General features: G+C 43.0%; 1 protein-coding gene across 2 annotated transcripts; it reads left to right on the forward strand.

The window, feature by feature from the left end:
* The first annotated feature begins 4,620 nt into the window (after positions 1-4,620).
* LOC147605326 (chaperone protein dnaJ GFA2, mitochondrial-like) lies at positions 4,621-50,957 on the forward strand. 2 transcript variants are annotated; one of them, XM_086793982.1, is made up of 18 exons: positions 4,621-4,986; positions 5,098-5,179; positions 14,013-14,102; positions 14,221-14,312; positions 14,419-14,502; positions 14,688-14,726; positions 14,905-15,015; positions 31,554-31,613; positions 31,699-31,786; positions 31,949-32,013; positions 32,116-32,193; positions 32,273-32,345; positions 48,613-48,704; positions 48,836-48,907; positions 49,114-49,170; positions 49,350-49,398; positions 49,631-49,697; positions 49,864-50,957. In XM_086793982.1, exons 1-18 carry the CDS (start codon positions 4,915-4,917, stop codon positions 49,964-49,966), a joined length of 1,374 nt encoding a protein of 457 aa, XP_086650108.1. In that variant the 5' UTR covers positions 4,621-4,914; the 3' UTR covers positions 49,967-50,957. The 2 variants fall into 2 exon arrangements, with proteins under 2 accessions (XP_086650108.1, XP_086650109.1); XM_086793983.1 differs by having other exon boundaries at positions 4,661-4,986; positions 14,013-14,116.
* The last annotated feature ends 11,562 nt before the right edge of the window (positions 50,958-62,519 follow it).

Here is a 62,519-nt window from a genome sequence, read left to right on the forward strand (position 1 = left end):
CTGCTGCCCAAGGTGCAAGACAACCTTAGAAGATGGGAAACATTTATTTTGGGGGTGCCCTGCCATCAAGGAATTTTGGGCTAAGATAGAGAGATGAGTGGCTAGAACTTTGGGGATTTGAGGACTATGTGGGGATTGTGTCTTGGGAAAGGGGGTAGAATCTGAAGAGGTTACTAATTGGTTATTTAACATCACGAGATATGGTTGCCTTTGGGAGATCTGGACATCTAGAAATAATTTAGTATTCCATAATGGCGGGGAAATTGGGCTGAATAACACTGAAACTATGTATGAATGTGTTTATCTTTGTAGATATGTATATTATGCTAACAAGATGAATGATACTAATACACTTCAGGCAATACAATCTCTCTGCAAATGGAATCAGATGATACTAATACACTTCAGGCAATACAATCTCTCTACAATGGAATCAGATGATATGCATTACAGCAAGCCTTGGTACATACTAGGAAGCCCTAGCAAAAATTTGTATGCAAGAGTTTATTATCAAGGAGGTGAAGACCAAGTTGCCCAAGTTTGGACCCAGGACCAAGAGGTGGTACCTTAAGGAGAAGCATCTTGTGTATAATTTTGTGGCATTTACAGAAAATCCATTGGGCAGCACTAGACCTATGGTGAAGGTCTGGGCTGCTAAATGTGTTTTGGAAAAGCTTCCACCTAAAGGATTCTTTACTGAGCCTATGAAGATAGCTTGTATGCAGCTAGGCTACTGAAGTCAATCCTCTTTTGTATGGGAGGATGAAAGATGAATCTTTCTCCGCAAATTATTGAATACCAGTAAGAGTCACTTGTTGGAACAGGTTGGGGGCTCAGGTGGGTGGTAAAAGGTTGGTGGATGTGAATAGTAGTACTTCTTGGAATAGGATGTGAGCTCAGAAGGGTTGTCTGAAGTTGTAAAAAGATGGTTGGATCTAAATATTTGTAGTGAATAATATATATTAAATATTCTCCCCAAAAAAGCTACAATGCAATAAAGCCTATATAACACACTTTAAAGCTTATATTATAAAGCTTGCAATTGATATTCTAAAGCTTACAAAGCTTAAGCTTTAAACATCTCGTATTTGAAAAAAGCTTCAAGCATCTACCCCTCTCACACCTTGTTACAAAAAGCTTCAAGCATCTACCCCTCTCACACCTTACAAAGCTTAAGCTTTAAACATCTCGTATTTGAAAAAAGCTTCAAGCATCTACCCCTCTCACACCTTGTTACAAAAAGCTCCAAAACATTCATAAAAAGTTTAAAAGCTCACACCCTCTCCCAAAGAGGTTACATCAAATCTCAAGCACTTTGACGCATTTCTTGGTTGCTACATCTACCTTTGGGTTCACCAAATTTTGAATCACTCGAACTTCTTGCTAATTTGGCGATTTATAAATCAATTTATCCAACATTAAGGAGTTATTCTTTCTCGATTACACTTGGCTTCAAAATTCTATTTTTTTATTAGCATCAAGTGGGACAACAAAGTTTATTTTTCACTTAGTGGGAATCAAATTAAATCAAGGCTTTCAACAACGACAATACATCATCAAGGTTCTCTACCATATGGACTTGTTCGACACTTCTTCCAAAGGACTACATCCAACGTGCTGCATCTCTAAGCAAATCAAGAGCATCAAAAGCCACATCAAAAGTTTTTCTCAAAGGTTGCTTTTTACATTAAATCAAAGCTTCAAGAGCAATTTCAGCATCAAGATTTCGTGCTTCTTCAATATCTTTTTCTCCACGAGTCAACCATTAAGATGACGACTTCTCTCTCGAGCAAGAGGTTGATTCCAAACATAAAAATATTTTCGATATTCCACGTATGCCTAAACCTATTAAAAATATTTTTGATATTCCACGTATGCCTAAACCTATTAAAAATAAAGTTTCACCTTATATGCTTCCTAGAAATAAATCAATAAATAAATGAACAAAAAGTTTAAGGACAAGGAAATAACATATGCTAAAATTACAAGAACATCTTGTTCTGAGTCTATTATTGACCATGAGACTACACACATGCAACACTTATGTTAAGTATCTTGTGATTGTCATGAACCATCCTATTGAAGATGCCAAATGGATGCCAAAAAAGTTTTCCCATTCTTACCAAAAACTCATCCACTCTGACCATCCATGCAATTGCGGTCAATTGTAACCCGAGCAAGAGGGAATGTAACCTCTATAGGCACACCCATTATTTTATTTCGAGATATTTTATTTTGGATGCATCTTTTATTTATATCATCTCTACCAGTATTAATGTGTTTAATCAAGCTGTGTGCGTTGGTATAATGTCTACTAGGATTAATGTGCTTAATTAGCTATGTGCACTGGTATGATATGGTCAAGATTAACGTGTTTAGTCAGTTATATATACTGACTACTATATTATTTTGGATAAAGGTGATGAATGAGTGGCGGATTATGTGTTAATCGTGGGTGGAAGATGTGTTGGAGCACTATGGGATATTTTGGAAGACACGTGAATACCTTTTATGATTTCATATTTAGGCATTGATATTTTTGTAAGGCTAAGGCCTCATACCTTTGTGCATACCAAATAGTATTTTATACTTTTGGTATGCTCAAGACTTTATATTAATGCTTACTATATTTTTGTAGAACTTGCACGTTCATAAACTCAAAAGCACTTGTGCTTTGTTTTTGGAATTATCTTTTTAGAAAGTAAGCACTTTTTCTAACACATATAAATATGGGTAAGTGGTACAAGGGCCACACTCATCCATGGGAAATTCAACCCCAATCTTGTGTCAATGATCTCTAAATTATTTTCCATCTATCTCTTGTTTATTTAATTTGGCTTATTGAGGTTTATGCTTTTAATTTGTGAAAATATATGTTATGCTCTAATTTTTGTGTCGAGCGACAAATTAGAGTTCCTTCACCAAGGGTCTTAAAGGTCCTGACACTCAATGTTTAACTCCAAATACGCTCCTTTGATTAACTCTGAGCTTGTTGATTCCTTTGATTTTTTTAATTGGGTGCATAGGATCATCTTGGCTTAAGCTTTCCTTACTTTCGTGGTGCGCCTTCTCTTATCCTTGTGTTGACTTTGTCTTGTAAACTCGGTCAAAGTTTGTATGAGATCCTTCTATTCTTGAGCCTTAGAATCTTCTTATTGTTATAACGTTTTGATATGCTCACTAGGCATTGCACTTCTTCTTGTTTTTCCTCCTCCAATTTTTTCGCATTCGTTACATCAGTAAATTAAGAAAAAGTGGGTGGACCTAACCAAATATGCAACTATTGTGATGTAGGCATCTACATTAGACAATCTCAATAAAGACAATCCACTCCACAATCTTCACACATCCATCGATGCTGCACTTGTTGCATCCTACATCAAAAACCCTGTGATTACCACCACCACATCTAAAGCACTCCATTGGCTTTCTATTAGTGCATCTTACGTAGTTGCGTACATGTAGATACGATTGCCTCTTTCATCACACTCCTTTTTGGCATGTGGTAGGTCCTCATACCTATTCTTTGTTTGGTAGCTTAAGTGATTATGCATGGTGAGGTGAGATAAAGTGAGGTGAAGATAACATGGTGTGAGGATGATGTAGTGGAGATGAAGATGATGTGATAGTGAAGATGATATGGTGGTGAAAATGATGTGGTGGTGATATAGATGATGTGACAGTGAAGATGACATGGTGGTGAAGATGATGTGGTTGTGAAGTGAAGTGGGAGAGAGATGACGTTGAGGTTGAGGTAAAATGAAGTGGGGAGAGGCAACATCGAGGTGGAAGGTGAGGTAGAGTTGAGGTGGCAAGCGAGGTGAAGTTGAGGTGGCAAGTAAATAAAGTGATAAAAAAGTGAAGTTGAAGTGGCAACAAGTGGAAAGTGAGATGAACTGAGTGTTGAGGTGAAGTGAAGGGTGCTAGTATGGAGACCAAGTTCCTTCCTTCTCCCATAAGAACCATGGTTCCTTGTAGTTACTCGAAGCTACATATGAGTGCATGAAAAATTCAGATTGAGCATAAGAGATATGACATCTTAAGAGTATTCTTTTGCATCATGTTTTTCTTCAAAGATAGTGCATATGATATGTACTTCTTCCTAAACCACTTTGAGATGAGCATATGAAGTCAATTCTCTAGCTTATGCTTTTCCACACACGAGCTTACCCCTTGCTTCACTTAGAATGGTTAGGCACATGTGCCCATTACTCAAGGGTAGTGGCTTAAGCCTTTTTACAAGCACCTCTTCGAAGAGATAAGAAATCAGTGAAGATTAGAAAGCACCTATTTAAAGATAAGAAATCACTCAAGATTAGAAAGCACCTCTTTGAAGATAAGAAATCTATTAAGATTAGTACACTCCATATTTGATACCATAAAGCTTAGTACAATCCATATTTAATAACATTACAATCTTGTGGATAGTGTCCTCCATTGATTGGCTCACCAAGCCCTATGCAAGAAGGGCCACTTTATGAGCACCTCAAAAGGTGCTGACATGAGAAGATGTGGGAAAAATTACACTGTTAGTTGTAGCTAACATTTATTAATTGATTATCGTTTATCTCAATTAAGTTAATCGTAGGAAATAAAAATAATTCTAATGAAATGCAAGGCCGCTGCCCTAGAGTTCAACGGGAAAAGGCCCTCGCTTAGAATCATCCGTTGTATCAGGATTTCAGAAAAGTTTCCTGCACAGCTGGGTTTTATTACTATCAGGGTTAGGTATTGTCGAAGACACTGGTTTCTGAAGTGAAAAAAAGAACAGTGAGGGTACAGGTCGCGGTTACAGGTTCTGAAGAAAAGCTTATTTTATAGCGATGTTACACGCGAGCAGCGACTATGGTGCTACAGAGGAAACGGCTCTGGAAATCTGAAGAAAGCTTATAACCTCTCTCTGTCTTGCAGACAATGAGTCGGCTTTCAACTCTTAGGCATGGCCGGGCTGCCGTAGGCCGCACAACACTGAAAAGCCTCCTCTTTGTACGAATACCCACTACCTTTTCTCTTCTGATTTTCTGTGAGCATGCATTCTCTTGCCATAGCTTTCTAACCCGAGCCCTGATCCCATTTTTTTTTTAATGGCCATTGCAGGACATCAGGGTTCTTTCATCTGGATATGATATCCAGAATGCATTCTGTCACAGTAGGGGATATTCTTTGCCACGTTTCCCAGGTATTGCTCTGCAGTGGTTGGGGTTAAAACAATCTTATCCATGGGTTTTGAGGGTATATCAAATGTGAGGCATTGTGAGGGGATGCACGTAATGGGATGCCAGGAGAACTGGATTTAATGCCTCTACTCATCATGTGGGCATGTACCGATGGGATGGGTGCCGACTCATCCTCCAACCGGTCCATATACTGAGGAGGCACGAAACTGGCTTTCAGACCCTCCTCAAACTCAGACCACTTATACTTGACCACGTAGGAAAAACCATGGACTGGCCAGTTATGCCACCACAAAGTAGCATCTCCACTGAGATGCTACAACGATGAGTTTGACTTTCTCGTGATCTTATGACGTACAACTATGAAATATGAAATAAATTGATGCAACCAAGAATATTAAACATTGGAATCCATCTTTACTTGAGATTTACTGAATGGGATCCTCTCAAGGAGAGGTAGAGTAGTTGCAGACGACGACGGCAGCTGAACCTTTTGAAGGATAGTTGTGATCTCTTGTTGGACGAGGGTCCTTAGAAGATGATGTTGATGATGGGGGGCTGAACCTTTTGAGGATGGTTGTGATCTCTTCTTGACGACGGTCCTCAATTTTTGTCACTGGAATGGCTGCAAAATTTGTATTTGTATTTGGAAGAAAATGGGAAGAATACCTTTTGGGGGCAGCACGTGTGAAGTAGGTGCTAGGCAGGGAGGGGAGCACACAGTTGAGAGGCCTACAGCCAGGCGTGCACATGCTGTCAAGGAGGAGCACAGAGCACGGCGGGCCGTGGAGCTGGAGCGCACAGAGCTGCGTACGTGGCCCAGGTACGAGGCAGAGTGGAGGCGGGTGCTGGGCAGGTGTCGGGCCAGTCATAGGCGGGCCCAGGTGCAGGTGTCGGGCCCCAGTCAGAGCGCAAGCACGCGTAGGGAAGCGGTACGAGCAGGGCGCACGACGTTGGAGTCGGGCAGGACCCGCCGGTGGCCTTGGACTAGCACGGAGGGCGCAGGGCTAGCGCGTAGGTGTAGACGGAGCATGTTAGCGGGGGCCAGGAATCGTCGGCGCAGGACGGACTGCGGGGCGGCTACCTGCAGGCCGGAACGGAGCCTCGGACGGATGAACAGAGCAGTAGCCGGAACGGAACAGAAAGCTGGAGCAGAACGGCGAGCGGGGTCGATGCTGGGCGACGGCGACGAAGGCTGGAACGGAACCGTGCTCTGGCCATCCGGAACAAAACGTCGAGCGTGGCTCTCGGCGGCCGGATGGGAGCGTTGACAGCGGAGGCGGTCCGGGCAGCGATGTCGCTGCCGGTTGCAAAGGGCGGTGCCGCCTGCGAGTTGGGCGGTGGTGGTGGGCTCCCCACTAGTGCCGCGTGGCCGGATGGTGGAGCAACGACGGAACCGACGGACGGAAACAGGCAGTCCGGCGATGGAAATACACAGTTTGTCGGCGGAAATTCGCAGGCTTTCTTCTAGTAGCAGAATTTCAGGGCCAGCTCCCAGCTCTGATACCAATTGTTGGGTGTTGGACTCACACACTTACACACACAAACCTGCACATTAGGGTTAGGTGCAGGGTAGAGAAGCTCACACACAGAAATGTGTGAGAGAGAGAGAGAGAGAGAGAGAGAGAGAGAGAGAGAGAGAGCCAAAAGTGTGGTATCCACAAAATGCAAGTCAGCTCTTGCATGTGTGCCACATCCATATAATATAGAAGTACAAAATATTACATGTTAGAGTGTCCTTTCACACTTGATGTCCAAGGGGAAAAACCACATGGGAAAAAGTGCCCTTGGTTAAGCCCTGTTCACACATAGCACTACCATAAGTGAGCATATGCCTACAAGGCGGTGGAGGACGTGCTGCTGCTGCCTCCAAGAGTTGGAGATGCTCCATGAGCAGCTGGTTCTCTGAGCTCTAAGAAGAGCTATGGTGTCTGCTGTAGGCGGAAGAACATGGTCTCCTTCGGGGGAGACGTCTTTCGGCTGATGAGTACTCTCTTCTGTAGACACGATGCTGAAGTTCGGTGGTCGTGCCGGAACGCAATATAACCATCCAAGGATGCCCCCACGCTAGGATACGGTGTGTGTGGACAATTTGAATCTGATACCAATGTAATATGCAACGGAAATCTTTGTATTGGAGGATCCTGTCACACAAATGCTCACACCGTCTTCTGTATCCTGAGTTTCGTGAGTTTAGCAATCCACTTTAATACTTCAAACTTTAAAGAGATGAGAGAGAGATATATGAGAACTGTACACCAGATTGGGTCCCAAATTACCCATTGAAGGGCCCCCTATCCCGATAACGAGATAGTATTTGCTTTATTACTTTAGAGAGAATGACTGTGGACTGTAGATAAGCCAAATGCAAGATCTCGGAGGATCGAAAGCCTGGCTGAACTGTACATGGTTGTAGAAACACCTCAATGAACTGCTTTTGAGCCTATGCACTCTTCCCAAGGGCATGAGGAAGGGCTGCACACCCGAGGCTGAGAAAGGATTGCGGTGGACTGTTCTGAGCTATGTAACTATGCTGTAAATGCTTATGAATGATATGTTACCTTCACCAGATGACTGTAGCTTGCATGGATGATGCACAGAAGGCAGAATACTGTTGTAGAACTGATGCTGGACTGAAACGCAGATTGTAGGGCTGTAGATCTGCAAACGCAGGTCTGTATGGACTGAATAGCTGCTGGTGGTGATATGGGCTCAAACGCAGACTGTAGGGTTGTATTGGGGCTGGCTGTGTGCTGTATGCAGGTGCCTGAGGGCTGAGCAGATGGCTGAAGGTCTGAATGGCTGCGTTGAATGCACAAAAGGCTGCGTTAAGGTTCAACTAGATGTGCCTGTTGGCTGTGGTATCTATGGAGTGGCTGGCTACTGAATGGACTGCATGAAGGGGCTGCGTTAAGCTTCAAGGAAGGCTGCAAGTACAAACACAAGCTCCAAAAGGCAAGAACCAGTCTAGGCTGAAGGCGGGGAATGCTCCTAGTGCTGAGGAGGAAGGTGCCTAGCTCACTGAAGACTGAATGGGAGAACTAAGCCCTAATCAAGCCTATTTATACTAACTAGGGGTTGGTCAAGTTGGCTGGTCATTTATTTAATAAAGTTTATATTTATAAATGACCTCAAATGCTAAATAAATACCATAAAATATGGGAAAAATACTAGATAAATCCTAGTAAATTCCCTAAGGCTTCTGGGATGTTCTAAATGATGCACAAGCATATGAATGCATATTATGCAAGATGCAGAGTGCTTTCTGATGCAAACCCTAAGGCTTCTACTAACTCTACATGCATGAATGATTCTCTCCAAGTGGGTTAAGGGACTTGACTGACTGATTGACCCGCTAAGGCTGAGGAATGACCTACGTAGCTCGTGCCTGACTTATCGTGGACTGAGGATGTACAATGGGGTCACGGCGTACGGCAAATATCATCCTACTAGGTTCTAATAATATACAAATGTTGCACTGCTGATGATGAGCCAGTTTGTCACTATGCATTGAGTGCAGAGTGCATGTGACATATGGTGAGGAAGATTGGTGAGTATGGTCCATCTTACACTCCCCCATCCTCAGAGACCTTGCGTACCACTCTTCTTGAGAAAGAGAGGCGTGCTATAGAGCAAGCTGTAGAGAACACAAAGCATATGTGGAAAAAGAATCGAGTGTCTCTTATCGCTGATGGATGGAGCGATACATGAAAGACGTCTATCCATGGGGTAGTGGCCTATTGTCGAGGAGAGATGTATTTCATTTCATCGTATGATGCATCAGGGACTGGGAAGAGTGTTGATGTGCTTGCATCAAAGTGGACAGAGGCAATAGAGTTTGTTGGTAGTGACCTTGTTATGGGATTTTTTGTGGATGGCGAGGCTGCCAACAGGGCAGCAAGTGCCATTGTTGAAGGGATGTATCCACATGTGACAGTGTCATTTTGCAAGTTGGACAAGGAAAGATTGGACTTTCTCAAAAGTTTTCAAGATTGTTTTTCAGAGGCTTTGCCATGCCAGGGGAGTTGCCACCTGCCAGGCGTGAGGATCATGGGATTGATTTGATTCCTGGAAGTTCACCACCGAATAAGCCACCCTATAGAGTGAGCGCAGCCCAACAAGAAGAGATTATGAGCCAAGTGCGTGATCTATTGGACAAAGGGTTGATTCAGTTGAGCTCTTCGCCCTATTGTTCACCAGTGCTTTTGGTACAAAAGAAAGATGGTTCTTGGCGGATGTGCATTGATTACAAGGCACTGAATAAGATTACCATCAAGAACAGATTTCCTATACCACGAATCGATGATATTTTGGATCGGTTACAGGAAGCAGCTTACTTCAGTCGCATTGATTTGAAGAGTGGATCGGTTACAGGAAGCAGCTTACTTCAGTCGCATTGATTTGAAGAGTGGATACCATCAAATTCGCATCAGGCCAAACGATGTGCACAAGACAGCTTTCAGGACAACGTTTGGACTTTATGAGTTTTTGGTCATGCCTTTTGGTCTTACGAATGCTCCAGCAACTTTTAATAGGATGATGGATCGGATTTTTCGATCCTACCGTGCTTTTGTGGTTATCTTCTTTGATGAATAATTGTGTTTTCTCCTTCAAAGAAGGAGCATCGGGAGCATTTGACCAAAGTGTTTGAGGAACTTAGAAAGCATAGATTGGTTGTCAACGGAAAGAAGAGTGAATTTTGCATGTAGGAGATTCACTTTCTTGGGCACATAGTGTCTAAGGATGGCGTCAGGATGGATCCAGCAAAAATTGAAGCGATAAAAAGAATTGGCCGGATTTACAGACCATACACGATGTGAGAAGTTTCTTAGGACTTTGTTCATATTACAGGCGGTTTATCCGATTCTTTGTAGAAATTGCTTCACCTTTACATCACCTGACCAAAAAGTATGTAAAATTTCGATGGACAGAGAAGAAGTGGAAGCTTTCAACAAGCTTAAGGAAAAGCTAACCACTGGTCCAGTTTTGGTTTTACGAGATCTACATAAACCTTTTGTGGTACAGTGTGATGCATGCGGGAATAGCATTGGAGCTGTTCTTATGCAGGATATTGCTTATGAGAGAACTTTGTCACCAGCAAAAAGGAATCTACAAGTGTATGAGAAGGAGCTTCTTGCGATTATTCATGCTCTTTCTACTCGGAAGCATTACCTTCTTGGGGCTGATTTCATTGTTCAGAGTGATCATTAGACTCTTCGATACTTCCTCACTCAAACGAAGCTCTCAGAGAAGCATATGAGATGGGCTAACTTTTTGTCCATGTTTCGCTTTCAGATTGTTCATGTGGATGGCAAAAAGAATGTGGTTGCGGATGCCCTGTCTAGGAAACCACATGTGGCCGCCGTCTCTATTATCTTTCATCATGAACTTGATGATATGCGAGAACATTATGCTCATGACGCAGATTTTGAGCGGATTTTTGACCGTTTGACTGAAGGAGGGTGAGTTGATCATTATTCTCTCAAGGAAGGATTTTTGATGATGCATGACATTGTGTCACATCTCAGTTGAGGCTAAAGGTTTTGACAAAATGCCATGCTCCGCCTTATGCAGGCCATCGTGGTATTGAGGCTACAGTAAAAGCTTTGGAGGCATTCTTTTATTGGCCTACTATGCGCAGGGATGCGGATGCTTTTGTTCGTGATTGTATCATTTGTGAGAAGGTGAAGTATGACCGTCAAAAGACACCTAGGTTACTTCATCCTTTGCCTATTCTAGATAGACCGTGGGAGAGTATTGCTATGGATTTTATCTTTGATCTTCCTAGGACAAAGAGTGGGAATGATGGCATCTGGACTATCGTGGATCATTTCAGTAAGCAGGCCCATTTCATTCCAGTCAGGAAGAAGATAAATGCAGAGCAAATGGTGAGGATATTTTTGACAAATATCTTCAAGTACCATGGGATGCCCACATCTATTGTCAGTGACCGAGATCCTCGAATGACGAATTTATTTTGGAGAGCATTGTTCGAGAACATGAAGACTTCGTTGAAGTTATCATCGTCTTTTCATCCACAAACAGATGGGCAATCGGAAATTGCCAACTCAGTTGTATTGGATCTTCTAAAGTGTTATGTTTCAGATCATAAGGAGCAGTGGGAAAAGTATCTTCCTTTGGTGGAGTTTGCTTACAACAACACCATTCACACTTTCACGGGTAAGGCACCTTTCGAGATTGTGGAAGGTGGGAAGAAAGTACCTCCGATCCTACATACAAAAGATAAGATCTTTGAGGCAGATCGTTTTGTGGAGAATATGGATGAGGCTTACAAGAAGGTCAAGATGGCTCTTCAAAGGACTCAAGAGAAACAGAGGAAAGCAGCAAACCTACACCGTCGATCATTGGTTTTTGATTTGGGTGATTGGGTGCTTTTGAGATTTGAGAAGGCTAGACTCAGGAAAATGAAGGGTAAACAGAGCTTATATCCTAAATTGAGTATGCGGTACTATGGGCCTTTTCATCAGGTGATTGAGAAGATGAGTGATGTTTCTTATCGTCTTCAGTTACCGGATCATTGGGGGATTCATAATGCATTCCATGTGAGTCTTCTTAAACCTTTCAGAGGTGAGGTGCCTACAGATCAGGTTGATGAAACACGACTAGAAGTCGAAGAACTAGATGAGATTCTTCAACCGGAACAAATTTTGGCAAAGAAAAGTCAGAGGAAAAGTTTGACGTCGATATCTGGTGAAGTTTGTGAACTATTCACCTATGGATTCAAAGTGGATGGAGGAGGGTGACTTGGCAGATTCACCGAAGATACTACAACTTTACCTCGAGGCTTTTGGTTTGGAGCCTACCTTAGAAAGTGCTTCAACAGGTTCAGCTGGGGATTCTGGAGTACTACCTATTACTCAAGAGGGGGGTGACTCCGCTCCTTTGTCACAGAGTTCACTTGGATGAGATCTGGAAGTCGCTTGGTGTTCTTATCAGTACACCCGAGATACTGACCTGACAGTATATTTGCCTATGGGATTTCTATGATATATGTGTACTAGTCACATGGTTTGATTCATGGATACACGAATCTTTTGAGAGAATGGGGACGCCTATTCTAGACTTTCATTTGATATGCATCAGTGTTTACTCATGTTCATGATGTACTGTTGATCGTGGGTCCTGTGGGATGGCCATGAGCGGAGCAGGTAAAGCATCCAGGGGGACATGACTATTCACGAGGTGGATGCTCTTGATTTATGTTATGAGATGTTCTGTTTCAGTTGGTAGGACATAGCTTTCTCGTTGCTCTCTTAGGTTTTGTTTTAGTTGGCAGATCCTTTGAATGAACAATCGAGGACGATTGCTTTGTTTTAAGAGGGGGGTATGTTACAGGACTGAGTATTTTACCTCTTTTTCTTAAGCATTGTGATTATGTTTAAGCCTGTTTAGCATTCGCTAATCATGTTTACCTGTATATGCATGTGTAAGTTTGTACACACGTGTGGATGCAGATACATGTTTGGTGTGTGTGTATTCATGTGTGTGCATATGTGCACGTTTTTGGTCTTTCTCTTACCTTGTTGCAAGAGCAGCAGCTGAGGCATCTTGTGGGTTAGCCCAGTCAGCAGTTGACACGTGGCACATGTACAAGTGCAGGTGACGTGGCAGCTGACTCTCAGTACGGCTGAGTTGACGTGGCGCAAGTGTGAGTGGCGGCTGGCTGCAGGCACTGCCACGTAGGTAGTAGACTGTATAGGTAGTGGCTGGCTGCAGGCATGTCATAGGCGGCCTGTAGCAAGCAGCCCTACCGGCGCATACAAGCAAGAGAGAAAGAGGCAAGGCGATGGGCAACCGCGCAAGGAAAAGCGAAGCAAAGAAAACGCCGGGCAGCCCCAAAATTGCGCAAAACAAAAGCAGCGTGGGATTTTTTCGAAAACGCTGATGCGCCACATGTAATTTTTTATTATTATTAAAAAAAAGAGAGAGGGGGAAAAGCTATTCGAAGAAGAGTTTAATAAAATAAAAGCTCTTGTATTAGTTTTTTTTCCTAAGGGGGAAAAGCATAGCTTTTCACCCCCAAACTTGTCTAAAAAGGGGGCCAAGGCTCTTGTATCCAACAACACAAATTGGGTGAAAGCTTCAAGGAGATCTCCTCTACGTGGAGCAAGGGGATTTCTTCTCGAGAATTGTACAAGGGCTACGCCGACCTCGAGTGATAAATAAATACCTGCGGGGACGCCACGCTTTGGGGCCAATTGGTCTTTTGTGCAGGAGCACTCTAGCTCCACTTATTCTTTTTCTTCTTCTTCCAAGTTTATTATTCCAGTTCATAAAGAGATTTAAGTGTGATTAAGTGTGCTCACCACCCGTCAAGTTTCTGAAGGCCGGTTTCACTATTCTTCTTCCTCCTCAACCATGGAGAGATTCCATCCTCCATAGCTCCATGGTTGGACCTGTGATTGTGCCAACACTTTTGTAGGTTGTAAGCCTTATCTTTTGACTCAAGGGAATCACACACACATACTACACAAGTGACACATGGCACACTTATCTTATCCACACCCAAGGGTGGGTTCATGCACACTTAACACACTTAGCCCTTTTAGGGACACGGGGATACACAAACAAGGGTACACGTACATGATGGGTACAGACACAGTGACTCCGAAATACCCAACATTAGCTGCTTCTCGAGCTGATTAAGGTTTATTATTCTTAATTAAGGGAGCTATTACTGGTCGTATAACACACACACGCACATATTTATAATGATAAATGAATAGCGTAGTAATCCTGGATTTATGTTCCGTGCTTACAGACCTTCACTTGAAGGCTATTTTTGGGTGGCTTAACTAAAAAAGTTAAGATCTGCAGGAGATCAAAGCAATAAAGGTTTTACTGTAGGACAAGGCACTGGCTGGCTTGATTTCACTGCTGTAATCAAAAGACAATTTCATGCTACAGGTATTTTTTGACATGTGAGTTCAACGATCACTCTGCCACAGAACTCTGAATTCTTACGCTCTTTTGTGGGTTATAAGATACTGTAAATATTTTGAATTCTCTAACTTCTTTTCTGCAGGTATATGGGGCATGAAAAGCCGGGATTATTATGAGATTCTTGGCATTAGGAAGGACGCCAGCCAATCAGATATAAAAAAGGCTTACTATGCGGTAACATTTGTCTATCATATCTAGGATGTTTTGACAAGTGTGATAAGTATTTGTTTATCATTGATAACTGCATGTACATCCGAGTAAACCTAGGATCTTTTTGCAGTTGGCTAAGAAGCATCATCCGGATATGAATAAGGACAATCCCCATGCAGAGAAAAAGTTTCAAGAGATTCAAAAGGCTTATGAGGTAAGCACTTTTCCTCATGATTGCAAGTGTACTCCAATACATGGAAGCTGTTCCATTAACTCGTCAACCTTAACATGATTAGGATGTGATCAATCAATTGATTAGAATCTACACACTTTCTTCATCCTCTTATAGTGCCAACCAATAACATTATGATTTGTTGTCTATCGCATGAATTTTGACAGGTCCTGAAAGACGATGAGAAGCGGTCTTTGTATGATCAGGTGTTCATGTTAGGCTGAGCAAGGATTAAAGTTACACGGAGAGAGAGAGAGAGAGAGAGAGAGAGAGAGAGAGAGAGAGCCTGCCCCATGGTTTCCATCGGTCTCTCATTTTAACTCTTTTAGTCGTGTGCTGTAATCTTTTTTTTATATAGAAAAAAAATGGCAACTTGCTGTTCAGGTAGGTCCAGAGTCATTTGAGAAGATGGGTTCAGGTGGTGGACCTGGATTTGAAGGTGATGGTGGCTTTAGTGGCTTTGGCGGCTTTGGAGGTTTTGGGGGCTTTGACGAGGTGAACACTTGCTATGATGCAATCATATGGTTGTTTTATGGTTTTGTTGCCTTGATGTTTAGTTCTGGCTATATCATTGCTGCTTTATAATGCTCTATATTATATGGATTTACCTTTCTTTATGCATATTTACCAAGTTCAACTGGAAGCTAACTTAGCTATTTTTTTTGACTCATACAAAGAAGACATCTTTTTATCTATTCTTGAGAATATTCAAGTGGGCATTATGGGGGGCTTCACTCTTGTCTGTGGACTGGTGAAGCACCCAATCAATGTGTCTGGGAGAGATGAGTGTGACTAGGTGGACGTGTCCGCCTCCTTTATAAGGAACTGATGGACCTCCTTACATAAAGTGTAACATTTGCTGTGATTTCAACAAGCTTAAGTGTGCCATGTGGTGAAGGTATAAGTTTGATTGTGGCTGCTTCACTCTTGTCTGTGGACTGGTGAAGCACCCAATCAATGTGTCTGGGAGAGATGAGTGTGACTAGGTGGACGTGTCCGCCTCCTTTATAAGGAACTGATGGACCTCCTTACATAAAGTGTAACATTTGCTGTGATTTCAACAAGCTTAAGTGTGCCATGTGGTGAAGGTATAGGTTTGATTGTGGCTGCTTTGCTTGTTAGCTGCTGCCTTCTTGCTGTCCTGCGTGTATATGTTTTGATTGTGGCTGCCTTCGTGCTGTCCTGCATGCTCCTGTGCTTTAGCCAGCGTCTAGATGCCGTCATGAACATGGCATATGGCTAGGCGTCTGATGGCCTGAGCAAGGGGACTTGAGGAAGCAACAGTGGAGTGTTCAAAGCAAGTGGTGGAAAGTTTGAAATGGCCATGTACCAAGGAAAAATCTCTATGCCATCTCTCTCTCTCTCTCTCTCTCTCTCACACACACACACACACACACACACACACACACGTGAGAATCATCCAAATAAGGCGTTGACTCTTTTTTCCCTGCACACATTGTGCATGCCTTGAGCAGGATGCACATGGACATAGTCCATAGCTGCAGCTGCCTGAACGGCAGGGTTCAGGGGCAAGTATGGCGAGCTTGGGGAGTGTTTTGTCCGCCCACGTGTAACAGACCAGGCGCCCATGGACCCGCCATGGGTGGATAGTCTTATGCCTTTTTTTGTTGCTGCCAACCGGCATTCAGCCAGCTGACCAGCCCTCAGAATGCATATAAAAGTGCAGGTCGAGGGTCATTCATGTATGGGAGATCAGGGTTTGCAGAGCGATATTTGTATCGTGATTTAGCAACACTTATAAACACTTAAGATTATTAAGACAACACAAGACATATACAAAACTGAAAAAGAGAAAATACTCAGTAACACCACGTTGGGGCGGGAATCCCGGGTCAACCCCCCCTCTCAATACCAAGTATATTATTGGATTATTTTGTTAGAACGTTTCACGGGCTTTAAGCCAGACACAACAAGGAATGAATACAGCTACCAGACAAGATGGTCGGAGAAGAGTTTCTTTCGCGGAAGATATCTCTCGAGAAATCCTTCCGCCCTTCACTGGAGTGAGCAGTCACGATACTGGCTTTCCGGGTCCACACATGAGGCTGGTGTGCCCATGGACTGGGCACTCTCGGTGGAAGAAAACTTGTTGCAGGAATTCCAGCTTCCGGGGTGAGAGTCCAAGCTGCATACCGATCTTTGAAGAAGCATTGGCAAAGGGAAAGGGTTGGCACACCCAACAAAGAATCTCCAGAGTCCACGGGCGCACAGGTAGGCTTTGGGGACTCTCCAGATTCCTTAGGATAATTTAACCAGCAGATTTACAATCTGTTAGAAGCCGTCCAGAAACAGAACTTCATGTTTATGCAAATGTGTGTAGTATGGGGAGGGCTGGACAGCAGGTAGAAGAGAGACTTTTGCTATTGTATGGGCTGTATGACCAGGCCTAAATGGTCAACCAACAGCCTATAGGAGCTGGATCAGCAGAATAGCCAATATGGAGGGAGGCCGAGGGTCGAGATGAAGATGGGGATCAATAATATGCCTTCCGTTTTGCAAACCGACCTGTATATGGAGAGTCATGAGCAAAAACGATGGATCCAAGATGATCTGTACTTGCTTTTGAAAAACATTTCGTGATTGGGAAGAAGCCATGCATGCCTTCGATTTGTTCTCTACCAACCTTAATAACACGTGGGAGGTTAAGATGCATAAGTGGGGTGTCCACTTTACATGCCATGGTCCTTTGGGTGCCCACTAGGTTGGGCCCGGGCATACTTAATAAGTGTCCACTCACTAATAAATGTGAACTTGCAAAGGTTATAACATTACAAAGAATTTTTTTTTTCCGGGAAAAAGATCCTTCTATTAGTTAATGAAAAATAGCCATGAAGGGCTAGATACAAACTCGCCTCATGTACAGGGCGGGGACCAAATAATCAAAAGGTGGGGAAAGATGCACTTCCCCTTCGGCTGGCCGCTCTATGAGGAGAAGGCTATCCCATAAGGGGAAGGGGGGGGATTAACCACACAGGTGGTATGTAATGCCAAGTGGAATCACCACCTCTTTCAATGAGAAAAGGGACAGGCCACCAGAGCCTCAAGAATGCTTCCCGCTGCTTCTGCATGCGGTCAAAGCCACCCAGCAACTCCCCCCACTGGCTGTGGAGGGTATGGATGATGTTGAGCCAAATGCTTCTGATGGACAATGGAAGTGGAGTGTGGGTACACTCGATGGCTTTGTTGCACCTAGCTCGCCATATGTGCTAGGGGCCAATGCTAGGTGCAGCTTGGAATGAGTCCGGTCTCCAGCGGTTTGTAGATGGGGCTGTGACTGGTACTGTCGAAATGCGGAGGTGAGAGACCTGAAGGCTAGCCCCCCACCATCCTCCTCATAAGCCCTGACAACCTCAGCCTTTGTGGCCCAAGCGACAATGCCCCATGTAATGATCCGGGTCGAGGCCCTGTCCATTGTGAAGATGCAGAGAATCCGTTGCAAAACCTGACGAGCATTTGGGCAATCCCAAGGACAATGTTGCTGAGACTCTTGAGGGGGGTGGTTGCACCTCGTGCAAGCTGCTGGTTGACCTCCAATGGCCAACACGTGCCAACCGCCAAGCTCTTGTGTGCCATCAGCCAAAGAAAGAGGGTGATCTTTCGAGGCCGAAAACTGTCCCAGAGTCTCTTTCAAAAAGCTGAGAGGAAACGTTGGGAGAGGCCTTGTGACTGCCAATGTACTGCTGCTACCGGAGTGCCATCAATCTCTGGCATTTGAATCTTGTGGCCTAGCCGCGCTGTGTATGCAAAAGAGGGGGCATCTAGAGTCTCCTCTCGATCAGCAGGATCATGCCAAGTCCACTCTCTCGGGTCCCACTGGAGGCGCGTGAGAGGTCGGCTCTCCCACATCCAAAGCCGCCAGAATCTCTCCTTGGCTACCTTGGTCGGCGGGGGGTCTATGTGCCGCTCACGTGCTTGAAACCCAATCACCCTCACCCGATAGCCGTTGAAATCTTCCAAGGGGGGCTCGGATCTCTCTTATGTGCCATGTGGACCAATAGAAAAAGTGAGCAAACCACTGTCCTCATCCGCAGTGACGTGTGGTCTTTGACCGTCGTAAACACAACCTTAGTCTAACTAAACTGCACTTAATGATGCTTAAGAAAGACCGATAGTGTCAATGCAATGTAGCTATATTAGATGAATGGGTTACAATGAGATTTGAATAGATCTATGATGCTGAATATGCTGCCTATATGCTGAATATACTGATATGCTGAATGAACTGCTGTTCCATTGTCTTTCCCTTGTCTCCTGGGAAGGAAACGCTGAAGGGATGGCTTTGGGACTGATGTAATGCTGATGTGATGCTGAAAACGCAGACGCTCTCCTGTTACCTGGGAAGGAAATGCTGAGGAGATAGATGCGTTGGCTGAATATGATGGACTGAATGCTGATGCGTGGCTGAACTGCTGCTCCCAAGGCTTCCTGGAGGAGAAACGATGGAGAACACTTTGCTGAATGCTGGGATGCTGTGAGGAATAGAGGCGCCTGCTTTATATAGCTCAAATAAGGCTGGTCGGCCAGCATACTGCTGTCGGCCAGCAACTTTGGACAAAATAAATAGCATAAAATGCTATCTTGGCTGTAAATGGTGTCGGCTGCTGTCCAAACTCTGTCGGTTGCCTCCACAAGCCCCAAATGCTTGTCTAGATGGCTACTGTGATGCTACAATGCTGAATCCAGCCCATACCATGTGGTACATGCTGAAAACATTCATTTAAATGTCCATAAAATGCCTGATAAATCTTGGTGATGTTTATGATGCTAAAATGATGCCATGTCACTGTACACTTGAATGGTGTGCACGTGACATTCCCCGTTGCTAAACTGTTGCTGGGTGGTATACCTGGCAACCTTTCGACTCTTCTCCTCCGAACCACTGCCCCTTCTGTCTTTTGCGCCGGGACTGAGGTCGTCTGCAGGAGTGAAATCTTTTGAGCCAAGACTCTATGTACTGCGGGAACTGAATGGCAAATGCTGCTAAAACTGCTTGGGAAATACCCGAGTCACCCCTGACCTGCCTGTGGAAACCTTTCACCTACCATCTCCGTCGTTTCTGAAGCTCTGAACCTCCTGAGGCCATGTTGGAGCAAACTTCCGTCTTCTGTGGAAGAGAAACCCCCTGCTGCTTGCTGCTGCCAGTTGAAGCCCAAAACTTATGTCCTCCTTTGATGATGGATGTCATTCTTCCCAGAGAGTTCATGGACAAACATGTATGCCTTGCAGATGCAAGTCTGATTGCTAAGATGTCTGCTATGCAAGCCATGTGCAACCCTATATGCTGTGCGAGAATGCAGATGGGTGGGTTACTAAATGGGTGGGTTACTAATGCATACCTAAGGGAAAATCCCTAAGGGTGGCCTGCAAGATTTTGAGAACTGGGTTTAACTGTGCGGAAGCGACTAACATGATGTCTGACTGAATGACTGATGGAATGAACATGATCTAAGGTTGGTTACCCTGTAACGCTTTGATACCAATGTGACATGTGTGGTCTTTGACCGTCGTAAACACAACCTTAGTCTAACTAAACTGCACTTAATGAAGCTTAATAAAGACCGATAGTGTCAATGCAATGCAGCTATATTAGATGAATGGGTTACAATGCGATTTGAATAGATCTATGATGCTGAATATGCTGCCTATATGCTGAATATACTGATATGCTGAATGAACTGCTGTCCCACTGTCTTTCTCTTGTCTCCTGGGAAGGAAACGCTGAAGGGATGGCTTTGGGACTGATGTAATGCTGATGTGATGCTGAAAACGCAGATGCTCTCCTGTTACTTGGGAAGGAAACGCTGAGGAGATAGATGCGTTGGCTGAATATGATGGACTGAATGCTGATGCGTGGCTGAACTGCTGCTCCCAAGGCTTCCTGGAGGAGAAACGATGGAGAACACTTTGCTGAATGCTGGGATGCTGTGAGGAATAGAGGTGCCTGCTTTATATAGCTCAAATAAGGCTGGTCGGCTAGCATACTGCTGTCGGCCAGCAACTTTGGACAAAATAAATAGCATAAAATGCTATCTTGGCTGTAAATGGTGTCGGCTGCTGTCCAAACTCTGTCGGTTGCCTCCACAAGCCCCAAATGCTTGTCTAGATGGCTAATGTGATGCTACAATGCTGAATCCAGCCCATACCATGTGGTACATGCTGAAAACATTCATTTAAATGTCCATAAAATGCTTGATAAATCTTGATGATATTTATGATGCTAAAATGATGCCATGTCATTGTACACCTGAATGGTGTGCACGTGACATCCGCTCCATGGACTGCTAATAAAATATCATGCCTAGTAAACACGCCTAGCCACAGTGGGGGGTCGGGTTTGGGATAGGTGTCAGCCACTCCTTGGGAATAGCAGAGTTGATGTCGATGTTGAGCCTATCTCTACCCTGGATCCCTGCCAGGTCTCTCTCCTGAACCTTCGGGGTAACTGCTTGTGTGCAAGCCACTCTCGAAGGGACTTGGCAGGTCCTATGCTCAACGTGCTCCATGATACATGAGATCAGGCCCCTAACATATGGCCATTGGGTCATAGTTGTCAGGTACGAAAAAACGGTATCGGTACGGGATTTTTAAATTTTGAAAAATAAGTTTGATTGAGGTACAGTCCACTTTAAAAAAACACTTGAAAAATAGATATTTGTACACTTTTGGCCATACTTTTAGACTTGGCACCATACCCTCCTTTACTTTTTTAGTACCATCATGGCACCATACCCTCCTTAACTTTTCATATTGGGCCATACCTTCAAACTTGGCACCATACCCTCCTTTACTTTTTCAGTACTTGAAACAAATCATGGCACCATACCCTCCTTTACTTTTCATACGTTCAGACTGGGGACCTCATGCTTTTCCTTTCTTGTGGAGTCCAGACCTCATTGCCAAAGCGAGAGAGGGAGGGAGAGCCTAGTAGGCCCTAGAGAGCTTGAGAGAGAGATAGGGCCCAAGCGAAGAGAGAGAGAGAGAGAGAGAAAGAAAGAAAGAAAGAAAGATTTTATTAACGTCTTCCAAAAGACCGAACTCGGCCTATGAGACAAATCGGAGTACCTGTATGGGGTATCCTTTGTCATCCCAACAAAATGAAAAAGTACTGAATAAAAAAGCTGAATCTGGGTGTGCAGGGGATGGAGCTCTATTACTAGGAGAATGCAAAGCTATATGCATGGAGTATACAATCATGATATGCAACCTAGCTAGCTCCATCCTGTACCATACTGGGGGTATAAAATGGTATACATCAGTGAAGGGGGGTGTCCACATGTGCTCTGAAGCGAGCCAGTCGCTCCGCACCCTCTCTGTGAAACTGAGCTCTGATCTCTGTCATCTCTCTCTGGTATAGGCGTGGTGTCCGAAAGCCAGGTGTCCTCTGTCTCTTGCGGGCTCTAAGTGTCTTTGCTCTCTGGAGAGTAATTCCCTGCCGTTTAGGGGCTGGGAGGGGTATGGATCTCTGAAAAAATGTAGTAATCTGTGTCTAGGTATGAGAGAGAGAGAGAGAGAGAGAGAGAGAGCCTAGGTAGTAGATATAGAGAGCTTGAGAGAGGGGGAGAGAGAGAGGGAGGGAGAGCCTAGGTAGTAGGCCCTAGAGAGCTTGAGAGAGAGAGAGAGGAAAGAGAGAGATGGGGCCCAAGCAGGCTGCCTTGCTGCCTTGGGGGCCTAAGCAAAGGGTGGATGGATACAGGGGTGAGCAAAGGGTGGGTGGGTACAGAGGTGAGCAAAGGGTGCAACAGGCAAGAGATGGCAAAAAAATCTCCACAGAGAGCGAATGCCAAAAAAAAGGGCAAAAAATTTCTATTTCGATCGTATCGTACCGGCCAAGTTCGAAATTGTCATGGGGAAAAAAACGTCCCAGACCGCGAACCGTACACTTGTCCCGTTTCGCACCAGTTTTTACGTACATGTGCGGTACGCGTCTTGCAGACAACTATGCATTGGGTAAACGGATCAGGGGGTTCCAGATCAATGGCTTTCGAAGATGCTCCTCTGAGGCTACCGGAGCTAGCTGCCTAAGGGTCGGCCCGATCCCAAGCTCGGATTAAACCAGCTTCAAATCTGTCCTCAAAAGCTAGGCTAAGTCCGTGGACATGCATCTCTGTGTGAAGATCCATCTGGTACTCTGTGGCCAAGGGTCTCCTAGACTCGGGGTGTGGGCTGAATCACAAAGCAATTTTATTAAAAATAACAAAGGTTTTGGGCACACTTACCACCTGTTCACATGCCACAAAACACGTCAAAATACGGGTAGGCGTCCCATGCCTATGAATCGGACATTTATAGTAGGCAAACACACGAATATAGATCACGCGAAAATAGTGTCATGCATGCGAACATATGTGAATGTGCACTTGATTTATGGAAAAATCTCCTGGTCATGGAACATGTACATCAGTGGCATTTTCGGACACGAGTGTTGTACATCGGAAACTGCGGAATTGGGATCCAAAACACTTGGATCCACACACTGGCCACATTTAGGCACGAGAAACTGGCCACATTTGGGCATGAGAAACTGGGGGAAACCATATAGGTGGCCAAATGGTGACAAGTGGTATGGGGGACGGAAATGCTCCGTAGCTATTGTGTGTGTAGAGGTAAAGTGAGAGAAAAAGAAAGAAAATTATGTTAACTTCTACAAAAGGCCAAAATGACCTATCAGACCAAAGGATTACATCATGTCCATGGAATACATCATCATGGGTACTAAAAATAAAAGAAAGGAACAAGAGCTCAAATGCCAAAGCTGATCTCAATACAAAGAGCGTCAAGCTCTCACATCACCCTAAAATATCCCGCATAGGTCTCTGCGTCTGGTACCCAATGTAGTAAAGCTAAGCTGGTGGGAGAAAGTCTTGTGGTGGTAAGAAATGATGGCTCTGATCCTCTTGTGGTGACGCGAGCGTGGGCGGGGGCCATGGGGTTTGAGACGTTGGGCTTTGCATAGCTTGATGGCTCTATTTAGTGGCACTCCTCTTGGGCCGGCTCCTGCATCAAGCTGGAGGTCGAGTGTAGTGGGTGGATCTGCCCTCGGAGCTCTAGTGTGGAAGAAATCAGTGAGAGGTCTCTGTGCTAGTCCTCGGGCGGGTGCAACTGCTTTGGGCGGCAATTAGGACTCCCTGTGTCTACGGAGCTCTAGAAGGAAGAGCCCGAGGCATCTCTGGTCTAGGAAATCCATGATCTTGGAAAGTGATCCAAATCGGTATTGGAAGAGGTAGTGGAACCTCCCCATGATCTCATAGTATACCGGGCATTGGCATATATAGCCTCATAGTATACCTCATAGCCTCATAGCCTCTCTCTCATTTGTACTAACCCTAAAAATATCTACATTTACAACAGTTTAGAGAGTTATAATCTTGGGCAGGGCACATCCACAACTTTGTGTGGGTTCTTTATTCGTCGGCTGGCACGAGATCATAAACTTTAGGTGAGGAACAATCATAGCAAAATGCTTGAGAATGCCATCTAGTATGCTAGGATTTATGAGGAGACAATGGCTGGATAGACACATAAACAGGTCTCCTAGAAATCTCACACTCTAGGTAGTTCCGAACTGGTTCCCCAGTGTAAACAAAAGTCAAGTTTGGGAAGGCTTCCTAGAATCAAAACCAAACCCAGATTTCGGGTGTCCCCAATCCGAAGAAAGAGAAAACTCTCTAGGGTTGGACTTTCCAAGATGGTGGGTGTTTCATTTGTGGCCAAAAGGGCATATGAAAGCGAATTGTCCGTCCACATCCAAAGAAAGTGCCCAAGGCAGCTCTTGTGACCAAAGCAAAAGATAACTCTAAAATTCTTCTGTTGGGAAGTGTAGGACCGTGGTGAAATGTCATCGATGTCAGGTTAATAAGGCTGATCGCCTTAGGGGTGGAGGGTTGTTACATCCTTTGGAGATTCCTTTTGGGAAATGGGAATTCGATGGATTTTACTCTCAGACTGCCATAGATTGGTTGACATGATGATAAAGTCAACATGGAGTAAAGGGATGATGTCAGTCATCCAAAATCAGTTGGATTTCCGTCATCAAGCTTAACAAGAGATGGTGTCACATCCACAACATGTGGACTTGCTAATCCCTTGGTATAGGCTGTGTTTAGGCACTTTTTTGGGGCAGTAAATAGCCAAGATTAATGTTAGGGATTTTATGCAAGGCAGTTATTTATTTGTCAAAGGACCTGGCTAATAGTAGCAGTCCACCTAGCTGATTGCAGCATAGGGGTATTTAGGAGCCTATAAATATGCGAGTTGATTCCCTGTTGTAACCATCTGATCCTAGGTTTGTGGGAGAGGTCATAGCCATTATAGATGGCCATGTGGGCCAGGATCTGTGTACATATATATATATATATAATATAATATAATATTATATATATATATATATAGAAAACACTGTTTCTTGGATGATGATCTCACGAGGATGCAGCTTGAGCATAGGAGAACTTGCATGCCACGAGTCTTACACGCAAGGAGAGAAGGCAAGAAGGCCTTCTATCGAGATGGTCGGGTCATCATTGATGGCTGGCCCATGGATTAGCGGTTTGGGGCCTATGGGACACAGACCAGGCCACTGACAGAGATACACATGGCAGTATGGAACTGTAATGGTTCACTATGGGTGCAGCCTGGACGACTGGAGCATGTTATGGTGGGAAGAGACATCATACTTCTGACAGAGACACATCAGAGCCCAGAGAGAGGGCTACCTCGAGTAGAGGGATTCCAGTGAGAGTCAGCATACAGGAGGACCACACGTCAGGGTACCTCGAGAGGGTCGGGGGGAGTAGCAGTCCTATTCAGACGGGAGCTACAGGGGAGACTGAGAGTGGTAGCACAGGATACAGAGGCCAGATACATGTGGATCAGCTTACAGCTCTCACAGGACAGGGTTATATACATAGCTCTATGCTACTTTTCTCCATCAGGATCCTCCTATGTCATTACAGAGGACATGCCACAGGAGGAGGAGACAGGAGCCTCGCCATACACTTGTCTGTCAGAGGAGATTATGCATTATTCTACACTAGGGGAAGTATTTCTTACGGGCGACTTCAATGCCCACACACAGAGCAGACAGTGTGAGGTGTATGACGATGATGACATGGAGATCCTCCACCCTGTGGATCCAGAGGAGATAGGGGCTAGTTGGGCATCAGAGGACACTGGACCAGACAGAGGACATTATGGGGACCACTTACTCGAGTTGGGAGCCAGGCATCGTCTCGTTATTTATAACGGGATGCTACAGTGGCCAGGATCAGGAGGGCTGACATGCTTCCCACATGGGGGTCATACACGGACCAGAGGCACGGTGGTAGACTACATTATGGGGTCTTTGGAGGCATCACAGCTTGTCACCTCAATCTCCATTCCACCTCGTCCTATTGGGGCAGATCATACATACTTGGCATTTTCACTAGCCGGATCACCAGTATCACCAGCCCCCCACGTACCGACGCCACACACTACCATCTACTTCACACATGACATGGCAGACATATACACTGGCAGAGTAGAGGATGGGCTCCTACTCATGGATCCCCTGGCACCTATGGATACCATTACAGCCCAGCTGGCATCACTCCTACACACGGCTGCATTACAGAGCTTCCCACATCGTGTACACTCAGGAGAGCCTGCGAGACCTGGGACTATGCCCTAGAACAGATGGTATGATGACGAGTGCAGAGCCCTATACTCACGGCTCTGCATACAGAGAGCCTTGGGAGCCATCACAGAGCAGGAGTCGAGGAGAGAGATGAGGAGACTTACTCGCCGCAAAAGGCGGGCCTTCGCAGAGATACAGGAGCTAGAGATCTTTCATTTCTTCATGAGTAGAGATAGCCCTGTCTCATGGCGGCACTTCAGAGAGCCCCGGACCCCGACGCCTATTGCAGACCCACAGACATGGCACACATATGCAGAGGGCCTATACCATGCCCCACAACAGCCACCTATACCTCAGCCACAGGAGCCTCGACCTACCACATCTAGCTTCTTTACCCACTCGATGGTACAGGAAGCTATCCGCCGCCTACAGCATGGACGGGCCGCCGACCATATGGGCCTGCAGGGTGAGCATCTCATATATGCAGTAGATTCTTTAGCTTCTTTTCTTGCACACCTGTTTAACAGGGCACTAGTAGAGGGTTTGCCTGCGGAGTGGACGATGCACACCATTGTGCCGGTTCACAAAACAGGGGATATGCTCGATCCGAGCAACTACAGGACGGTTATGGTTGGCCACGTGCTAGCCAAACTCTATGGTGCAGTGCTGGAGCAAGAGCTTAGCTTATATGCTGAGCGAGCAGGTTTACGCTCATCAGGGCAGGCAGGCTTCAAGAGAGCTTTCTCTACCACTGACCATGTATTCACTTTGAGATGTATGATTGATCAAGCCATAGTGAGGAAGAGAAAGCACTATTGCTGCTTTGTGGATTTCCGCAAGGCATTTGACACAGTACCACGAGAGAGGCTCTTTCAGCGCCTGCAGTCTCTTGGCATACCAGCAGATATGACATGGGGCATCTATGCATTATATGAGCAGGTTTTTGGGCGAGTCAGATGTCCAGGAGGTATGTCCGAGACTATTGCTAGCACCATTGGTGTGAAGCAAGGATGCCCACTTTCCCCCACGCTATTTGGGTTATACATTGATGAGGTGACTGACTTCATTACACGGGGAGGCGGAGATGGAGTTGATTTAGCAGGTACCTCAGTACATATTATGCTCTATGCTGATGATATTGTATTAGTGTCTGAGTCTCCAGGTGGTCTACAGCAGCATCTACATGCACTCGATGATTTCTGCACACAGAGGGGTCTTACTGTGAACCTTGGGAAAACCAAGGTTATGGTCTTTCATACATCGAGACAGGGCAGGAGTCAGCTGACATTCACTCTCGCAGGATGCCAGGTGGAGGTGGTGACATCATACGTGTACCTAGGGGTTACCTTCTCTGCAGCAGCCACACGCTTCACCATGGGTTCAGCAGCCAGAGCTAGATTGACACGGGGATATGCAGCATTGGCTATGCTAGAGAGACAGTGCCACCAGGCGCATTTTCAGGAGCCCCGGACGAAGGGGTGGCTATTTGACACATTAGTCACGCCGGCATTGATGTATGGAGCAGCGGTATGGGCGCCAGGCCTTGCTACCCATTGGTGGACACAGATAGAGAGACCACAGGCGCTCATGATGGCACGCATGATACGCAGCAAACCGTCAGTACCTCATGACATTATCCGAGCAGAGTTTGCTGCGCCTCCTATGATGGTAGAGGCCATATTTCAGACTATATGCCTGGTAGACAGATTCAGAGAGATGCCACAGGACAGATTGTCATACAGAGCTTTTGAGGCATCTAGACAGCTGGCTGAGGCAGGAGACAGAGGATCATGGTATGCACAGGTCACACATTGGTTCTCACAGCATGGCCTAGACATGGATCATCTACCACCATTCCAGTATGACAGGGATGCACCACATATCCGTCTCTCTCACAGTGAGAGGAACAGAGTATTCAGACAGGATCTATGGCAGCTCTATACACGAGAGACATGGATATCGCCTACACAGCCTCTTCCACCGAAGATGCTATACTACAGAGATCACTTTGATGGATTTATAGAGAGGCCTAGATACATGGAGGGCTTCTTACCACACGGCTCCCGAGTGGCTATCGGTCAGCTCAGAGTTTCATCACACCGATTGGAGATTGAGACTGGCAGAGCAGCACGGATCCCCCGAGAGGAGAGGGTATGCAGATTGTGCAGAGAGGAGGTGGAGAGTGAGGAGCATTATGTATGCAGATGCAGAGCATATACAGCCATCAGAGAGAGATATCCCATTTTATTCAGAGAGCCACATTCCCTACGTCAGATCTTTGAGGCAGCAGACCAGCGCATACTGGGGAGATACATTCTAGACATACAGCGCCACAGAGAGACATTATTACAGGCTCAGACAGCTCCAGAGGGGGGGCGAGAGACACAGATTACTACATTTTTTCACAGATCCATCCCCCTCCCAGCCCCTACAGGGCAGGGAATTACTCTCCAGAGAGCAGAGACACTTAGAGCCTGCAGGAGATAGAGGACACCTGGCTTTCGGACACCACGCCTATACCAGAGAGAGATGACAGAGATCAGAGCTCAGTTTCACAGAGAGGGTGCGGAGCGACTAGCTTGCTTCAGAGCACACCCAGGCATGTTCTTCAGGGAGCTGTGGACACCCCCTTCATTGATGTACACCATTTTATACCCCCAGTATGGTACAGGATGGAGCTAGCTAGGTTGCATATCATGATTGTATACTCCATGCATATAGCTTTGCATTCTCCTAGTAGTAGAGCTCCATCCCCTGCACACCCAGATTCAGCTTTTTTGTTCAGTACTTTTTCATTTTGTTGGGATGACAGAGGATACCCCATACAGGCACTCTGATTTGTCTCATAGGCCGAGTTCGGTCTTTTGGAAGACGTTAATAAAATCTTTCTTTCTTTCTTTTCTCTCTCTGTGTGTGTGTGTGTTCATGATTGAGTTTTGCACAAATCTGAATATGGGTAGTTCTTTCCAATGTCACACTAGGATTGCCTCCTAATGTGAAAGTTCATCTAGTTTTTCATGTGAGTAGACTCAAGGAGAAAATGGGGGTGAGGATAACGTTATGACACCTCAGGAATTGGTAGAGGTTGAGGACTTGTCCTTTGTTCCACATGAGTCGGAGCTTATACTAGATTTCAAGGAGAGGAAGCTTAGGAATAAGTTAATCCTTGAGTATAGGATCAAGTGGAAAGATAAGGCAAAGGAGGACTCAACTTGAGAGAATTGCTAGTTTAGAGAGAAGGTTCCTTGACTTTGTTCCATGGAGAGGAAAGGTCTTAGGAGGTGAAGTATGTTATGTACTGAATGCTTATCCCCGTTTACCCACCACACCTTGGCAATGCCACCCGCACTTAATCCACCTTACTTGCGAAATCGCCCTTATACCCCAGCCTCACACCATTGCCCAACTCCCCTATGGCAAGCCACGCCGACTGAAACCGTTAACTTGCAAAGAAAAAGAAAAGGATAGGTAAGGGAGAAGAGAAGAAGAGAAGAAGGGAAGAAGGCAAGGAGAAGAAAGAGGAGAGTAAGATCATGCAAAAATGGGCTCAAAATGCAAAAACACAAACTCTATCTTGGTTTTTGACCTTACACTCTGAAGCTAGGACCACAACATTTTACAATTTTGATGAACTATGTGTCCTTTGCTTGCATCTTCCTCCCAAATGGGTTCTGCCTATTCGCGATGATATGCTTGTTGTGCTTCTTCCTCCCGGCGATGCTATGTTTGTTGTGTTTCTTCATCCCATCTTCATTTGTACTCAACTTCAACCTCTTCCATACTCAGCAGGCGTGAATGTTGTAAACCCTAAAACACAGTGTAATTTCAAAAACCCTAATGCAGCATACACAAACTCTACCTAGGATGCATCTATGCTTTGATACCAATGCCACATAAGTGATGCAATGGAAAGACTAAAACATATGATCAAGCCTAAGCACATGAAACATTAACGCTAATCAAAGATTCACACTAATGATAACTTAGCAAGACACAATGGAGGAGAAGAGATAGACCTAATCCATTATATATTATAAACCATGAGTATTAACAATGCTGAACTTGGACCTTGGATGAGATCCTCGTTATGCATAGCTATCTATTGATGCAGCAAATTCTAAAACATAGAAACCCTAATGCAGCATGCACAAGCTGCATCTATGCTTTGATACCAATGTCACATGAGTGACACAATGGAAAGACTGAAACATATGACTAATCCTAAGCACATCAAAGATTAACGCTAATGAAAACTTAGCAAGACACAATGGAGGAGAGAGAGACATAATCTACTTTATATTGCAAACCATGAGTATTTACAATGATGACCTTGGAACTTGGATGAGATCCTCATTATGCGTACCTATCTATTAATGCATAGATAAGTTGCTCATTCACAGTTTTGTGATGATCTCCAAGTGTTGCTTGCGTTAAGGGCTGAAGATTGCAGGGGCTGATGATATGAGATGCTTAAAATGAACTCTAAACTACCCTTTAATAGGGTTTCATGATGCTGGTCGGTTGTCCAGCCCTTTATGACCCCAAAAAGTTGCCTTAAAGATCATTTCTGGTGTCTCAACTATTGGTGCATGTCTTGGGCACTTCCTGGCACCTATTGGGCTGCGAAAACAGCCCCAAATAGTCTGTACTTCGCCACGTACTGTGCCTAGAAACTCAGAAAGCGGCTGCAAGTAGGAAGCATGTCCATGTGGCACTCACATGGGTGATGCACGTGACAGGTGACACAATGGGGAACTGTTCAAAGCCTACAAAGAGTTAAAGAACCTCATTCTTTTGGAGGAATTGCATGCAATAAAGCTTTGTTGAATTGTGCACAAGAACCCCATTGTTCAATTTAGTTTGAGGTGACGTGGGTGTCTTTTCTATGAATTTTTAACGTCGCCCAAAGAACTAGGTTACCCCCTTCACCCATCATCTATGGGTCACCATAACTGATGTATGGGTGATTCATCGTTTGGATTCCCTAAGAGGGGCATTTATGTAATACATAAACTCAAATGAGTTTAGCAAGATACAAGTGAAAGCGCTCTTCTTTACTTATGTCATTGCTATATGAATTACATAAGGAATATTCCAGTCATGGTACATGGATGTATTAAATATTCTCATCACATCTGATGAATTTAGCATTTCCACTATGCATAAATGATAGCTTCTGAGATCAGGTTGTCAAGCATCACTCCTAAATAGGAGGCAATGTGGCATGTGCATACCTTTTTTTACAATGTTTTGTCTGAGGATGAAGTCAGGTTGTGGGTGTTCTAAGAGTTAATGCATTCAGTGAGTATTGCTTGAGTGGACTTCTACTTAGGTGCTCAGAAGGCTATTGAAGTTGGTTTTCTCTTTGTAATTTATGAACTAACAAATCTTGTGGATGCAGTTTTTTGGAATGATGAGGGATCAAAGTGGCGGTATGGAGGAGGTTGGCGAAGATGTGAAGGTCAGCATTTTCCTAGTTGTTTGCTGTCTTCATCATGATATACGTTATGAAGGTTCTTAGTATGAACATTTGTGTTTTTTTGCAGCTTTCTCTGGAGCTTTCTTTTAGGGAGGCTGTGTACGGGTGCTCAAAAAAGGTTTCTTTCCAAGCATCGGCACGATGTGACGCATGCAGTATGCCATACACACTGCCTTTTCCTTTCATTTTGGCTATCTGAGTTCTCGCCATTCCATTCCTTTCCCTTTTGTGTTTGCAGAGAATGTGTGTTCTCCACCCTTTTGTCACGGATGCTTATCATGTTAAATCTATGGGTTTGTTCTACTCTTTGTATGCAGAGGGTAAGGGTATGCCTCCAGGAGTTAGACCTCATGTGTGTAAGATTTGCAATGGATCTGGCGTGGTGAGTTTTGGGCCACTGCGCTTACAAGTGTTATGTTAAAAGCTTCTTTGACTCTGGATTTGGTGTTTAATTTCAAGTTACCCTTTTGTTACCCTTTTGCAGACTTTCACGCGGGCACATCCGGGACTTATGTTTCAGTCAACATGCAGGAGCTGTGATGGTGTTGGTCAGGTCGTAAAGGTAAAAGATCAATCATGAGCACATTGGGTCTTCAACATTTCAGCTCGCTTTTTTTGATAAGTTTGAATCTCATATGTAGGAGAAATGTGGAAAATGTAAAGGGAAAGGTTTCGTTAAGGTCAAGAAGACTGTGGCTGTTGATATACCTCCAGGTGATTGTTTGCTTGTCTCATTATTTGGATCCACCTTGAATTTATCTGGTGCATGCACAGACAGAGAGAGAGAGAGAGAGAGAGAGAGAGAGAGAGAGAGAGAGAGAGAGAGAGAGAGAGATTTTATTAACGCTTCCAAAAACCCAAAGGTTCTATGAGACCAGACACTAGTACAGTTTCTCCATGAAAATACTGATCCATGGGAAATCTGAAAACTGAAAAAAGAAACTACCTACCTATACTATGGACATGTGTTGATCCGGCCATCCTTGTAAATAGCCCATTTCCGGGCTTCCCTTGCTTCCATAATTTGCTTGTTTTGTTTTAGTGAATTAGTCATTTAAAGTTTGTTTTGTCATTGCTAATTAGTCATTCAAAATTTGTTTAGCTTGTTTGTTAGAATTCTTTTGTTGTGGTTCAATACAGAATTTGTGTGTGTGTGTGTGTGTGTATGTGGGCGTGTGGGATTTAGTTATGTATTTGTCTAGTTTTGCAAGTTATTATTATTATTTGTTCTTGAGTGTCTATATTAAGCTTTCCTATTTTTGACTTGTTTGTTTCAGTGATTCACTGCTTTCTTTTAAAATTATTCGTAAGTTCAAATTCATCTGGCCTTTTGATGGTATATATATTCCCTTGCTTCCATAATTTGGACCATCCCAAAGTTTCCTATGCTCCACCTGCAAGGGAGTGAGATCCTGCTAATGTAAATCTTGATGGTGAATAAGGTCAACATCCTTTTTTCCAAGAAAGCTGTATGGGATTCTTGATTCTTGAATTTGAGGAGAAAGGGTTGTTCCCTTGTGGGGTCTTTTCTTGAACACCATGCGTCAATGAACAGGATCCCTGCAATGCCCATTGCATGATGCTTCTACATCCTCTCTAGGGGATGCCCCTTTAGTGAGGCCAGTGACCCATACATATAAATAATATAATGCGTCTTGTCTCCTTTTTCTTCTTAACCCATCTAGAGGTCTCGTCAATGTGTTTCTTAGCCACTTCAACCCATTTTGAGGTAGCATCAATCTCCTTCTTCAGCCTGGCATTTGCTTCGTGAGTCTCCGATTTGGTTGCCTTCTTTTGGAGTTCCTCTTTGATTTCTTTCTTTGCTTGGTGAAGTGACAAATCATCTTATTTGAGAGAGAGAGAGAGAACGTCCCTAGGAGGCCAAAGATGACCTATGGGACCTGAAGCACATGCATTTGTTATAATCTCATAACATCACTTTAGAACCGAATCCGGTTGACAAGAGGAACAACCGGGAAAAAAAGAAAAGAAAGTCTACTTGTTATCTGTTACACCCCCTATTGGAAAAGGACTTGATGGGACGAAGGTTAAGAGTTACATCAGCTAGAGACTGAGAGTGCTGGTTTGGGAGTACGGAATTCTTGGATGATGGCTCTTCTCTCTCAAAACACAGTCTATTTGTGTGCCATGTGAACTTTGGCCAATTGCACTCCCTTTTGTTTTATTTGTGCGGGTTCGAGTTCCTCCACTATCAAGATCTTGGTACCCTTAAAGAACTTGGATTGTTTGAGTATTTTGAGCCTTTCTTCCCTCAGGGTGAAGGTCACGATAGCATGACCCTTGGATCCTGTCTTTTCCTTTTGGTTTGTGTACCATGTAGACCTTGGCAGCAACTGAAGCTGAATGCATAAGTCTTGGATGGTATCGTTTAGGCATACATTCACAAAATCTTGAATGTTGTCATGCAAACATGTTCGATACTTTCTTAGCTTAGACTTCTCAGAAATCTCCTTAAAAGGAGTAATCTTGAGATATGCATCCCAAAATTTCTTGTTGTAGTGATCAACTGTCTCACCCTCGCCTGTTTCCATCCGCAATCTTTCCCATGAACAAGGTGCACACAATCTTTCCCATGAACAAGGTGCACACAATCTTCAAACTTCTTAGGTAAAAACTGATCATAAAACTGCTTCTTAAAGTCTTTCCATTTCTTGGGAGATGTTCCCTCAACCATGAGTGCACCCCACCATGCGTTGGCTATCTCCATAAGATGTAAACTAGCCATGTAAATCTTGGATGACTCTGAATAGTTTTTAGTCCAAAAGCAATATCAAATTGGCGGATAAAAGTGAGAGCTTTGTCTGTGAAACCATAAGCTCCATCATATGATGTAAATCGCACTGTCCTTCCTGAGCTTCTTAGCTTTGTGGTTACCTTTCAGTTACCTTTCCATGCCATGGAGAGGGTGACCTAGAAGGGGAAGAAGACGAAGAGGAAGAAGAAGAAGATGAAAGGCTTGATGAAGAAGATGGGCTCCTAGACCTTTTCCTTCGATGTCAGCTTTTCCCATGATTAGAGTGGGCTGATTTGGAATGCCTCCTCTTCCTTCCAGAAGAAGGTGGATTGGGTGATCTCTTTGATGAAGACTTTTGATTTTCAGCTCCATCCTCTATTGGTTGCTCATCCCCTTTCTTCATTTGCTCAATCTTCGTTGCTCAAAGATTCTCTTCAAGTTAGGATCTTGGAGAATAGTGTCCAAATTGGTCGTAGTTTCTTTGACCATGTGGGTTCTTGGGTCGTCTTGGGTTTGCTTTCCACTTTTGGTGGCTTGGTCCTCTCTTTGGTGGTGAGTGCTTCCCATTGCTTGAAGAAAAAGCAAAAGGCACCGCGTGTAAAGATCGTAGAGAGAGATATAACTATCGCTCTGATACCACTATAATGGGCCTTTGTAAGGGCTATGGCATGGGTACTTAGCTTATCTTCAAGGAAACAACAAATTCATGTGTAAAACCTTGAGAAAATCTGAAAATAAACAAAAGAGAGTAGAGAGAGAAGACACCATACTAGGGGTTGAAATAGCCTTGGGCCAACCTCCCCCCTCCTCCCCTTCTTTTTTGGAGTTATATTAGATAAAACTCCTTGGAGGAGTCTTGAGTATAAGTTCTTAGAGATAAAGAGCTCTCTAGTCTTTTTACATGTCTCAACAATGAGAGAATAGCTGAATTTATAACTCAAGAAAAGTGCTTTAACACTCACTTATAGCCCGAAAAGCATCTTTTTAATAATAAAAGCTCCTCTTTTTAGTATTTAAAAAGCTTTTAATCTTTTGCTTTCCAAAAGCTACTTGCACCATTCCAAGCATGTGAGGTGGCCCAGTGTTACTATCTTGCCACGTGGTAGTGCCATGTCATCAGTGCAATGCCACTTTTTTTTTGAGGAGGGGTGTTGGTTGTGTTTTTGCATATCAGCAATCTGTATATTGATGCTTAGGTAGCCCATTCATTCTAGTGTGTAATGGGCAGCTTCCTTTCTTGAGGAGAGTGCGTCCACAAAAGACATTTTCCTCCCCCTAATAATTCTTGCGTAGAACTCACCCTTTATGGGGAGGTTCTGCTTTGAAGAAATAGAGAAAACTTTGTACAAACCAAATATGCCTTATGCTTGGTGGAATGAATTCTTGCTCTCTTGCTCCTCACATGCTGCCATCTGGTAGTGTTTTATCCCACATAGTGGATTGGGGTCTAATTGACTCCTCTATATCGGGCTAAATAGCCCTTGGTCTCCCCTCACGCCCCACCTTTATGGTGGTTTCATGGGATCTTCAGGTGTGTGGGGGGGAGGGGGGGGAGTTGACCCGGCCAGTTGTTGTTGGCCTCCGTCCGCGTGCTGCGCCTCTACTCTGTGCATGGCACTCTGTAGTTCCGCGTTGGGGGGGACCCGGCCAGTTGTTGTTGGCCTCCGTCCGCGTGCTGTGTCTCCACTCTGTGCATGGCACTCTGCAGTTCCGCGTTCTTTCATGGTATCAGAGCCTCGTTGGTTCTTGCTTGGCATTGAGCTTCGCATCCAAGGGGGGTGTTGGAATGAATTCTTGCCCTCGTGCTTCTCACACGTTGCCATGTGGTAGTGTATTATCCCACATAGTGGATTGACCCCTCTATATAGGGCTAAATAGCCCTTGGTTCCCCACCTTTATGGTGGTTTCATGGGACCTTCAAGTGGGGGGGACCCGACCAATTGTTGGCCTTCGTCCGCATGCTACTCCTCCACTTTGTGCATGGCACTCTGCATTTCCGCGTTCTTTCAATGCTTAGAGGTTAGGTATCTCATGATAAGACTGAAGCATGAATATTTATTGGATCTTCAAGGAGAAGAACCAAATGGCTTTATTGCCACATATGAAGTATGCCTTGCATATTGGGAATCATGAGGGAGTGTAAGTGGAATAGCAGGCTGCTATATTACTCCGGCGACACATGGACATACCAAGAGCTTTACTCGAGCTCATCTGTCTTCTGTGTTTGGATGCATGGAGAGTATCACTTGGGTCCACCTCTCGTCCATTATGGAGTGTATATGGTAGAGTACCCCTTGAGTCCACCTCTCCTCCAAATATGGAGTGTATGTGGTAAAGTTTCACTTGAGTCTATCTCTCCTCCAAACATAGAATGTAAGTGGTAAGTGTTTTATTTGAGTCCACCTCTCCTCAAAGTTTGTGACCGAGCATTGAGTGCATGTGAGCCCACCTCTCCTGAGTGTTTGTGATCAAACATGAAGTGCGTGTGGTATAGTTAACTTGAGTCCACCCCTCCTTGGTGTTTGTAATGAAACACAGTGCATGTGGTAGAGATCTTTTGTTTGAATCCTTTTCAATTGAGCTCAACTGTTTAGAAGCCGGGGGGATGTCACCATTTGGTCCTTACCCCACTGGTTCTTAACAGAGTGTAACATGACTACTAAGCGGAAGAGTGCTTAATGATGATTAACGCAAAGCAATAAATATTAATGCTAATCACATGCTCATGACATAGAGTAGAGAGAAGGAGAAGAGAGAGACTCTTTACCTAACCTACTCCTACTATATATTACTGAATAAATGAGTAATTATAATGATTGTCATAGATCCAATGTAGATCTAGACTATGAATGCTATGAATGAACTTATGCATACTATTCTCCACTGTGCATTAATGGAAAACGTTGATTTGGAGATGTACTTGGTTGATCCAAACTGTTAGATTGCATGTCCTTGGTCTTGGGTCTACAATCCCTGTCTCTGAATGATTATGAATGACCCATGACTTGCCTTTATATAGAAAAGTGATAGCAAGTCGTAATCAGTTGAGAGGCTGGGGAGGAATCTTACATTCTCTCCCACTTGAAAAACGCGAGATGTCCTCATCTCGCAAACTGGGGATAATCCCGCAAACAGATCGGCTTCATTCTCCCAGGTGGCATCTTCAAAAGGATAGAACTTCCATTTTACTAATAATTCTCTGAGAATTCTGTTCCTGAGAATCTTTTCTCGAACATCGAGAATTTCTTCAGGTTGGAGTTCCATCTGTCCTTGGGTTGAAGAGGTTAGGATTTCATCATCAAGCATATGATTTGAGTTTGGCATATATTTCTTTAGAAGACTTACATGAAATACATTATGAATTTTGAGATGAGGAGGCAGAAGAAGCTCGTAGGCTAAGTCACCTACTTTCTTTGTAATCAGATATAGCCCACAATATCTAGGTGATAACTTCTTGTACTTCCCAAGAGATAAGGAACTTCTTTTGGGCCGTACTTTATGTCTGGGATTTACTTCATCTATCATACCATAACAGAATTGAGTCTCAATTTAGGGATCCATCAGTCCTGTTTTCACTTTTCAGGCCATAGAAAGTCATCAAAAATGTCATAAAATGTGTTCATATTGTGTCCATAATATGTCCCAACCATTGGTATATGTCCTGGGCACCTCCATAGGGCCACCAAATTGGCTCCAAACTGCCCATATACGACCTCTAACTTTGCCCTTAAGGCGGCTGTAAGGAATAGTCATGTCTACGTGGCACCGGATTAACATGTGCACGTGACATTTCCTCCTGCTGAACTTGGAGCACTGGGGCACATGATGCGTCTTTGCTCTACTCCCGTATGGGTCCTTGAAAATGTGGGAACTTTGTTGTTGTGGAGGCACCCACACAATCTTCGAAACTGACTTAGGCAGCACGGCCACCGACTCTACTTGCTTCTTGGATGTCTTTGCCATTGCCTCCTTGGAAACTGCAGACACTGGAACTGGCCTCTCTAACTTAGGATGCTCTACTGGCACAGTAGACTTCATGGAAACTGTGGGGTTGACCTCATCCTCCTCCGAATAGGATTTGGAGAGATCTACCTCCTGTGGAACTACTTAAAAACTTAACTTATCCTCCTTCTCAATGGATTTGAAGAGAATTGCTGGAACTTCCTCCTCTTTCTCAATGCATTCAGAGAGAATTGTTGAAATCTCATCTTTCTCCTCAATGGATTTGGAGAGACATGGTTGAGACTGGGAAACTGTGATGACTTCTGGATAGTCCTAGATGCTTTGATACCAATGTAACATGACTACTAAGCAGAAGCGTGCCTAATGATGATTAGCGCAAAGCAATAAAGATTAACGCTAATCACATGCTCATGACATAAAGTAGAGAGCAGGAGAAGAGAGAGACTCTTTACCAAATCTACTCCTACTATACATTATTGAATGAATGAGTAATTACAATGATTGTCATAGATCCAATGTAGATCTAGACTATGAATGCTATGAATGAACTTATGCTTACTGTTCTCCACTATGCGTTAATGGAAAACGCTGATTTTGAGATGTACTTGGTTGATCCAAACTGTTAGACTGCATGTCCTTAGTCTTGGCTCTGCAATCTCTGTCTCTGAATGATTATGAATGATCGATGATTGCCTTTTATATAGGAAAGTGATAGCAAGTCATAATCAGGTCGGTTTTCACTTTTCAGCCATAAAAAGTCATCAAAAATGTCATAAAATGTGTTCATATTGTGCCCATAATATGTCCCACTCATTGGTACATGTCCTGGGCACCTCCGGGCACATATAGGGTTACCAAATTGGCCCCAAACTGCCTATATACAACCTCTATCTTTGCCCTTAAGGCGGCTGTAAGGAATAGTCATGTCTATGTGGCACCGGATTAACATGTGCACGTGACATTCCCTCCTGCTGAACTTGGAGCACTGGGGCACATGATGCGTCTTTGCTCTACTCCCATATGGGTCCTTGAAAATGCGGGAACTTTGTTGTTGTGGAGGCACCCACACCATCTTCGAAACTGACTTAGGTAGCACGGCTACCCACTGTACTTGCTTCTTGGATGTCTTTGTCATTGCCTCCTTGGAAACTGCAGGCGCTAGAACTGGCCTCTCTAACTTAGGATGCTCTACCGGCAGGATAGACTCCATGGAAACTGTGGGGTTGACCTCATCCTCCTGTGAATAGGATTTGGAGAGATCTACCTCCTCTGGAATTACTTAAACACTTAACTTATCCTCCTCCTCAATGGATTTGGAGAGAATTGCTGGAACTTCCTCCTCTTTCTCAATGCATTCGGAGAGAACTGTTGAAATCTCATCCTTCTCAATGGATTTGGAGAGACATGCTTGAGACTGGAAACTGTGATGACTTCTGGTACTGGATCTGCTTCTGCTTCAGATTTCACTTCTGGCTTCTCTGGATCTTCAGAAATTGATTTTGACTTAGAGAGAAATGTTGGAACTTTGGAGATTGTGATGAGGTGATAACCATGCATGCAAGATTCTTGGCAGAGGTGATGTGAGGCTTGTGTTTTCAGATGGCTCACAGCTTATGCTCCATGATGTCAGGCATGTGCCTGAGATCAAGAAGAATCTGCTTTCTACTGGACAGCTTGATGATGCTGATTATATTACCACATTTGGTAGTGGAAAATGGAAGATTAGTAAGGGCTCACTGGTTGTTGCCAGAGGCTCTAAGGTGGACACTCTTTACTTTATGCATGCAGGTGTTTGTCACCATGCTAATGTAAATGCAACCGAGCTGCCGGAAATCTCTATGTGGCATAGCCGGTTGGGACACATGAGTGTCAAAGGAATGGAGCAATTGTCTCGTTTGGGTTACTTGCCTTCTCTAAAGTTTTCAAGTTTTCAGTTTTGTGAGCATTGTATATATGGTAGGCAACTACAGTGCCCCCACAAGAAAGCTCTTGGACAGAAAGATGCTCAGTTAGAGCTTGTGCATACAGATGTATGTGAGATGCCTCAGCTTTCTTTGGGAGGGGCAAAATATTTTGTGTCTTTTATAGATGATGCCACACGTAAGGTGTGGGTTTATCCTCTTCGTTTGAAGAGTGATACATTCTCAGTGTTTGAGAAGTTTGTTGCTCTTGTTGAGAATCAAACTGGCAAAACACTGAAAGCTTTGCGTTCCGACAATGGTGGAGAGTACACGTCCAAACAGTTTCAGGACTTTTGTGATGCTAAAGGCATCAAGAGGGAGCTCTCTACTCCTTATGATCCTCCACAAAACGGGACAGCAGAGAGGATGAACAAGACCATACAGGAGAAGGTCCGTTCTATGTTGTCACATGCTGCATTACCTCATGGTTTTTGGGCTGAAGCTGTTATGACAGCCGTTCACCTTATAAATAGGTTACCTAACACGAGGCTTGGTGGGAAAGTGCCAGAGGAAGTATGGACAGGGAAGCCTCCGTCATACAAGCACTTGAGAGTGTTTGGTTGCGTTGCGTACGTGCACATACGCAGGGAAATGCGCACCAAACTTGATCCTAAGTCTCACAAATGCATATTCCTAGGATATGGTGACAGAGGTGAAATGGGGTAATAGACTTTGGGATCCCATGAATAGAAAGATCATACGCAGCAATGATGTCATTTTTTATGAAACATGCATGTATAAGGAGCCTGCAAGGCAACAGGAGCCTGGCAGAGTCATCTTTGATGATGATGGACATCATGGACAACAACAAAGGGCTGTAAATCAGCCATTACAGCAGGAAAACCAGCCCTTAAATGGTGCTGAAAATGGTCCAAATGGACAGCCAGACATGGCAGAAGATATCCCTATGGATATACCACAGTTAGAGGAGATACCGGGCATGATTTTTCAGCCTTATGGCATGGAACAGGAGCCACCAATGGGTGATATGCAGGCTGGACAGCAACCTGCAAATGATGGTCATTGGGTACGGAGGTCCACAAGACCCTCTAGAGCCCCTGACAGGTTTGTTCCAGGGGTTGACTACTTGATGCTCACTGACTGTGGGGAGCCCTCATGTTATAAGGAGGCTTTACAGAGGGCAGACAAGGCTCTTTGGGAGCGTGCCATGAAGTCAGAGATGGATTCTCTGCACAAAAATGGAACTTGGAAGTTGGTGCATTTGCCTGCAGGCAAGAAGGTTTTGCCATGCAAGTGGGTTTACAGGCTCAAAGTTGCACCAGATGCAAAGCCAAGATACAAAGCCAGGTTAGTGGCTAAGGGCTTCAAGAAGGAATATGGTGTGGACTTTGATGAGATCTTCTCTCCAGTGGTCAAAATGACCACACTTAGAGCTGTGTTAGCTTTGGTTGCACATGATGATCTGGACTTGATTCAGATGGATGTGAAGACTGTTTTCTTCACGGTGATCTCCATGAGGAGATATATATGCAGCAGCCAGAGGGTTATGCAGTGAGTGGAAAGGAGAAGCTTGTATGCAAGCTGAAAAAGAGTCTTTATGGGCTCAAACAGGCACCAAGGGAATGGTATCATAAATTTGATACATTCATGAAATCCCAGAAATTCAGGAGAAGTGACATAGATCACTGCTTGTACACCAAGAAAGCTTTGGATGGCAGTCTATTGATCCTCATCTTGTATGTTGATGATATGTTGATTGCCGGGAAATCTCGTAAGGAGATGGATACCTTGAAGCAGAGGCTGCATCAAACCTTTGATATGAAGGATTTGGGTGACGCAAATCACATTTTGGGTATGCGGATACTTCGGGACAGAAATCAGCATGTGTTGTATTTGTCTCAGAAGGAATACATTGGCAAAGTCTTGCAGAGGTTCAATATGGACGGGGGGAAGAAGACTAGTACTCCTTTGCCTCCATATGTGAAACTCAGTGCTATGGACAGCCCACAGTCAGATAGAGACAGGGCTGATATGGCCAAGATTCTGTATGCTTCAACTTGTGGCAGTCTCATGTATGCCATGGTTGCTACTAGGCCGGACATTGCATTTGCAGTGGGAGTGGTTTCTAGATACATGGCCAACCCTGGCAAGAAGCATTGGGAAGCAGTGAAAGGTGTCATGAGATACCTGAAGGGCACACAGGATATGTGCATTTGCTTTGGCAAACAGGATGCATTAGTGCATGGTTACACGGATTCGGATTATGCCGGTCATCCAGATAACCGGAAGTCTACTACCGGTTATGTATTTACATTCACAGGAGGTGCTGTGTCATGGATATCCAGGATGCAGAAGTGCACAGCCTTATCTACTACAGAGGCCGAGTATATTGCAGCTCAGAGGCTTGCAAGGAGGCATTATGGCTATCTCGGTTAGTGGTTGATTTGGGTTATACAGGGGATATTCCATTGTTGCATTGTGACAGTCAGAGTGCCATCCAGTTGGCAAAGAACCCTGTCTTTCATGCAAAGACGAAGCATGTGGATGTGAAGTATCACTTCATCAGAGAGGTGATAGAGAACAAGCAAATTCAGCTTGTTAAGATTCATACGGATGACAATCCGGCTGATCTGTTGACGAAGAGTTTGCCTCCGGAGCGGTTTGCTCATTGCAGACACTTGATGGGCATTGGATGAGGCCATTTTCAGCCTTGATATGGCCTTGTATATTATCATGTACATGCTGATTTTTTCTTTTCCTTTACTTAAGGGCACTTTGCCGTTAAGTGGGAGGTTGTTGGGGTAAAGGCGTTATGCCCACCCTACTAGTGTGTACAAGCCCATAAGTTATAGTACATAGTACACTTAGTACTTTTAATGTACTAAGTGCACTATGTGTACTAGTGCAATATACATGTGTGATAGGGGAGTCACACACTCATGCCTCATGAGTTGACTTATCCCCACAACTCTCTCTCTCTCTCTCTCTCTCCCTTGTTTCTCTGTGTATGTCTCCCACATAACCTAACCCTAATTCCTTCTCCCACACATCCATAATATGTCCCAAACATTGGTACATGTCCTGGGCACCTCTGGGCACATATAGGGGTACCAAATTGGCTCCAAACTGCCCATATACGACCTCTATCTTTGCCCTTAAGGCGGCTGTAAGGAATAGTCATGTCTATGGGGCACCGGACTAACATGTGCACGTGACATTCCCTCCTGCTGAACTTGGAGCACTGTGGCACATGATGCGTCTTTGCTCTACTCCTGTATGGGTCCTTGAAAATGCGGGAACTTTGTTGTTGTGGATGCGCCCACACAATCTTCGAAACTGAGTTAGGTATCACGGCTACCCACTCTACTTGCTTCTTGGATGTCTTTGTCATTGCCTTCTTGGAAACTGCAGGCGCTAGAAGTGGCCTCCCTAACTTAGGATGCTCTACCGGCACGATAGACTCCATGGAAACTGTTGGGTTGACCTCATCCTCCTGTGAATAGGATCTGGAGAGATCTACCTCCTCTGGAACTACTTAAACACTTAACTTATCCTTCTCCTCAATGGATTTGGAGAGAATTGCTGCAACTTCCTCCTCTTTCTCAATGCATTCGGAGAGAACTGTTGAAATCTCATCCTTCTCAATGGATTTGGAGAGACATGCTTACTGTGATGACTTCTGGTACTGGATCTGCTTCTGCTTCAGATTTCACTTCTGGCTTCTTTGGATCTTCAGAAATTGATTTTGACTTAGAGAGAAATGTTGGAACTTTGGAGATTGTGATGACCTCGAAGATTGCCTCGGGGACTGTTGGTGGCTCTGCATAACTAGACAATTGTGGTTCTTGGTTGACCTCAACCTGTGGATCTAACACTGTGTCTTGTGTCTCTATAGTATCCCTTTGTCTCTGGTCCTTCACCACACTTGCATCCTCTATTTGAGCTTCCTCCATGGGTGGACTCACCACGGTACTTGCTGCCTTTCTTGCTTGAATCTCCTGTTGGCATTCTATCAACTGTTTCTCCAAATAATGATCTTTGAATTCGATTCCGTACTTCTTTCCCATTTCGTGGAAACAAAAATTTCATTCTTGCAATACTTCACCTCAGACTGAAGATACTCCATGCTCACTTTGCTAAGGTTGTCGTATTGATATTAATCCATGAAGAGCTGCTTGCTGTTTTTATGCAGAAATCAACCCAAAAACCCTAATTCTAGGCTTCTAAATGCATGCTAGACTCCTTTGAATCATACTAGGCTGAAATCTAGACTTTCTAGCACTATGCTATGCTGAAATTGGGCAAAAAACTGATGCAAAAACGCTGATTTACCGCAAAAACGCAAACCGTATTTTTGCATGTAAACCCTAATTTTAGAAACCCTAATTCAGCATACACAATTCCTACCTAGGATAGTCCTAGATGCTCTGATACCAATGTAACATGACTACGAAGCGGAAGCGTGCTTAATGATGATTAGCGCAAAGCAATAAAGATTAACGCTAATCACATGCTCATGACATAGAGTAGAGAGAAGGAGACGAGAGAGATTCTTTATCAAATCTACTCCTACTATATATTATCGAATGAATGAGTAATTACAATGATTGTCATAGATCCAATGTAGATCTAGACTATGAATGCTATGAATGAACTTATGCTTACTGTTCTTCACTATGCGTTAATGGAAAATGCTGATTTGGAGATGTACTTGGTTGATCCAAACTGTTAGACTGCATGTCCTTAGTCTTGGCTCTGCAATCTCTGTCTTTGAATGATTATGAATGACCCATGACTTGCCTTTTATATAGGAAAGTGATAGTATGTCGTAATCAGGTTGGTTTTCACTTTTCAATCATAAAAAGTCATCAAAAATGTCGTAAAATGTGTTTATATTGTGCCCATAATATGTCCCACTCATTGGTACATGTCCTGGGCACCTCTGGGTACACATAGGGGTACCAAATTGGCTCCAAACTGCCCATATACGACCTCCATCTTTGCCCTTAAGGCGGCTGTAAGGAATAGTCATGTCTATGCGGCACCGGACTAACATGTGCATGTGACAGTCCCTCCTGCTGAACTTGAAGCGCTGGGGCACATGATGCATCTTTGCTCTGCTCCCGTATGGTCCTTGAAAATGCGGGAACTTTGTTGTTGTACACAATCTTCGAAACTGAGTTAGGTAGCACAGCTACCCACTCTACTTGCTTCTTGGATGTCTTTGTCATTGCCTCCTTGGAAACTGCAGGTGCTAGAACTGGCCTTTCTAACTTAGGATGCTCTACCGGCACGATAGACTCCATGGAAACTGTGGGGTTGACCTCATCCTCCTGTGAATAGGATTTGGAGAGATCTACCTCCTCTGGAACTACTTAAACACTTAACTTATCCTCCTCCTCAATGGATTTGGAGAGAATTGCTGGAACTTCCTCCTCTTTCTCAATGCATTCGGAGAGAACTGTTGAAATCTCATCCTTCTCAATGGATTTGGAGAGACATGCTTGAGACTGGGAAACTGTGATGACTTCTGGTACTGGATCTGCTTCTGCTTCAGATTTCACTTCTGGCTTCTCTGGATCTTCAGAAATTGATTTTGACTTAGAGAGAAATGTTGGAACTTTGGAGATTGTGATGACCTCGAAGATTGGCTCGGGGACTGTTGGTGGCTCTGCATAACTAAACAATTGTGGTTCTTGGTTGACCTCAACCTGTGGATCCAACACTGTGTCTTGTGTCTCTATGGTATCCCTTTGTCTTTGGTCCTTCACCACACCTGCATCCTCTATTTGAGCTTCCTCCATGGGTGGACTCACCACGGTACTTGTTGCCTTTCTTGCTTGAATCTCCTGTTGGCATTCTATCAATTGTTTCTCCAAATAATGAACTTTGAATTCGATTCCATACTTCTTTCCCACTTCGTGGAAACAAAAAATTCATTCTTGCAATACTTCACCTCAGACTGAAGATACTCCATGCTCACTTTGCTAAGGTCGTCGTATTGATATAAATCCATGAAGAGCTGCTTGCTGTCTTTATGCAGAAATCAACCCAAAAACCCTAATTCTAGGCTTCTAAATGCATGCTAGACTCCTTAGAATCATACTAGGCTGAAATTTAAACTTTCTAGCACTATGCTATGCTGAAATTGGGCAAAAAATTGATGCAAAAACGCTGATTTACCGCAAAAACGCAAACCGTAATTTTGCATGCAAACCCTAATTTTAGAAACCCTAATTCAGCATACACAATTCCTACCTAGGATAGACCTAGATGCTCTGATACCAATGTAACATGACTACCAAGCAGAAGCGTGCTTGATGATGATTAGCGCAAAGCAATAAAGATTAACGCTAATCACATGCTCATGACATAGAGTAGAGAGAAGGAGAAGAGAGAGACTCTTTACCTAATCTACTCTTACTATATATTATTGAATGAATGAGTAATTACAATGATTGTCATAGATCCAATGTAGATCTAGACTATGAATGCTATGAATGAACTTATGCTTACTGTTCTCCACTATGCGTTAATGGAAAACGCTGATTTGGAGATGTACTTGGTTGATCCAAACTGTTAGACTGCATGTCCTTGGTCTTGGCTCTATAATCTGTGTCTCTGAATGATTATGAATGATCCCTGACTTGCCTTTTATATAGGAAAGTGATATCAAGTCATAATCAGGTCGGTTTTCACTTTTCAGCCCATAAAAAGTCATCAAAAATGTCATAAAATGTGTTCGTATTGTGCCCATAATATGTCCCAACCATTGGTACATGTCTTGGGCACCTATAAGGCTACCAAATTGGCTCGAAACTGCCCATATACGACCTCTAACTTTGCCCTTAAGGCGGCTAGCCGTAAGGAATAGTCATGTCTATGTGGCACCGGATTAACATGTGCACGTGACACAGAGGCATATCGGATAACAAGGTGGATTAGTACAAGCTAAATGAAAGGGAGATTGTCCAATACAATTTTATTGCATGGCATACCTCCATGCCTTGAGCTGTTTTTTGCGTGACATAGTTTCACTGCCTGCAAGATTTGTATGTCAAGTTTTCGGGCAAGGGATGCGTGTGCATGAATCTGTATTCTCGATTTTTGTGGGCTGTAAACAAGTGGTAAGTGTGACTTTTCAGTGTTTATTTTTTTACTGCTTATTTTTCTATTTGGAAGTTCACGTGTCATCAAAGGGTAAGTTATAGGAGAGTTGGGACCATTTAATAATGTCGGGCATTAATAAAACAAGCGCTTATTCAATTATTGAAGTGTGGGCACCCTCCCCACTTATGGGGGAGGTGTGGCCATTGGTGAGGGGACCCAGTGGCCACCACCTTTGGCCATGATATTCACGATTTTCTCTCTCATGACATGTACACGTATCCTTACAGGGAACAAATAAACCTATCACCTATGTAAAACCAGCCCTTACATGACCATTATGATCTGTACCTGCTGCTTCTCACAGCTGTACCGCTGTGCATTGGTTCCGTACACCTGTACGACCTACTCAGGCTTCCCTACAGCTGCGCTCTGCTGCTCGTACAGCCTGTACCGTCCATATTACCATCTCTGTAGCCTGCACATCTATTGCCTGAGTATCTACATATGCTGTCATATATACAGTACTTGCCTCCTGGATTTCTGCAATTTGTTCCATACATCTTGCTGCCCGTAATCGTGCAAATTGGGTTTTAACATTGAGAAGAGAGAGAGTTGTGCAGGATTATTGATTGTGTCCATGTGCTCTTAGCTGGTCACTTCACTGGGTCCCCATGAAGAGGTGATGCATGCACGTGGAAGATAACATTATCAAGTCCTGTCTGGACACTCTTACTGTACATCCATGTCCTTGGCTACGTTGGTCTCCTACTTCCCGGGCAGGCACATGCTTGAGTGCATTGTGGATAGTAGCTGTGTCTAGCAAGGGGGCTGCTCCTTGGAGTTGGTGGATTTTGACACTGCAGTGACAAAATTATGTTTAGTATCTAACTTCATTGCATAAAGTGTCATTGGAAATCAGACATTCAATGCCTGTGAAGCTTGTATTCCTTGTTGATACATATATTACGAGGGGGGTCGGCTCTTTCCAGCCCTCTAGTGCCTGTGACAATTATTTTTCAGCGTTGCTACTTTGTGTTGTGCCATTTTAAATTCTGTTGAAGAGTATTAATAGTTGAAGTGTGTGACAAGATTATGCTCAACCCTGACCATGGGAAAACCCTAGCGCTGCCCGCCTGAGCAAGTTAGGGGAGAGAGAGAGAGAGAGAGAGAGAGAGAGAGAGAGAGAGATTACATGCAAGGGTCATACATTTTTACCTTGAAATTTGGGTAGGTGTTGATACAGAGACTACCATACAAGTGCGTGGAGAAGGTGGCTGGACACCTGAGTCTAACAAACGAGGAGATGTTTTTGTTACAACAAAGGTTATATGCTCTACAGCTGAGCCTTTTATTGTAGCATTGTTTCTACAAATTATCCTGGCTGGGAGATTGGATCTTAACCTTATTCGATAGAAAAAAGGTTTGTGATTCTGGTGATAACATTGTGGCTGTAGGTTTCAGCTGATCCAGTGTTCAGGAGAGAGAAATCCAACGTCCATGTTGATGCAACCATTAGTTTCACTAAGGTAAAAATTTACAAGTAAAAGCAGCGCGCCCCTTCCCCCCCCCCCCCCCCCCCCCACACACACACACACCCTGAAAAAAAAAAAACGGGGAACCCACAAAATCAACACCTGCGACCTCTTCATGGCTTAGCCCCCTCATCCTCATCTTGGCCCAACACTTCCAAAATATCCACTTGGGTTTAGTTCTGATGAAGGTGTCTTTCCAGGCCATCCTTGGAGGGGAAATCAGGGTACCGACTCTGACTGGGGATATTCTATTAAAGGTAAAAGAAACTCACACTCGGCATTTCCATGTTTCTGCAGTTAATTTGCTTGAAATATTTTGTTCTGTTTTTCTTTAGTTTTATGGTGGCAGCGAGTACCTACTGCCTGACCTTACAAATGAAGTCTTAGAGCACTGCACGTGCAGGATAGACTGTACTTACTCTTATTTCACTTGCAGGTGCGCCCCGGAACTCAGCATGGGCAGAAGGATGTTCTAAGAGGAAAAGGTGTGACATTTTTTTTCTGTTCTGAAAGAGCCTTGCCTGCACACACACACACAACAACAACAACAACAACAACACACCCCCCCCCCCCCCCCCCTTCCCCAAAAAAAAAAAAAGAAAAAAAGAAAAAAGAAAAAAAAAAGAAAAAAAGAAAAAAAGGGGAAAAAAAAATACACCCACACACACCACGGTTGTGTTTTGCAGGGATAAGTTTCCTTTTGAATCTGTTTTGCAGGGATAAAAATCCTTAATTCCTACTCTTTTGGTGATCAGTACATACATTTCCGTGTTACTGTTCCTACGTAAGTACTGATTTAAATGCTTTTATAATGCGATAGAATTTTTTCTGAATGTGAAAAGAACTACTCAAAAGAGCTGTAACTTGCTGATCTAATAATGGCTCAAATGGCTCAAAACTAGTGTTTTCCCTTAGTAAGACCAGGATTTTTTTGGCTGCTGCTACATCAGGACGCTTAGCCCACGGCAACTTGCCCTCGTGGAAGAATATGTAAAGGAGGAGATCAAGGAGAGTGCCGATGAAACTGAAGCAGCTGCAGGAGCAGGCTTGTGAGCATTGATCGCTAGGGTATTGTAGTTACATATCGGCATAAGATCTCAAGGTGCACTCATATGAGCAAAGATGGGGCCATCCAGGCCTCAAAAGTTTTGGGTTATTTACGGACAGCCTATCCTATCTTGGGCGACAACACAATTTATTTCTTAAAGATATTCAAAATGTTAGTCAGGGGCTTCTGCTTCAGGAAATAAAATGTGTTTATTTTTCTTCATCACTTCATAAGCGCAGGGAAGAGGGCACAAAGGTGTGTTGTGGCGTAAATTTAGCTGTTACTCTGGAGTACTAAGAAAGCCTGGCCTACTGTCATTCAATTATTTCATGAAGCCCATGGTTTTAAGTTAGTGTCATGGATTTAGTTCTGTGTGTGTGCGCATATAAGGATGGGATCAAGGCTTCCCGGGCTTAATTTGTGGTTTTCGGAATACCTTGTTCCTTGTCACTGGGTTAGTGGGTGCTAGTGTTAGTTGATGGCATCCATGTGCCATTTTCATCAACATGGACACGCCTATCACATGCCCAGACACTTGGTGCTTATATGGACAGTCTCTCTATCACATCCCATCCATAACCCCGCCCCACCACCTTCACCTTCTTCACACCAGGCATGATACTCACGGCCATTCGTAGACTACATAATGGGCGAGCACTGGATCATGAGGGACTGACTGTCGAGTACATCTCCCAGGTCCTTGCTTCATCGTACATGTCTTCAGGGTTTGTGGTGATTGATTCCTGTAACATCTGTGTATCATCTGCTAAAACGTGGGGTCTGTCTTTGTGCGTTGGTACTCCTGGTATGGTGTTGTGATTGATGGCTCTTGCAGTAGTTGACTAAGGCAGTGTTCTTGAATCGCCACTCGAAAATGGAAGCTATTTTTTATATTCAAGGACATTCAGGGTTGCTGATGATAGCAAACGTGTGGGTTACAAAGACATAAAATGGGAGTTCGTGTACTCTTGTTTTTAGTTCAAAAATTTATACTCAACTGTTGTCAATTCCAGAACTCCTCTTGACCTTTGAAGTCCTCTACTCTTTTGATCATATGAATGCATTGCACACTATAACCATAATTTATATGCCAAAAACATTTGTCTTTTTTATGGAGAGGCACGGGTGAGGTATGCAGGTCAGAATTTTGGGAGTCTTGCAAGGAATATAAAGGTGACCTAAGTAAACTTTCTTGTAGGTGTGGGTCATAATTTTGGAAGCCTTGCTAGGAGGATAAAGGTATTTATTTTGACCTAGGGTACTTGTAGCTATTGGTAGCAGCATGTGAAAAGGTAATAGTGCAGTCTATTAGGTGTTTCCTATCTTGATTCTCATTGTATTGTTTCCTCCTCTCTAACCCCTCCTTAGATTGTGGTTCTAATTGGCTCGTCTTTCACACTAATCATTTTTTCATTGCTTCTTTACGCTATAGTGCGGGAAGCGTTTATCTTAGCCCACAACTTTTCTCACAGCAAACAAAGATCTTTGTGGGCCCGTGTTAAAGATGGTCCATATCTCAACGATGCGAAGTGTCATGTCTCTAGTGTCTTAGGTAACAGGTGTATAGTCTTCTCAAGCAGCCATTTTCTTTCTTGTCAGACTACCCCTTGTTTTCTCTTCTTTGTAGCTTTTCAAGCAGAATACGATTAGGGAAGCTCTTGGAAAATAGTACATATGTGTGATTATCGACTTCCATCCATGTTTAATGAAGTTCTTGATTTAGCTTGAAGCTAATGCAAATTTTATAAGCTTTTTTGAATAGGCTTTCATTCACATGTTTGTGCATAGCATTCGTTCTCACTTTTGATCCCATTTAATGTGGAGGTGACTGAATGGGAATTTAGTTTGGGTTTCTCTCTCCGATGAATGTGTTTTTTTCAATGATATTAGTTGGTGTTTCTATTTTGTTCTCTTATAGTGGAGTGGAACTTATATATACATGGTATTGGCTTTTTAGTTGGTGTTTCTATTTTGTTCTCTTTTAGTGGAGTGGAACTTATATACATGGTATTGACTTTTGCGCACTTATATTAGGTGGTACCAACTGTTGTTGACTCATGAAATAATTAGTGGGTTTTATTATTCCCATTTTATAGAGTGTTTGTGATGGGTTGTTTGCAAACATGAAGACCATGGAGCATGAAAATTAGGATACAAGCCTTTTGTTAGCATTTTTATGTGGTTGGAAGTTTTGTCAAACCCTCGTTCTACTATTAAAAATGTGAATTTGTTCCAACACAAAGGAAGCTACAACGAGGTTTTTTGGGCTTTTAACGAGCTGTAGATGCTTGCGTAACGCGAGTGAGTGGTTGTATGGTTGGGTAAGGTGACGCACAAGTCTAGGATTCTAATCTTGGTATATATGGTATAATAATTAATTCCACAAAAAAAGCAGCAGTTGAAGATGCCTTGGGGGGGGGGGGGGGTGGGTTTTTTTTGGAAGCCAATGCAGAGGTCTAGGATTCAAACCCTAACAAATTTCACTTAAAAAAGGTAGTAGATGCTCTCTAGGGTGTGGATAAATATATCTATGTATGTATGTGTATATATATATATATATATATATTAGCATTTAAATAAATATATCGATATATATATCTATCTATATGTGTATACATACATACTATATATGTACGTATGTGTGTATTTATCTACTTACCTAAGTTATATCATGTTATGTACGCGTGTTTGTCCAAGTGCAAGAAGGTTAGCTTAACATTTGATTTGTTTGAATGTTGGGTAAAGATATAGCATAAATAGGATTGCAAGAATATCATCGTGTTACAAGCTTTAATCATACTCTTTGGAATAGACACAAAGAGTGTTACTATTTATGATGAATTAGTATCATGGTTATTAATTATCATGTTAATGTAATTTTTATATATAATTATATATTATTTTAAAAATCTGCTTGTATCTAAAAACAAAGTATCACCAATTGTTGTGTAGGTTTTAAAGAAAAAAGAGAAGAATTTCGTTGTAGTGTGTGTGTGTGTGTGTGCACTTATTAAAAACGGTGGTAGATGCTCTCTTATGTGTGTGCGTGCCATATATGTAAGTACTTGCCTTAGTTATGTCATGTCATGCTTGTCCAAAAATTGTGCTATTCGAAGAGTGTCATATTATGAGATGAAATTGACTTATATACAAATTTAGTGTGTTCGCACTTAGATTAAGCGTGTCCACCTTAGAGTGCCTAAAACAAAGATTCGAGCTCATAGTAGACAGCCTTATGGTTTGGCTCCACTTACAAACAATAAAAGATAGAAAAAATTACAAAGTATCCCTCAAACAAGTGCTCGGCTATTATTTGAAGAAGGCAACCTGGAGTTAGGACTAAAATGAATTGAAATTGTATTTAGCAAAGCTCTTAAACTTCATGTTAATTTTGTCCTTAAAATAAGTCGATGCTGCCTGTACACGAAGGTGGCGATAGTTGAAGGCCAATCCTTTTGTCCTTAAAATAAGTCGATGCTGCCTGTACACGAAGGTGGCGATAGTTTTGTCCTTAAAATAAGTCGATGCTGCCTATACACGAAGGTGGCGATAGTTGAAGGCCAATCCTTTTGATACATGTATGATAAAATGATTCAACCAATAAAGTGTTCTTAGAAAAAATATATAAAAATAACATGAAATATGCATGCATGTTTTCTTTTCCGATTGGTTATGATCGGGTGAACTTTAACTTGTGCTACATAGAGGAAAGGTAAGGCAAATTTCACTTAGAGGTTAGTAATGAGCTTATCTATGCCTGAACTAGTCTTAGTCACATACTTACGGTTATGGTTCAGTCTCAAAATACTTAGACTTTTGTGTACCTATTGGTGAGAAGACTTTTGTTTCTTTTTGTTTTATTTTGTGTGTTTTTCTTTGTAAATAAAGATAAATGGGGATAAAGCACTAACTTGCGAAGACCAATGCAATGGCCCAGGGGCCTCTGCCAAGAATATCTAAGGACCATCATGAATCTCGCATTTAACTTAGGATAGAGGGGTGACCACATGTGGACCTGGCTGGTCTAGGAAGCCACGTATGCCTTTTATAACATCAGGGCTATATAACAAACCCAAAATGTCCAAAACATTCAAATTTTGGGGGACGACCTGAGCAGAGAACCTTTGACGCAATATAAAATAGAATTTAGAAATAAAGGGAGAGTTTTTCCTAGATGACTAATATGTTGAAGATGTAGCTCGTAATGTCGATGTAGCTCTTGATCTTATTTATGTCGATGTAGATCTTGATGTTGATGTAGCCCTTGGTCTTCTTCATCCTTGGTTTCATTGTGTAATGAAATCCATGTGGACAAAGATGGATCATATTTGAAGGGGATGGATTGCGCAAACCAACTGCCATATTGACTGGAAAGCCAACAATGCAACTCTTAAGTGGCCAGAGAAAAAAACAACACTTCCTCTACTAGAGAGACTGTAGTTCCTCCTGCACGAAATGCATTTTTTTGAACTATTGATTCATGTTAACAATCCCAAATCGACAAATCTGAGTATCTGAGTCTCACCAGAAGAGAAGGCAAGGAAAAACTCAAAATCAAAAAGCAGCCACTCTCAAATGGGTACCTAAAGAGCAAATCGTGAGTGACGAGTTCTCTCAACAAAAAAATCCACCAATGGTCCAAAACCTTAACAGATCTTTATTCTAGAAGGCCCATGCAAGAAATTTGGATACTAAAGAGCTTGCTCAAATCACAAGGATACTATCAAGGGAAAGATCAAATTCAAGTACCAAAGCACTTGCTAGTCCAGATTTACCCTAAAAGTAACCAAAAGAATAACCTCCCCAAATGGGTATGGCGAGTAAAAGCTAAGGAAGGAATTTCAATAACCTAACAGAAATATAAGGAATCAACACAAGAATATCCTTCAAAGATAGTAGCAGAGTCTGTTTCCATCAACAATTTTGTTTGTGGTAACATTATCAAAGAACTTCCTATCTCTTACAACCCATCTTGGGAAACTCCGTTAGCACTACTCAGACAAGTGAGGTACAAACTCAAATGGCAACATTAAAAGTGCAAAATAATTTCACTCCTAAAATCTAACAAAACAAAGGACACACTTACATACAAAAATGAATAAAAGACAAATGACACACTAATATCATTTAGTCACAATGATGGACATTACCAAAAGAAATAGTGCAAAGGATGGAAACTTTCTTGCATTTCGTGTTTCATCTTGATTCACCCAACGATACTTAGAACTAGCACGCTAGTGTCATAAGAGTGCATTCCAATGTACAAAGAAAATTTTCCACTAATACTTCACATCTCGCTAACTTATCTATTTCACCACCTTCTCCTCCACATAATGATGTCCAAGAATTCACAAGCATTGATGATCCGCAAATTACTTGTGTTCAGTCACCATCTCTACAAGTTGTGGATGGAGCTAGAACTTGTGGATGCAAGTACCACAGAAGATCAAGATATACTAGTAGTTGTGCTTCAAACATTCAGAGTCAAAGATCAAAGAAATACAGTTGCCTTCTAAGTAAGAATTAAAACTATAAGGCTAAGCGAGGGGGAAGATCAACCTAGTCACATCAAATCAGATCATATTAACTATTATCTGATAATGAGCTTGTCAAATATCCAAATGCAAAAGAATTTCGGGATCCAAACTGCCAACACATGCTCAGACTTTTTTGTGGAGAATCATGGATTGTTTTACGTGTTATCTAATTGCAGTCCAAAAAATTTCATCATTGCACACCAAATCCAAATTTTTTGATTTGAAGAACCCATGTAGCCAACAACCTTGATATAGACCAAATTCTTCCACTTGCGCAGGTGATCCCCAATTCGAACAATTATAATTGTAGGCGTCAATTTTTGTAGATGAAGTTGCATTTTGGGCATTTCTTTATACACTTTTATCAACTATTCTTGTGAACCAAAAGAGCTCAAAATTTATGAGCTTGTAGCTCTTACCATATAGTAGCTAGAGCTAAGAGAAATTGGGAAAATTCAAAGTGGTGAAGATGCATTGAAGAAATTTGTTGCGTTTTCGCACACGATTGAGCTTGATTGAATCGGCTACTAGGTGTGCCCTTGAGATGTTGTGAAGCTCCAAGTTGAATCTTATGGTTTGATTGGGTGTATGGAGAGAAATTGAGGCTCCACTGACTAGGGGTAGAGCTGCGATTTTGCAAGGAAGAGGAAAAATGATAAAATGGGTAATTTCTCACTAATCAAGATTAGAGAAAGGATTAAGCATGAATCACTGAGAAACATGGCTCTGAAACCATGTTGTTGATAATCACAAGATCAACCATGGAGCTATGGAGGATGAAATCCCTCCATGGTTGAGGAGAAAGAAGAGAGAGCTTGAGCAAGTAAGAGAGAGCAAGATGGACACAACACAAGGTGATTGTATTATGAATGAATGAGATGAGATGAATGAACCACCCAGTACAATACCCTGTTATGGGTGTCAAACACCAAGTTGGCTATAAACATAATGATCGGGTGCCGTATTCCCAATCAGATGGTATTTTGGTGTATTTCTAACAATTGCAAGGTTGGTCATAGTTAGATAGGGACATTACTAAGTTTAAGAAATAATATGGCCTTAGAGTTCCTCTAAGCGCTGCAATTTGAAAGGAGTTTATTCTAGCCCCATAAGGTAATTCTATGAATACAAGGAAGTGAAGTAAAGAAAAAATTTTGAAATTGAAGTTAATTATTGAATCAACAAGCTATGCACATCCCAAATCTTGAAGCAAAATGATCAAAGGAGGAGGAGATTCAAACAAATCATTATTTTCAGCTCTCTGTCTTTAAGCAGGTAATTAGGGCTAATTCCATTCATTAATTGGTGTCATCAAGGGTTCAATCATACCATTGAGGACTTGCTATTTCTTTTTAAGCTTCATATTGAGAAAGCCCCTTGATTTTCCTCTTTGATGATGCTCTCCGAATCAAGATATTATATGCTCAAATATAAAAAATTACTTTCACTAATACCTTGATTAGTGCTAATCATCTAAGTTTTTTAGGACCATCAAGTGTTGATAAACCTCTGTAAAGCATCAAATCAGATTTGCCCCTTGACTTGAGTGATCAATTTGTTAGTCCAAAATCAGATATAAATCTGTATTAACATTGTTTGGGACAATGGGATTTCTGAGCTTTATGCTTCATGTACCTCATCTATCATGCTCATATATCAATTATACAAGAACAAGACACTAGCCATCGATAAGGTTAAGACCCCCTTAAGTAGATTCAATGCATTATCATCTAAAAGGGACATGCATCATCAATTGTACAAGAACAAGACACTAGCCAATTGATAAGGTTAAGACCCCCTTAAGTAGATTCAATGCATTATCATCTAAAAGGGACATGCATCATCAAGTCAGAATTTATTTCCAAGGATGAGTGACTCTTTCATTGTTCATGCTATGGAGTTACATAAAACCTATATACAATTAATTTAGTCCTGACAATAATTTTAGCATCATACCTTCCCATGGCCATCATGGTTTAGTTGGTGATACTTCTTATTTGTGCATTTGTTGGTGGCTGGAGGTTAGGATGTTCAAGGGAGGTGTAAGTTTCCCATGACATCAAGTTATTGCTTACACCAATATCCACTATTGCTGGCCATGTAGTTATATGATCTTTTTGTAGGAATTCCAACTCAATGCAAGCTGGGTTGATTATACTTTCAATCTCGTCAATTGTTTCAAGAACAACCATGTGGATTGAAATTTGAGTTCGTGTATAACACGTTGAGGTTTTAGCTGGTTCTTTTACCATGTTAGGGCTTCCAGCCTTGCATTACATTTCTTGGCCCCAGGTTTTGATGTGGAGTCATGAATAGCCAAGTTACTTAAAATAGTTGTTGTGCTAATTATATTTAACGACCTGATTTTTATGCCATCAAGAAGCCCAAATCATGTTCCCAATTTCTAGTTTAGAGTGTCCATAGCTGGCCAGTATGTGCATCCAATTCTCTGAATCATCAAGTTCGAGAGTAGGTGCAAATTCTAACTCTCACATGAACTCTCGTCCACCATCATACATTTTTTGCATGTTTGACAAATGTTGATTGTAGTGGATCTTGCTATTGTGTTTGACTCATCCGAAAGAATATTTAGTGTAAGAAGATGTGTCTTCCATGTCTTCAAATCCACTTTGACTGTGCGATCACACTTATGCAAATAAATAGGTTTGGTGTCCCTAGTCTACCTACTCCACTCTTTGCAAATGTTACGTATGTTTTGGATGGACAGCAATAGCAGAGAAGGGAGCTGGGCAGCACTGGCAGAGAAAACAATAAAGAAAAGTGTGGTAGAAGCTGAAATGTTCGCAGGATTTAGACGCAAACTGATGGAATCAAATATTCACTCAATTTTTCCTCCATCTCCACCCTATTATCATCCAGGTTGATTGGCATTCAACAACACTCCTCAAAGGTTACTGAGATATGTCTTATAATTGTCTGTGTGGTCCCCTCTTACAATGACAATTTCTTGAGGTACATCGGTTGCTAGAGGAATACCTTGGATTGGTCTTTCGCTTGCTTGTCTTGTTCCAATCGTGCATGCCATCAAGCTGTTTTCTGCCCACAGGTATTCTAGAGATCCCAACAAATTCTCCACATCCACCATGGAATATATGACTCTCCCATTTGACTGATTTCTTCCACTCTCGTGGAGAGTTTGTTAACCTCCAAATGTTGTTAATCTCCGCTAGCATGTACATCTAGTGCCAAGTTTTGTTCCACGTATTGTGCCCTTTGGTTAGAGGTTATTGGAACTTCAGAATGCCCTTCCTTGAGGACCTCAATTGTCGTGTCATGTATATGAGAAAGTGCATATGACCCTACTTGAGGGTTTTGTTCCACGTATTGTGCCCTTTGGTTAGAGGTTATTGGAACTTCAGAATGCCCTTCCTTGAGGACCTCAATTGTCGTGTCATGTATATGAGAAAGTGCATATGACCCTACTTGAGGGTTTAGTTCCGAATTCCTTGCTTCTTGATGCACCTCACAGGAAGAGAACCATGAGGTGGCTTTTGACTTTTGAGTTGCACACGCTAATCAGATTTTGCAGCCATATGTGATGGAAAATCATGTTAGGGCTACCAAGGTTCCAATAGAGGAAGTGGTAGATGCCTGAGTGGAAACATGGCGGTTTGTGGCACAAGTGGAATCCTTTCATAAAACAAGGCTGCACTTTTCTTTTTTAATGGATGAATTCCATTCTTCAATAGGATTAGAGATTGGTTACATGATTTATTAGATTGTAATTTTGTGGAGAAGATCTTTGATGATCCTAGAGGATTCTATGAGGTCCTATTATCATTCAAAGAAGTTTGACATTTGGTTATGCAAAAAGTCTCGTTATTTCTAGATGGATAGTTGGTGCACCCTATGGCAAAGTATAGAGATATGTTGCAGGCATGCCCTATTTGGGTTGAGGTTATAGACTTTCTATCGAGACTATGTGAGAATTGTTACCATTTGCCATGTATACTATTTGGGAGAGGTGTTGGTGGAGCCCAGAATGTCGTCCAAGAATAAAAGTAAGGTTTGCATGTGGGATACTCGGAAGCCCCGACCTCGATAATTGAGATTATGCATGGATGGATTTGACCCTTTGTATTTTGAAGTAAAGTGGGGATCATTTGCAAGACATTGCTTCCATTGTGGGGAGATAGATCACTTCATTTCAGAGTGTCCAAAGAAGGTGAATGCTCAACCCCCACCACAACTGAATGTGTCCCATGGAACGACTCATAAGGATACATTAGCTCCTATTGTGACATTTGGTTTGAATATAGAGAAGGGCAAACAAGTAAAAAACCAAAGTGAGCAAGTGGTAGATAAAGGTAAACAAGTTTTGGTAGATAAAAGTAAACAAGTTTTGGTAGATATAGAAGATATACCTTTGCTTGTGGTGGTGAAGAGAGGCACTCGCCAGATTACTACTTCTAGTGGTAGTCAAAATGTGGGTGCTAGGGTCATGGTGCCTCTTTATCATTTCATCCTGGTGCCACTAGATGGACTCAAGAGAAAGATAACCAAGGCAGGGTATCACACTCTCCGTATAATTTGAGACCTCGAGAGGGTATCACACGCTCAGCTTGGGACAAGAAGATCCGGATGACAAGTGGAGGTAGGATACATCACCAAGTGATGGCCGTACTTTAGGTCAGAAGGAACGGGTGGATGTTTTGCTGCAAAGAGTATGGGAACAGATGGATAGAGAAGGCATTGAGGATCCTATGCAATATTTTAAGGAAGGAGAGGCCGATGGTGGTACCTCTTGATTAGATTTTTGTTTTGATGGATTATGAAGATTTTTGGAATGTAAAAGGTGTGTGTTCACTGTCCAAGAATTATCGCACGTGGCGTATTGTGTTTCAAGGTCGTCAGATCAATTTCCTTTGGTATTGGAGATATATAGCCATTCTGAGGATGCTTATAGGCCAATATGTGAGATATAAGATTATGGCTCGAATGGATGCCCTAATGGATTATAATTGTCAGTCACATACATTCTTTGCTCGTTTGTAGCAAAAGCATGCACATGATAATATTGTCAGGATGCAAGATAGGCAAGGAGTATTGATTACTGATCCTACTTCTGTTCTAGATGTGTGTATGGACTTTTATTGCCATTTGTTGGGTCCACGGAGGTCATATCTCCTTATGTCATTACAGCTAGAGAGTCTTTGTTTCACTTGGTTCATCACCGGGTATCAGATGTTTCTACAACTGAATTGGAAAGAGATATTTCTACGGATGAGGTGGAAGATGTGCTGAAGCATTTATCTAAAGGAAAAAGCCAGGATGGGATGGGCTCCCAATGATCTTTTCACTAAATATTTCTACGGATGAGGTGGAAGATGTGCTGAAGCATTTATCTAAAGGAAAAAGCCAGGATGGGATGGGCTCCCCAATGATCTTTTCACTAAATATGTTGATGAGTTGAAGGTCCCTCTCGCTTCTATTTTTTAGGAGGTGTGGAATACAGGTATCATGCCTACAAGAAGTTGGAAGATTGGGCTTGTACATTTTTTTGCCTAAAGTTCCATCCCTAGTTAATCTACGTCAATGGAGACCACAATCACATTGATGTGGGCCATGTATAAGATATTTGCAAAGGTCTTGGCTAACAGGTTGAAATGATTTCTTCCTACTTTGATTCATCCAAGAAGGTAATATGGATTTATTAAAGGTTGGAATATTTTGCATAATATACTAAATGTATAAATTGGAATTGATTATGCAAGGACTTGAGGCAAGAGGTGGTTATGGATATTGAAAAGGTTTATGATCATGTTAGTTGGTATTTTCTTTCATAGCTTGTGTAGGCTATGGGATTTGGCCCTCGCATGTCTTCTTTGATTTATACTATTAGCCAACATGCAATGGCTAGGATTATGATTAATGGTGGGGTGACTGAGTCCATTCGTTTGACGAGATTGGCTAGGCAAGGATGCCCACTTAGCCCTCTCTTGTTTGCAATTGTTACACATACAATCTTATCTCGACTGGATAAGCCAGTGGAGGACGGTGAAGTTGTAGGGCTTACTCTTCCAAGGGGAGAGCAGATGGTTGGCCACGCATTAGCAGATGATTGTTTCATGTTCCTTAAGGCGGCTCAAAGAGATAATGTTCAGAAGGCTATGGCTGTTTGGGATACTTTTGGTCTTGCTTCAAGGTTATACATTAATATGCAAAAATCTACTCTGATAAGCAATACTGAGAGTGATTTGTTTGGTTTGGGATGCAATGGATAGGTCATACAAAAAAGGGGATGCATCACAAGCCACCTGGGTTATCTGATTAGAGTTGATGTTGATTCACAGGCTTTGTTGGCATGGATTTTTGTAAGGATAAATGATAGGTTTGTTTATTGGAAATCTTAGGATTGGCCTATGCATGTTTGGCTCAAAGCGGCACAATCCCTTATGATTAGCATGATATTTTTTTCCTTGCCTTTATTGCCATGGACGGGCAAAGCTTTGCATCAGATACAACAGCCAATTAGATTTATGCTATGGAAAAGAGTAGGAAATAAGCTTGGACAGACGTGGATTTCTTGGGAACATGTTACTGCTCCGAAGAGGAGTGGAGGGGTAGCCCTATTATATGTCAGATTACATATGGTTGCAAGATATGTGTGTATCTCAAGAGCCATGGGTGGTCATGGTGGCAAAGGCCCTCATAGAGGAGGTCACACTTGTGCATGGTAATACCAGGATTGATGGTAATACCAGGATTGATGGTACATGGTGGGATGTAGTGAATGGTTCCCAAAAATAAGCTTAAGTGGTGGCTTCAGCTCTCCTTTCTCATTTGATGATCTCATGGAAGGAGGTGTTGGCACACACTAAATGGAAGCCTTCAGATTAGCGGGTGGCAGTTAAATTCTATGGCACGTGAGGTGTTAGCTACTTCACGACTTATGGAGTGCTTAACAAACTTGTTGAGCAGCCAAAATTCAATAGAATGGCTTGATTGTGGGACTAGTGAGAATTATGGATGCTTTGTTGCCACACGTAGAGGCCGCTTA

This window comes from Cibotium barometz, chromosome 60 (genome assembly GCF_041138505.1).
Source record: "Cibotium barometz isolate CiBa-2024 chromosome 60, ASM4113850v1, whole genome shotgun sequence".
NCBI classification, from domain to species: Eukaryota; Viridiplantae; Streptophyta; class Polypodiopsida; order Cyatheales; family Cibotiaceae; genus Cibotium; species Cibotium barometz.

Excerpts from the sequence above, each read along its gene's own strand:
- LOC147605326 (XM_086793982.1), top strand. The coding sequence starts at position 4,915 with ATGAGTCGGCTTTCAACTCTTAGGCATGGCCGGGCTGCCGTAGGCCGC. Across the intron at positions 14,103-14,220 it reads AAGACAATTTCATGCTACAG|GTATATGGGGCATGAAAAGC; the intron begins GTATTTTTTGAC and ends TCTTTTCTGCAG. Across the intron at positions 32,014-32,115 it reads TTTGCAATGGATCTGGCGTG|ACTTTCACGCGGGCACATCC; the intron begins GTGAGTTTTGGG and ends ACCCTTTTGCAG.